Below are 69,026 nucleotides of genomic sequence, written 5' to 3' on the forward strand. Positions count from 1 at the left end.
AGCACAGGAACAGGCCCTTTGGCCCAGCATGCCTGTGCTGAGATATGACACCTTTCTAAATTAAAAACCTTGTGTGGTCCATGTCCCTCTATTCCTGCCTATTCATGTATCCTTCAAGATGCCCATTAATCGTTGCTGTTACATCTACCTCCAGCACCTCCTCTGGCAGCACATTCTCGGGGCTTATCAGAGATAGTAAGAACTGCAGATGCTGGAGTCAGTCCAAACACAGCATGAAGCTGGAGGAACACGGCAGGCCAGGCAGCAGAGTCGCAGGAAAGTTGATGTTGCGAGTCGGGAAGACTTGTTTCTGAAGAACAGTCCTGGCCAGAAACGTCAACTGTGCTCCTCCAGATCCACACTGCATTATGCCAGGCACTTATCACCACCTTTGCGATAAACCTGCCTCTCACATCTCCTCTAAACTTTTCCCATTTACATTTAAATTATATACCCCAGGAATTGGACATTACTACCCTGGGCAAAAGATTCTGACTCTTCATTCAATCCTTACCTCTCATAATTTAGTGAACTTCTGTCAGATTAATAAGGGTTACGGGGAGAAGGCAGGAGAATGGGGTCGGGAAACTTCAATCATGATCGAAAGGAGGAGCAGACTTTGATGGGTTGAATGGTCTAAGTCTGCTCCTATTTCTTATGGTCAAATGGGTATAGATGAATTGCCAGGATTTGAAATTTGCAGTTGTAGGACAGATCAGATAGATGAGCTTAGCTTGCCTTTCAACAGAAGAGATGAGTTCATCAATGCGCATATAGCATGTACAGATAAGATCGCTTTCCCCTAGTGAAGAGGTGAATTACAGGCAACACAGAACTAAATAGAAGGATAACACCAAGATGTGAGAAAAATCTCTTCTCGGAGGGTTGTCAGGATTTCACTGCCCACAGCAAAGCCGTCAATGCACTGAAAAACAATCTGGATTGTTACAAAACCCATTGATCCCTTTAGCCCCAGGGTCTACATCCAATCCCTTCTTGAACACATTTAAGGATTCTTTTTTAAATCATTCATAGATGTGAGCTACTATGGCTGGACTAGCATTTATTTCCTATCACTAATTACCCAGAAATCAGTTAAAGTCAGTGACATTAGACCATAAGATAAAAGAACAGAATTAGGCCCATTCAAACTGTCATGTCTGCTCTGCCATTCGATCATGGCTGGTATGTTTCTCAACACCTCCCCCCACCACCCTTCTCCCCATAACTTTTGACCACCCCACCAGCCCCCACCTTTCTAATCAAGAACCTATGCATCTCTATCCGAAACACAGTCAATGGCTTGGCCTATGGGCCTGGAGTCACATATCGGCCACACCAGTTAAGTTTGGCAGTTTCCTTCCCTAAAGGACATGAGAACACAAAACAGAACAGTGCAGCACAGCATAGGCCCTTCAGCCCATGATATTGTGCCGAGCATTTATCTGAATCCTAAGGTCTATCTAACAGCCACTCTACCTTAAACTATAATCCATATGCCTATTTAATAGCTGTTTAAATGTCCCTAATGAGGCTGACTCCACTACCCACTCCGGCAATGCATTCCATGCCCCAACCACTCTCTGCGTAAAGAACCTACCTCTGATGTCTCCCCTATATCTACCTCCTTTCACTTTAAAACTATGCCCCCGCATAATAGCTAACTCCACCCTAGGAAAAAGTCTCTGGCTGTTCACTATCTACACCTCTATCAATATACCTCTCATCCTTCATCACTCTAAAGAGAAAAGTTCTAGCTTTCTCAATCTTTTCTCGTAAGACCTTCTCTCCATTTCAGGCAACATCCTGGTAAACCTCCTCTGCACCTTTTTCAACACTTCCACATCTTACCTGTAATGAGGCGACCAGAACTGGACACGATACTCCAAATGTGTATGAACTAGGGTTTTGTATAACTGGACCATAACTTCACAGCTCTTGAACTCAGTCCCTCTATTAATGAAAGCTAACACACCATATGCCTTCTTAACAACTCTATCCACCTGGGTGGCAGCTTTCAGGGAACAGTGAACGTGAATCACAAGATCCCTCTGCCCCTCCACACTGCCAAGATTCTTTCTGTTAACCCTATATTTTGCTTTAAAGTTTGTCCTTCCAAAATGCATCACCTCACACTTTTCAGGGTTAAACTCCATCTGCCACTTCTCAGCTCAGCTCTGCATCCTATCAAATATCCCTTTGTAGCCTAGAACAGTCCTCTGCACTATCTACAACTCGTCCCACCTTCGTATCATCCGCGAATTTACTAATCCACCTTTCCACTCCTTCATCCAAATCATTTACAAAAATCACAATTAGAAGAGGACCGAGAACAGATCTTTGTGGTACACCACTCATAACTGAGCACCATGTTGAATATTTTCCCTCCACTACCACCTCATGTCTTCTAAGGGTCAGACAATTCTGAATCCAATCTGCCACATTTTGTCCTATCCCACGCCTCCTTACCTTCTGCACGAGCCTACAATGGGGAACCTTATCAAACGCCTTGCTTAAATCCATGTATACCACATCCACTGCTCTAATCCACTGCTCTACCCTCATCCACGTGTTTGATCACCTCTTCAAATAATTCAGTGAGGTTTGTGAGGTATGATCTACCTCTCACAAATCCATGCTGACTATCACTAATCAAACTGTGCCTATCCAAGTGATCATAAATCCTATCTCTCAGAGCCCTTTCCAATAATTTGCCCACCACTGACATAAGAGTAACTGGCTTGTAATTTCCAGGGTTATCCCTATTCCCTTTATTGAACAAGAGAATGATGTTTGCCTCTTTCCAATCTTCTGGCACTGTACCTGTGGACAGCGAGAATAAAAAGATCATCGCCAAAGGCCCTACAATCTCTTCCCTCGCTTCCTTTGACCCTTGCTTGAATCCTTGGATAAATCCCATCAGGCCTGGGTGACTTATCTATTTTCAAGTTCTTCAAAATTCCTAGTACATTTTCTTTACTAACATCCACTTCCTCTAGCCTACCAGCCTGTTTCACACTATCCTCCTCTACAGCTAGGTCCCTCTCAGTTATCAATACTGAAGAAAAGTATTCATTAAGGATCTCTCCTATTTCTTTAGACTCCATGCACAAATTCCCTTTACAATCCTTGATCGGCCCTATCCTTTCTCTGGTCATTCTCTTATCCCTCATGTACATGTAAAGAGCCTTGGAGTTTTCCTTGATCCTAACTGCCAAGGTTTTCTCATGCCCCCGTTTAGCTCTCCTAAGTCCTTTCTTCAGCTCCTTCCTGGATAACTTGTATCTCTCGAGCCTTTTCTGTCCCTTGTTTCCTAAGCCTTCCATAAGCCTCCTTCTTCCGCTTAACCAGTCGTTCGACCTTTCTGAAGAATCAAGCTTCCCTCACTCAACCACATCTTCCCTGCCTGCTAGGGACGAACGTATCGCACACACACAGTATGCATTCCTTAAACAATCTCCACATTTCAATAGTGCTCTTCCCTGACAGCATCTGTTCCCAATTTATGTTACCCAGTTCTTGCCTAACAGAATTGTAATTCCCCTTCCCCCAATTATAAACCTTACCCTGCGGTATGTACCTAACCTTTTCCATGACTATTGTGAAAGTAACAGTTATGATCGCTACCGCCAAAATGCTCTCTTACCAAAAGGTCTAACACTTGGCCCGGTTCATTGCCAAGCACCAAATCCAAAGTGGTCTCTTCTTGTGTTGGCCTATCTCCATTCTGTGTCAGAAATCCTTCCTGGACAAAACCTGCTGGACAAAACCTGCTCCATCTAAACTATTACAACTAAAATGTTTCCAATCAATATTTGGAAAGTTGAAGTCACCCATAACTACAACCCTGTGACTTCTGCATCTTTCCAGTATTTGCCTCCCAATCCGGTCCCCTACTTCTCTGCAACTATTAAGCGGTTTGTAAAAAACCCCCAAAGTGACTTCTCCTTTCTTGTTCCTGACCTCAACCCAAACTGACTCTGTAGACATATTCTCGAACTGCCTTTCAGTAGCTGTTATACTAGCCCTGACTAGCAATGCCACTCCCCCGCCTCTTTTTCCACCACCGCGTCCCCCCGCCCACACCACCGTTTCTTTTAAAGCCTGGAACTTCCAACAACCATTCCTCTCCCCGAGTTACCCAAGTTTCTGCAATGGCCACAACATCATTGTTCCAAGTACCAAGGCATGTTCTAAGTTCATCTGCCTTATTTCTGATACTTCTAGCATTGAAGCATACACACCTCAAACCATCCCTGTGTACACAATTACGCACCAATGGCCATGTTCCTTTATCAAAAACTTCACTCCCTGTTGTGTCTGTTGGAAGGCTGAACACCTCATCCTCCAAATTACAAATCCGGTTCCCCAGCTCCTGCCAACCTAGTTTAAGTCATCGCGTACAGCTTGAGCAAACCTCCCTCCCAGGATATTTGTGCCCTTCCAATACAGGCGCAACCCATCTTTACTGTACAGGTCCGACCTGCCCCAGAATGTGCTCCAATTATGCACGTAATGGAAGCCCTCCCTCCTACACCAGCCCTGCAGCCACGCGTTTAGCCATACTCTCTCCCTATTTCGCTTCTACAGTAAACCACATGGGGTTTTTTTTCTGACGATGGTTTCCTTGAATCATAGAATCAAATAGCATGGAAACAGATCCTTTGTCGAACTTGCCCCTGCCAACCAGGGGTTGCCAAACTAAACCAGTCCCAGCTGCCTGAGCTTGGCCCATATCCCTCTAAACTTTTCCTATTCATGTACCTCTTCATATGTCTATTAAATGCTATAACTTACCTGCATCTACTACTTCCTCCAACAGTTCACTCCATATCAGAGCCACCCTCTGTGCGAAAAAGTTGGCCCTCATGCCTCTTTTAAATCTTTCCCCTCTCACCTTAAACCTATGTCCGTCTGGTTTTGGACTTCTGCTAGCCTTGGGAAAAAAGACCTTGGCTAATCATCTTATCCGTACCCCTCTTGATTTTATAAACCTCTTTCAGGTCACGAGTCTACCTCCTGCGCTCCAGAAAAGAAAAGCCTCTCCTTATAAGTCAAACCCGCTGGTCTTGGCAACATCCTTGTAAATATTTTTCGCACCCTTTCAAGTTTAAAAAGATCCTTCCTGTAGCAGGGCGACCAGAACTGTATGCAATACATTAAAAGTGGCCTCACCAACATTCTGTACAACCTCACCATGACATGCCAACTCCCGTACTCAATGCTCTGAATAATGAAGGTCCTATCCTGTATACTTAGCCTGTAATCCTCTGGCTCTGGATTCCCCACAGACCCTGGGAATATCCTTCCTGCCTACTCCTATTAGAACACCTGACAAAGATAGGCCATTTGGGTGGCACGGTGGCTCAGTGGTTAGCACTGCAGCCTCTGAGCGCCAGGGACTCAGGTTCAATTCCAGCCTTGGGTAACTGCCTGCGTGGAGTTTGCACATTCTCCCCATGTCTGCATGGGTTTCTTCCGGGTGCTCCGATTTCCTCCCACAGTCCAAAGATGTGCAGGCTAGGTAGATTGGCCTTGCTAAATTGCCTGTCGTGTTCAGGGATGTGTGGGTTATCGGGGGATGGGTCTGGGTGGGATGCTCCAAGGGGCGGTGTGGACTTGTTGGGCCAAAGGGCCTGTTTCCACACTGTAGGTAATCTAATCTAATCATTTGGCCTCTTGATGACAAGGGGCAGCAAGTGCAAGGTAAGGAGGAAGAGTTAGTAAGAAATATTGGAGGGACTTATCATATAATCCCTGAAGAGTGGAATCAGGCCATTTTCCCCATCAAGTCCACACTAGCCATCCAAAGATTGTAGCATCCAGACCCACACTCCAATCCTATCCCTGCATATCCCATGGCTAAGCCTCCTCACCTTCGCATCCCTGGATACTACAGGGCAATTTAGCATCCACCTAAGCTGCACATCTTTGTGGGAGCAGGCCAGAGTACGCGAAGGAAACCCGCGTAGACACAGGGAGAATGCACCAACTCCACACAGACAGTCGCCTCAGGCTGGAACTGAGCCTGGATCCATGGCACTGTGAGGCAGCACTGCTAACCACTGAGTCACCGTGCCACTCATAAGTTTCAGACGTCTGGTCAGGAACACAACTCACCTTTATCCACGGCTTTCAGATGAGAAGATGGTGCTCCGTTACCTTCTCATTTCCAACAATGCACACGGGCGGGTGAAAGACGGGTGGCTACGTAGATGTTGGTCGCACTCCAATGTTCCACTGGTGATTTGCGAGTAGACCTCCCCATCCTCGGTTGGGGTTTGAGACATTATCGATGCCATCCCCAGCGCTGTGATTGCACTGTACAAAACAGTGTCAGACTCCCCCGCCTCATCGACCTGGTCCTGAGACACCTCAGTGAGCTGGAAAGGTCATGCAGATGTTAAACAGTCAGTTGCACATCACTGTTTGACTGAGGAGTTCATTTTAACTCAGAGGCCGGTCAGCCCATTAATCCTGCCTTGCTATTCTACATCATGGTTCCTCAATGATCCACCACTGATTAGACACAAGTCAGGAGTGTAAGAAAATAATCCCTGCTTTGCCTGGATGTGTACAACTCCACCAACACTCGAGGCTTAACACCATCCCGAACAAAGCAGCCCCCGCTTGACTCAGCACCACTTCCACAAACATCCTCTCCCTCCACCTCCGATGCTCAGTAGCAGCAGCGTACCATCTAAAGATGCACCGCAGAAATTCACCAAAGATCCTCAGACAGCACCTTCCAAACCCACAACCACTTGAAGGATAAGGGCAGCAGATACATGGTAACACCACCCCCTGCACACTCTGCTCGCCATCCTGATTTGGAAATATAGCAGCTGTTCTTTTAGTATTATTGGGGCAAAATCCTGGAGATCCCTCCCTACAGCACATGGACATCAGCGATTCATCAAACAGAAAGACCTAAAGGTTCAGTTACATAGTTTTTTTTGAAAGGTGCATCACATGTAGGCAGGATGGTTAAGAAGGCATTTTACATGCTTGCTTTCATTGCTCAGACCTTTGAGTATAGGAGTTGGGATGTGATATTGTACAGGATATTGGTGAGGCCTTTTCTGGAATACTGTGTCCAGTTCTGGTCATGCTGCCATAGGAGGATATCCTTCAGTCTGAGAGGGTTCAGAAAAGAATGCTGCCAGGACTGGAGGGTTTGAGTTATCTGGATAGCTGGGAGTTTTTCTTCACTAGAGTGTGGGAGCCTGAGCAGTGTCTTTATAGAGGTTTACACCGTCATGAGGGGTATAAATAAGGTGAGTGGCAAGGGTCTTTTCCCTCGGATGGAAGAGTTCAAAACTAGGGAGCATCAAAATCTTGAAGGTGATAGGAAAAAGATTTATAAAGGACCTGAATGGAAACATTTTCACAGTGTGTGGTTCGTATGTGAAGTGAGCTGCCACAGGAAGTGGTGAAGGCAGGTCTGATTACAACATTTAAAAGACACTCAGATCGGTACATAGATAGGAAAGTTTGAGAGGGTTATGGGCCAAATGCAGCCAAGTTTAGTTTGGGAAACCTGGTCACCATGGACAAGTTGGACCGAAGGGTCTGTTTCTGAGGAAGGGTCACTCGAACCGACACATTAACTCCTAACTTCTCTCCATTGGTCCAGCCGGACCAGCTGACCTTTTCCAGGAATTTCTTTTTCTTGTTTCTGATGAACAGCAACCGCAGTCCTTTCGGTCTGTTTCCGGGCTGCATGTCCTTAAGATGGCTAAGCACCACCTTCTCCAGGGGCGGTTAGGGACAGTCAAAAGTACTGGGCCGGCCAACAACGCCCACATCCCATGAGTAAACGGGGGCGAAAAAAATCCTCTATTATCTCTGAATCCTTTAACGTAATTGACTTCCAGAAGTCCAAGATAATAAAATGTGAGGCTGGATGAACACAGCAGGCCAAGCAGCATCTCAGGAGCACAAAAGCTGACGTTTCGGGCCTAGACCCTTCATCAGAGAGGGGGATGGGGAGAGGGAACTGGAATAAATAGGGAGAGAGGGGGAGGCGGACCGAAGATGGAGAGTGAAGAAGATAGGTGGAGAGAGTATAGGTGGGGAGGTAGGGAGGGGATAGGTCAGTCCAGGGAAGACGGACAGGTCAAGGAGGTGGGATGAGGTTAGTAGGTAGATGGGGGTGCGGCTTGGGGTGGGAGGAAGGGATGGGTGAGAGGAAGAACCGGTTAGGGAGGCAGAGACAGGTTGGACTGGTTTTGGGATGCAGTGGGTGGGGGGGAAGAGCTGGGCTGGTTGTGTGGTGCAGTGGGGGGAGGGGACGAACTGGGCTGGTTTAGGGATGCAGTGGGGGAAGGGGAGATTTTGAAACTGGTGAAGTCCACATTGATACCATTAGGCTGCATGGTTGCCAGGCGGAATATGAGTTGCTGTTCCTGCAACATTCAGGTGGCATCATTGTGGCAGTGCAGGAGGCCCATGATGGACATGTCATCTAGAGAGTGGGAGGTGGAGTGGAAATGGTTTGCGACTGGGAGGTGCAGTTGTTTGTTGCGAACTGAGCGGAGGTGTTCTGCAAAGCGGTCTCCAAGCCTCCGCTTGGTTTCCCCAATGTAGAGGAAGCCGCACCGGGTACAGTGGATGCAGTATACCACATTGGCAGATGTGCAGGTGAACCTCTGCTTAATGTGGAATGTCATCTTGGGGCCTGGGATAGGGGTGAGGGAGGAGGTGTGGGGGCAAGGGTAGCACTTCCTGCGGTTGCAGGGGAAGGTGCCGGGTGTGGTGGGGTTGGAGGGCAGTGTGGAGCGAACAAGGGAGTCACGGAGAGAGTGGTCTCTCCGGAAAGCAGACAGGGGTGGGGATGGAAAAATGTCTTGGGTGGTGGGGTTGGATTGTAAATGGCGAAAGTGTCGGAGGATGATGCGTTGTATCCGGAGGTTGGTAGGGTGGTGTGTGAGAACGAGGGGGATCCTCTTAGGGCAGTTGTGGCGGGGGCGGGGTGTGAGGGAAGTGTTGCGGGAAATACGGGAGACGCGGTCAAGGGCGTTCTCGATCACTGTGGGGGGTAAGTTGCGGTCCTTAAAGAACTTGGACATCTGGGATGTGCGGGAGTGGAATGTCTTATCGTGGGAGCAGATGCGGCAGAGGCGGAGGAATTGGGAATTCCCAATTCCCAAGTCTCCCGTATTTCCCGCAACACTTCCCTCACACCCCGCCCCCGCCACAACTGCCCTAAGAGGATCCCCCTCGTTCTCACACACCACCCTACCAACCTCCGGATACAACACATCATCCTCCGACACTTTCGCCATTTACAATCCAACCCCACCACCCAAGACATTTTTCCATCCCCACCCCTGTCTGCTTTCCGGAGAGACCACTCTCTCCGTGACTCCCTTGTTCGCTCCACACTGCCCTCCAACCCCACCACACCCGGCACCTTCCCCTGCAACCGCAGGAAGTGCTACCCTTGCCCCCACACCTCCTCCCTCACCCCTATCCCAGGCCCCAAGATGACATTCCACATTAAGCAGAGGTTCACCTGCACATCTGCCAATGTGGTATACTGCATCCACTGTACCCGGTGCGGCTTCCTCTACATTGGGGAAACCAAGCGGAGGCTTGGAGACCGCTTTGCAGAACACCTCCGCTCAGTTCGCAACAAACAACTGCACCTCCCAGTCGCAAACCATTTCCACTCCCCCTCCCACTCTCTAGATGACATGTCCATCATGGGCCTCCTGCACTGCCACAATGATGCCACCCGAAGGTTGCAGGAACAGCAACTCATATTCTGCCTGGGAACCCTGCAGCCTAATGGTATCAATGTGGACTTCACCAGTTTCAAAATCTCCCCTTCCCCTACTGCATCTCTAAACCAGCCCAGTTCGTCCCCTCCCCCCACTGCACCACACAACCAGCCCAGCTCTTCCCCCCCCCACCCACTGCATCCCAAAACCAGTCCAACCTGTCTCTGTCTCCCTAACCAGTTCTTCCTCTCACCCATCCCTTCCTCCCACCCCAAGCCACACCCCCATCTACCTACTAACCTCATCCCACCTCCTTGACCTGTCCGTCTTCCCTGGACTGACCTATCCCCTCCCTACCTCCCCACCTATACTCTCTCCACCTATCTTCTTTAGTCTCCATCTTCGGTCCGCCTCCCCCTCTCTCCCTATTTATTCCAGTTCCATCTCCCCATCCCCCTCTCTGATGAAGGGTCCAGGCCCGAAACGTCAGCTTTTGTGCTCCTGAGATGCTGCTTGGCCTGCTGTGTTCATCCAGCCTCACATTTTATTTCTTGGAATTCTCCAGCATCTGCAGTTCCCATTATCTCTGACTTCCAGAAGTCTCCTGCTTTTTGTCTGGAACCTACTTAATGGTTGAGGGATGTGCCTCTCTCCTCCTCATGCTTTCTGCAGTTTTGATCTTGATTCTGCAAGAGACTCATGAACATATAGAGGGAAGTCAACGCCGACAAGCGGGGGGGGAATAGCCATTTGGAACTGGCTTATCTGCCTCTGATTAAATCCCTTACTGCTCGACAATCTTCTAAATCATCTCTCAGCCAGCACAGAGCTTGAGGGATAAGGAGCTGGTAAAGTTAGAAAGCAACAATAATTGCAAAGATGTAACACCCTCTGATTCAAGAAATCCCTCCTCATTCTCTGTCCTGGAGGACTTGCCGTTATTCTAAGATTGCACTGTCTCATCCTATCTTTGCCATTCAGGGGAAATACCCTTGTCTACATCGTGCCACACCTTGTGAGCATTGTGCAAGGCTGGACGAGATCATTTCTCTGTTAGTCTGTGGAATGCAGATATATGGGGACGGCAAACTTCGTTTTAACCGGCACTTTCCGATCAAACGGCAGCCTCGGTAACATAGCGACTGCGACATCTGAGACAATAAAATGTGAGGCTGGATGAACACAGCAGGCCAAGCAGCATCTCAGGAGCACAAAAGCTGACGTTTCGGGCCTAGACCCTTCATCAGAGAATAAAATATTACATTTGCGTGTACACCAGGCACTACGATTCTTCTACTTACCATTTGTATTTACATTGATTTTAGGAAGTTTTTACATTGATTTTTTTGAACCTTGCTGATACCTCAAAATTTCATTTGGTCAGGATTGACAGCGTTTCTCTGTGCCCATTGATTATCCGGAATATTTAGCGAACAGGCATGTCGTGGTCCACTAGGTGCCAGTTAATAAAAGGCGCTACGTATGGAGGTCGGCCGCAGATCAACCAATGAATGGTGAAACAGGCTCAAAGAGCTGAATGGCCGACTTCTGCTCCTAATAAGGAATTTGGAGCTGTTACAATTGGCCCCACATTCCCCCTCCCCCCCCACAACTTATTGCCTCACCCTCCAAACAGGATGGGAGGATTTACCAGAATAAATTTACTTGGAATAACAGACACATCAAATAGGGACACAGAACCAAACTATGAAAATTGGGATCGAGGGTTGATTAAGAAAATAAGATTAGAAATTGTACAGGCCCCTAAGAGGGGAGAGGGAAAACCCCTTTCTTAAATGTTGCTGAACAGAGAGACGTGAGAGGGTAGGTTCACTGTTCCCTGAAAGTGGAGTCCCAGGCAGACAGGATAGTGAAGAAGGCATTTAGTACGCTTGCCCTATATTGGTCAGTGCACTGAGTGTAGAAGTTGGGATGTCATGTTGTGGACTTACAGGACATTGGTCAGGCCACTTTCAGAATACTGTTCAATTCCAGTGTCCCTCCTATAGAAAGGATGTTGACAGGGTTCAGAAAAGATCTACAAGCGTGTTGGCAGGGTTGGACGGTTTGACCTATAGGGAGAGGCTAAATAGGCTGGGGCCATTTTCCCTAGAGTGTTGGAGGCTGAGGGGTGACCTTATAAAGGTGTATAGAATCATGAGGGCAATAGATCGGCTGAATAGCCAAGGTCTTTTCTCCAGGGTACAACAGTCCAAAACTAGAGGGGCATAGCTTTAATGTGAAGGAAAGGGAAATATTTAGAAGAGACCTAAGGGGCAACTTTTTCACACAGAGGGTGGTGTGTGTATGGAATGAGCTGCCAGAGGAAGTGGTAGAGGCTGGTACAATTATTGTATCAGAGATAATGGGAGCTGCAGATGCTGGAGAATCCGAGACAACAAAGTGTGAAGCTGGATGAACACAGCAGGCCAAGCAGCATCTTAGGAGCTCAGAAGCTGAAGATGAAGGGTCTAGGCCCAAAACGTCAGCTTTTGTGCTCCTAAGATGCTGCTTGGCCTGCTGTGTGGGTACATGAATGGGAAGTGTTCACTGCGATATGGGCTGGACTAGATTAATTTGGGATAGTGGTCGGCGTGGATAAGTTGGACCAGAAGATCTGGTTCCATGCTGTATGGGTCTATGCATCTGTGTATGGAACTCAATCACCCCTTGCACATTTGACATAAAACTGTCTCTCTCTCTCTCTCTCTGTGTCTTTCTCTGTCTCTCTCCTGTAATGTGATCTGCTTCTAAAACATCAATATTTATTTGCCTGAGTTCTGTAGCTTCTATTTCTTTCTCCACAATAAAAACTGATGTGGAATATTCACTTAATATCTCTCCTATCCAAAGAATCTCTTTGGATTATCCTTAACCTGATCTGCCAATACTATCTCATAACCCTTCTTTTTCTGTCCTTCAGGATGGAAAGAGATCCTTCTTTGCCAATCGTAACTCCAAACTAAACTAGTCCCAGCTACCTATTCCTGGTCCATACAAGACCAAAGCATTCCTACTCATGTACTTATCCAAATGTCTTTTAAACGTTGTAACTATACCCATATCCATCACTTTCTCAGGGAGTTCATTCCACACATGAACTGCTCTCTGTGTGAAAAGATTCCCCTCAGGTCTTTATTAAATCGGTCTCCTCTCACCTGAAAAATATGCCCCCACTCTTGAAATCCCCCACTCTAGGGAAAAGACACCTGCTATTTGTCTTATCTATATCATTCATTATTTTATAAACCTCTACAAGGTCACCTCTCAACCTCTACTCTCCAGTGATAAAAGTCGCACCCTGTCCAGTCTTTCTTTATAACGCAAACCTTCCATACCCGGCAACATCCTGGTAAATCTCTTCTGAACTCTCTCCAGCTTAATAATACTCTTCCTGTGACAGGGTGACCAGAAGTGGACACAGTATTCCAGAGGACGCCTCACCAGTATCCTGCACAAGTTCAATAATAACATCCCAACTTAACAGACTGAGCAATGAAGGCAAGTATACCAAACGTCTTTTTAACCATCCTGTCTATATGTGATTATTCAAGGGATTCATTTGTACTCAGAGCTGTCTATCTCTAATATAAGATTCTCTTTTATTCTTGACGAGAATGTCAGTGTCTTTATTCATCTATTATTCCTCAATCTCACCTGCCTCACCTTAACAGGAACATAGTTATTCTGAACTTTCATCATCATGCTTTTGAAAGCCTCTCTCCCCAGACCTTGTTGAGATTCTCCAGCAACTTCCTCATGCTCTGACGCCAGATCACAGGGCTCATCTCTTCCTCCAGCTTCCTGTGATACTGATGCCGATCCTGCAAGACATTCCTCAACGTTAGGAGAGAAGACAAAGCCAATGAGAGGAGGAGAGACAGACTTTTGGAGTCGGTTCATCTGTCTCTTAATTACACAAGAGCCCTTCAATCAAATCCTGAACTGTCCCTTAGTAAATGCAGAGCCTGGGGGCTAAGGAGCTAGGAAAGCAGAACATCGTGGCTCAGTGGTTAGCACTGCTCCCTCACAGTGCCAGGGACCCAGATTCAATCCCAGCCTCGGGTGAGCATCAGCGTGGAGTTTGCACAGTCTCCCCGTGTCTGCGTGGGTTTCCTCTCACAGTCCAAAGATGTGCAGTTTAGGTGGAGTTGGCCATGAGCTAAAATGCCCCATTGTGACCTGGGATGTGCAGACATGTTAGGTTAACTATGCTAAAAGCAGGTTATGGTGGTAGGGTGGGATGATCTTTGAAGGGTCAGTGCAGACTTAATGGGTCAAGTGGCCGTTTTTTGCAGTGCACGACTTCTATGAAACTGTGGCTGGATAATTGGAAGAACGGGCTAGTTTCTCAACAGCAAGGCTTTGGAATTCTGAAGTACAAAGGGACTTTAGACTCTTAGTTCAGGATTCTCTTAAAGTTAACATGCAGGTTCAGTTGGCAGTTAGGAAGCCAAATGGAACTTAGCATTCATTTTGAGAGAGCTAGAATACAAGAGTAGGGATGCACTGCTGAGGCTGTATAAGGCTCTGGTCAGACTGCATTGCTTCAGTGGCAGGATCCTAGGAGAAAGCGCGAGGACAGCCTGGGAAGGTAAGCTTCCACCCAATAAATTTGGGAGTTGACTAACACCTGAGACCCTACACGCGCATTGTCTCCCACCCTTCCACCTCCTCTAACCTAAGAATAACAACTAAGTGTGGTGAGCAGATAAGCTATTTACATTTTTTTTTCCTCATCTCTTTGTTATCTTTCAGGGTGATCACCGAGACACCAAATCCTCTGGGAAGGGGTTGGAAGGCAAAGTTTATTTCAGTATATAACGGAGTAAACTTACTCCGTTACTACTGCAGCAAACACTGCGAAATTTTTAAAAAACTAATTAATTTTAAGTAATTAACTAAATAGAGATGGCAGGCCAGGTCATGTGTTGTAGCTGTATGATGTGGGAGCTGGCTGATCCCATTGACAACGGCAGTGACCACATCCGCAGCAAGTGTTGGCTGTTTGAGGAGCTCCGGCTCAAAATTGATGAAGCTGGAATCCGAACTGTAATCACTGCTGCACATCCGGGAGGGGGAGAAATACCTGGATACTGTGTTCCAGGAAGCAGTCCTACCTGGTAGATTAACTAATGTTAATTCAATTGGTGGGCAAGGACAGCAGTGTGTGACTGCGAGTGAGGCAGACAGAGGGACCCTGCAGACAGGAACAGAGGAGCCGCAGCCCTTGACATTGTCCCACAGGTATGAGGCACTTGCTCCCTGCGTGGATGAGGAGCAGGGCTGCAGGAAGGATGGGTCAACTGACCATGGCACCACGGCCCAGCGGCCATTCAAGAGGGAGGAGCTAAAAGACAGACTGTAGTTGTAGGGGATTCCATCATCAGGGGGATAGACAGTATCCTTTGTGAGCAGGATAGAGAATCCCACATGGTGTATTGCCTGCCTGGTGCCAGGGTGCGAGGCATCTCTGACCGGCTTGAGAGGATACTAGAGAGGGAGGGAGAGGATCCAATTGTTGTGGCCCACGTAGGTATCAACAATATAGGCAGGGCTGGGAAAACAGGCCTGTTTCAAGATTATGGAAAGCTAGGAACAAAATTAAAAAACAGGTCTTCAAGGGTCATAATCTCTGGATTGCTGCCTGAGCCACATGTAAATTGGCAGAGGGAGGCGAGGATCAGGGAAGTAAACATGTGGCTAAAATAGTGGTGTGGAAGAGAGAGTTTCCTTTTCATGGGGCACTGGCATTAGTTCTGGGACAGGAGGGATCTACCGCTGGGATGGACTCCACCTGAACAGGGCCAGGCCCAGTGTTCTGGCAAAAAGGGTAAATAGGGTGGTTCATAGGGCTTTAAATTAGTAAGGAGGGGGGAAGGGAGAAGTGAGCGTAGAGGGAGAATAACAATTAGTGTAAGGCAAAGCAGCAGGTTAGCAGGTGACGAGGAAGCTTCAACTTCATGGAAAATCAGGAAAAAAGTTAAAGGGAGGAGAACTCAAGAGCTGTTAGTAATGGAGGTGATAGGGCCCAAAAAGAAGGCGCAAAAACTGGCATTAGGGCACTTTATCTGAATGCTCAGAGTATTCGAAACAAGGTGGGTGAGTTGACGGTGCAAATCGTGGCAAATGGGTATGATTTAGTGGCCATTACAGAGACACAGCTACAGGATGGTCATGACTGGGAGTTATATATCCAGGGGTATCAAACTGTTCTGAAGGACAGACAGAAAGGTGAGGGAGGTGGTCTCACTCTGATTTTTAAGGATAATATCAGGGCAGTAGTGAGAGATGATATCGGCTCTACTGAACAAAATGTTGAATTCATTTGCGTGGAAATTAGGAATAGCAGGGAGAAAAAGTCATTCATGGGTGTGGTCTATAGGCCACTAAATAATGACATCGTGGTGGGGAGGGCAATAAACATAGAAATAGCGAATGCATGTAAAAATGGTGCAGCAATTATCATGGGGGATTTTAATCTACATAACGATTGGTCAAACCAGGTCGGTCATGGAAGCCTTGAAGAGAGGTTCACAGAATGCGTCTGCGATAATTTCTTTGAACAATATGTAATGGAACCTACGAGGGAGTAAGCCATCCTAGATCTAGTCCTGTGTAATGAGACAGGAATAATTAATGATCTCACAGTTAGGGATCCTCTCGGAAGGAGCAATCACAATGCAGTCGAATTTAAAATACAGATGGAGCGCGAGAAGGTTAAATCCAGTACCTACGTCCTGTGCTTACACAAAGGAGACTATGAAGGAATGAGGAAGGAGTTAGCTAAGGTTGAATGGGAACAAAAACTTTATGGTGGGTCAATTGAGGAACAGTGGAGGACTTTCAGAACAATTTTTCACAGTGCTCAGCAGAAGTATATTCCAGTGATAAGGAAGAACTGTAGGAAAAGAGATAGTCAACCATGGATGTCTGAGGAAATAAAGAAAAGTATCAGACTGAAAAAAAAAAGCACATACAAAAAAGCAAAGAGTAGTGGGAAACTAGTAGACTGGGAACTCTTTAAAGGCCAACAGAAAGCCACAAAAGAACTTATAAAGAAAGATAAGATAGATTATGAGAGTAAACTAGCTCAGAATATAAAAACAGGCAGCAAAAGTTTCTATAAATATGTAAATCGTAAAAGTGTGGCAAAGGTAAACATTGGTCCTTTAGAGGATGAGAAGGCCAATTTAATAACGGGGAATGAGGAAATTAAACAATTATTTCATGTCGGTCTTCACAGTGGAAGACACAAATAACATGCTGAAAACTGAAGGCAAGAAGTTTATCGCAGGTGAGGACCTAGAAACTAATGTTATCACTAAGGAGGCAGTGCTGGGCAAACTAATGGGGCTAAAGGTAGACAAGTCTCCTGGCTCTGATGAAATGCATCCTAGGGTACTAAAAGAGGTGATAGGGGAAATAGCAAATGCACTAGTAATTATGTACCAAAGTTCACTGGACTCTGGGGTGGTTCCCGCAGATTGGAAAACAGCCAATATGCTGTCACTGTTTAAAAAAGGAAGTAGACAAAAAGCATGTAACTATAAGCCAGTTAGCGTAACTTTGGTAGTGGGGGAAATGCTTGAATCTATCATTAAGGAAAAAATAGCAAGACATCTGGATATAAATTGTCCCAGTGGGAACACCCAGCATGGGTTCATGAAGGGTAAGTCATGTTTAACTAATTTAGTGGAATTCTTTGAGGACATTACTTGCATGGTGGACTATGGGGAACCTGTGGATGTGGTGTATCTGGATTTCCAGAAGGCATTTGCAAGACCAAAAGCTGCTACATAAGATAAAGTTGCATGGTATTACAGGTAATGTATCGGCATGGATAGAGGATTGGTTGACCAGTAGAAAGCAAAGACCAGGGGTAAATGGGTTTTTCTGGTTGGTGGTTAGTGGCTAGTGGTGTGCCTCAGGGATCAGTGTTGGGACCTAAATGATTTCAAATTTACGTGGATGATTTGGAGTTGGGGACTAAGTGTGGTGTGTCAAAATTTGCTGATGACACTAAGCTGTGTGGTAGAGCAAAGTGTGCAGAAGAAACTGAAAGTCGACAGAGGGATATAGAGTCTAGGTGAGTGGGCAAAGGTCTGGCAGATGGAGTACAATGTTGATAAGTGTGCGGTCATCCATTTTGGTAGGAATAACAGCAAAATGGACTATGTTTTAAATATAGTAAAAATATTTTGAAAAGTAAAAAATTGTAGCACACTGCTGTGCAGAGGGACTTGCCCATGAATCGCTGAAGGTGGGATTGCAGGTGCAGCTGGTAATTAAAAAGGCAAATGGAATTTTGTCTGCCATTGCTCAAGGGATGGAATTTAAAAACAGGGAGGCTATGCTGCATCTATATAGGGTCCTGGTGAGGCCACACCTGGAGTATTGTGTGCAGTTTTGGTCTCCTTACTTGAGAAGAGATATACTAGCACTGGAGGAGGTGCAGAGAAGATTCACTCGGTTGATTCCAAAGTTGAGAGGGTTGGATTATGAGGAGAGACTGAGTAGACTGGGATTATGCTCATTGGAATTCAGAAGAATGATGGGAGGTTTTATAGAAACATATAAGATTCTGAAGGGAATAGATAAGGTGGAGGCAGGGAGGTTGTTTCTGCTAGCAGGGGAAACTAGGACTAGAAGGCATCACCTCAAAATAAAGGGAAGCAGATGTAGGACTGAGGTCAGGAGGAATTTTTTCACCCAAAGGGTTGTGAATCTGGGGAATTCCCTGCCCAGTGAAGTGGTTGAAGTTACCTCACTGAATGTTTTTTAAGGCAAGGCTAGGTCAATTTTTGAAGAGTAAAGGAATTAAGGGTTATGGTGAGTGGGCGGGAAAGTGGAGCTGAGTCTCAAAAACATCAGCCATGATCTTATTAAATGGTGGGGCAGGCTGAAGGGGCCGGATGGCCCACTCCTGCTCCTAGTTCTTATGTTCATATGTTATATTTTTGGTCAGAAAGTAAGAATGATTCCAGGGACTGGAGCAGGCCATTCAACCCATTGGATCCATTCTATCATTGAGCCAGATGGCTGCTCATGGTATCCAGAGTGAGGAAGAGGATGGGAATTGGAATGTGGTAAGCCCTGCTCAGCTGGGATTTCTTTCAACATCCTATGGATTTCAGGGCTAATGGAGAATTTTCCAAGGAGTGGCACCAGGCGACCGTCTACTAACTGCAATGAAACCTTCTAGATGTTCTGATTTGAAAGGATACACTTGCAGGGTGGGAGGTAGAAGGTATGGTGGATGAATTTCCTTGGTGTCATGCACAATTTTCTAGAGAATTGCCTTTGATTCCACAACATCAGATGGAAAGACATCAGAAAATCCGGTCTAACATCTCAGACCAGGATTTGTCCTTGAGCATTCAGAACTAGCACCGCCCCCCCCAACCCCCGCCAAACCCCCGATAACCCTGACGCCTGTAAAAAAAGATGCTACAATAATTAGCTCACGAATGTACACACTAGTCAGTTTCCTCTCTTTGACAATGAAGATTATTGCAGCCAGCACGCATAGGAGGATTCCAGAGACCAGCCAAGCTACCGTCGGCATCCATTCCATATCAGTGTAAAATTCCAGAGGGGCCTTTCCTGGAAAGGAGAAAGAACCATTGGGTTAGACAGGAACCAACTCCGGGAAAAGCGCTTTCTCACTCCCTCTGCTCACGCCCTCAACTGAATTCAAAGCTTGCTGGAGATTTCATTCCAGACAGCATTCTGAGGGAGATATCGGAGGAGTAGGGTTGAGGGTAACAGAAAGACAGCCACGTGTACTACCCGCGAACCCCTGCCCTCTGTTCTCCTCCTCTCCAGCCCTGATTTCAACCATTATCCTCTCTCTCTTTCTGTCTCTCTCTCCTCCTCTCTCTCTCTCTCTCTCTAATTCTCTCTCTCTCCACTTCTCTTTCTATCTCTCCCTCTCTCCAACCCAACTCGGTACAGTCATAGAGCACAGAAACGGACCCTTTGGCCCAACCAGTCCACACTGACCATAATTCGAAACTAAACTAGTCCCACCTGCCTGTGCTTGGCCCACATCCCTCCAAACTCTTCTCATTCATGTGCTTAAATAAATGTCTTTTAAATGTTGTAACTGTACCTAAATCCACCATTTCCTCTGGCAGCCCATTTTATGTGCGAACCAGTCTGTGTAAAAAAAAATTGCCCCTCGTGGCATTTAAAAATATTTCTCCTCTAACCTTAAAATAATATCCCCTAGTCTTGAAATCCCCCACCCTAGGGAAAGACTCTCTCTTTCTCTCAGTCTCTCTCTTTCTCTGACTGCCTCAGTCTCTCTCTCTCTCAACTCTTTCCCTCTCTTTCTGTCTCTCTCAGTCTCTGTTTCTCTGTCTTTCTCTCCCTCTCTCTCCCCATGTCTCTCCCCGTTTCTCTTCCTCTCCCTCTGCCCTACCATCTGTGTCTGTCTCTCTCTCTCTGTTTCTTTCTCTCCCCTCTCTGTTCCCCTCTCTCTTCCCTTCTCGCGCTCTCTCTCTCTCTGTCTTGCTTGTTGCATCTTTGGCTCTCTCCCTCTCCTCTTTTGTCTGCCTCTTTTTCTGACATTCTCTCTCTCATCGTTTCGCTCTTTCCCTCCCTCTCTGTCTCCCTCCCTCTCGCTCCCTCTATCTCTCTCTCCATCTCAATCTATCTCTGTCTGTCCCTGTCTGTTTCTCACTCAAGGCTCACACTCAGTGTGTTCCCAAGGGAGTCCTATCCTATCAGACACTCACTCATCTTTCAGATAGTGGCAATCTGAATTCACAAACTACCCTCCTTACCCAGTCTGATCTACACATGACTCCAGACACTACAACCAGTGTGGCTGACTCTTAAATGCCCCCCTGCAACAGCTGACCAAGCCCCTCAAGGGCAAACAGGGAAGGGCAATAAATGCTGGCCCAGCCAGACACACCCACATCCTGTGAATGATTTAAAACAGAATCAAATCTGATCCTGAGTAATTGCGTCTAGAAGCTGCTCTGTCACTGAAGTTAAGCTGACAGTGTTTGAGGCAACTGACTAATGCCTATGGCACAGGAAGAGGACCTTCAACCCATCCATGGATGGAACCAGAAAGAGGCTTTTTGGCCCATCTGTGGTGGATTATAGCACAGACAGAGGCCCTTCTGCCCATCTGTGGGGTTCCACAGTGCAAGATGGGGCCTTTCAGCCCATCTGTGGAGATCTAGAGCATAGGAAGATGCCATTCTGCCAATCTGTGATGGTCTGGAGCCCAGGAAAAGGCATTTTAGCCCATCTGTGGAGCGCTATAGTAAAAGATGAGGCTTTTCAGCCCATCTGTGGAAGTCTACAGAACAGAAAAGGGCCATTCAGCCCATCTATATTAATCTCATTTCCCAGTACACTTGGCCCACAGCCTTGGTGTCGCAAGAGCACATCTCAACGCTTCCTCAAGGTGATGAGGGGTTTCTGCCTCTCCCACCCACACAGGCAGTGAGTTCCAGATTCCCCACCACCCTCTGGGCAAATCCCACCACCTTCGTTCAATGAGGGGGAAACAAATGCTTGCAATCCTTGAGTCTGGCGAGTCCAAGGAACAACTGAAAAATTGCGGCCTGTGCCTCCTCAATGTCCACCCTCCCTTCCTTCAAAATCCTCGGAATACCTGATGCCTCAACTATCAAAACTGTTCCGTTCCCCTGTCCTCTCAGAATTGGGATGGGTCGCTCAATCTGAAGACGACAGTAATACGTCCCATCGTCTGACAGCTGGATGCTGTTGATGTGCAAGGTGATGAGCCCAGAGTTCCAATTGATGGAGACACTATTCCTGTGGCTTGTCCAGTTTTCAATACGATGGCATTTCTTCACCATATAGGAGAAGACAGTGTCATTATTTTTTTGCCATTCGATGGCAGCTTCGGAAATCTTCAGTGATGTGTTAAAGTTACAGTTTAGAGTTGCATCGGCTCCTTCTTTTACGGTGAGAGTTGAGGGAGATTGGATAATCAGGATTTCAGCATGGGCACCTGAAACGTACAAACAGAAGAACATAAGAGATGGGAGCAGAAGTAGGCTGCCTCGAGTCTGCTCTGTCATTCAATAAGATCACAGCTGATCTTTTTTGTGGACTTAGCTCCCCTTACCCACCTGCTCACCATAACCCTCAATTCCTTCCCTGTTCAAAAATCTATCTAACAATAATTAATGAGATAGCCTCAACTGCTTCACTGGGCAGGGAATTCCACAGATTCACAACCCTTTGGGTGAAAAAGTTCCTCCTCGACTCAGTCCTAAATCTGCTGCCCATTACGTTGAGGCTATGCCTTCCCCCCAACTCCCCAAAGTTCTGGTTATACCCACCAATGGAAACAACCTCCCTATTTCCATCTGATCTATTCTCTTCAATATTTCATATGTTTCTACAAGAAACTCTTCCTCATTCTTCTAAATTCCAATGAGTATTGTCCCAGTGTGCTCAGTCTCTCCAGATTGTGAAACATGTGGGGTTTGAAGAGAATCTTTGGGCACATTGCAAGTGTGTGAACCAACTGAGAGATAGCTAGCCACATCCAACATTCCATTTCTTGATCTGTAGGGATCCCAAATCTTTTTTTTTTGTCTTCTAGAAGGTTCCTGTTCCTGGAAAACCCATTTGAGTAGGGGCTTACATATCTTCACAACCATTACGGACCAGACCAAACCCCCTCAAAACATTTTGAGAAGATAGATAATTTGAGAAACGTTTTTTCTTAATTTATAGGCAAGTGTAAGGTGTTGCATTCAGACACAATTGTTGAAGCAAAGCAGACAATATTCTTACACAATAGTTAAACTACAACAAAAGAGAAAGGAAATGAGAATAACTTAATTCTGTTGGAAAACTTAACAGAATCATAGATTATTTAACTACTAAACAGTATCTGTTTCAATATAGTAACATCACATAAACCCAACCCTTGGCAAAGGCAAATTCAGTAAAATAGATTGTCTCACAGGCAGTTCTCCAGTCAGGGAGGAAAAAAAATTCAAGAGAAAACTCTGAGTGACAGAGACAGAGTAGCAGGGATTGATGTACTACAGCTTCCAAACACAGCTTCAAGACCCTAGCAATTGCTACTCATTTAAAGATACTGGTATGATGCTGAAATGAAGTCACTGTTGTCCACTCCCACTCCCTCACAAGAGAGACGACTGGTCGTTAGTCTCCGGCCTTCATGGTAACCTCAGCTGTTGCGAGTATTGAACCCACACTGTAGCTGTCAGTCTGCATTGCAAACCAGCCAACTGAGCCCAGATGGATGAGAATCATAGTGTCATACTACACAGAAATAGACCCATTGGTCCAACCCGTCCACTGAGACGAGATATTCTAAATTAATCTAGTCCCATTTGCCTGCATTTGGCCCATATCGCTCTAAACCCTTCTTATTCATGTAGCTGTCCAAATGTTGTCATTGTACTAGCCTCTACTACTTCCTCTGGCAGCTCATTTCATACGCGTTATAACTTGTTCTGCTTGAAAAGGTCACCCTTCAGGGCCCTTTTAAATCTTTCCCATTTCGTATTAAACCTATGCCTTCTAGTTTTGCACAGTGGGAAAAGACCTTGGCTGTTCACCCTCTCCATGCCCCTCATGATTTTATAAACCTCTATAAGGCCATCCGTCAGCCTCCAATGCACCAGGGAGAAGAGCCCAAACCTATCCAGCATTTCAAATCCTCCAGTCTCAGTAACAGCCTTGTAAAATATTTTTTGCATCCTTTCCAGTTTAATAACAGCCTTACTATAGCGGAGCAGCCAGAATTGTACACAGCACTCACATGCGGCCTCACCAATGTCTTGTAAGCGGTAACATGAAGTTTCAGCTCCTGTACTGCGCTCTCCATAACCCCCAGATCCCAAAGACAAAGGTCTGTCTGTCTCAGCTGTAAATGTACTCAGAGATGGAGCGTCCTCAAGTAAAGAAGCATTAGAGTAATGGAGTGACACAGCATGGAAACAGATCCTTCGGTCCAACTCGTCCATGCTGACCAGACATCCTAATCTGTTCTAGTCCCATTTTGCCAGCATTTGCACCACATCCATCTAAACCTTCATCTGGAGCTCTGGACCGCTCTAGCCATTGTCTGCCACTCAGAAAAAGAACCGTTTAATCCTAAAAGGAGCAGGAAAGCTGATGTTTCAGGTTGAGACCCTTCTTCAGACACTTTCTGAAGAAGGGTCCTATTCTGAAACATCAGCTTTCTTGCTTCTCTGATGCTGCCTGGCCTGCTATGTTCCCTCACCTCCACAAGGCGTGTTTTCTCAGAATCCAGCTTTGGCTGTTCTTACTATCTCTGTTTAATTCTACTGCTAGTTTCCAATTTACCAAACAGTTCTCTATCCATTTCATTACACCACCTCTGATCCCTTGCCCTCTAATTCTGCATGCTATGTGAGGCCTTATTGAAAATCTGGGTAGGTTTACAACAAGACAGCAAAGATTTGAAATGGGCCTGTCGGGCAACTTTTTCACGCAGAGGGTGGCACATGTATGGAACGAGCTGCCAGGGGAAGTGGCTGAGGCTGGTACAATTACAACATTTAAAAGACATCTGGAAGAGTACATGAATGGGATGGGTTTACAGGGATCTGGGCCAAATGCTGGCAAATGGGACTAGATTTATTTAGGATATCAGTTTGTCATGGAAGTTTTGGACCAAAGGGTCTATTTCTGTGCTATACATCTCTATGATTCTAACCCACATCTTCATCATCATATTTAGGCTAAAATTCCAGGTTTTTAATTCAGTTAAATATTTGCCATGGTAGGATTTGAACCCGCGAACCCCTCAAATGGAAGAGTAAAGGCTAATGGTATTTCTAAAATTCAGATGAAAAGCAACATTTGATTTGATTTGTTTTATCGTTGTCACATGCACCTGTATACAGTGAAAAATTTTGTTTTGCAAGCAGTACAGGCAGTTCCTAACAGACAAGGACATTCAGATCATAGGCAGAACGGGGCACACAAGGTTACAGGAGGTAAACAGAAGGTAGGCAGATGTAGAGCAACAAAATTTGAAGTTAGAGAGGTCCATTCAGCAGTCTAATATCAGCAAGGAAGAAGCTCTTCTTGAACCTGTTGGGACATGTATTGAAGCTTCTGTTGCAACATGCAATGGGTTTCAGACCACAGACAATTTGGGATCGGAAATAAACACTCACCCAGCCAGCGACACCCACGTCCTGCGAATGACCGAGGAGCCAAAGGGTCAGCACAAGGAGTTGATGACACAGGAGAGATTGAGTACACTAGGACTGTACTCATTGGAATTTAGAAAAATGCAGGATGCGATAATCTTACAGAAACATATAAAATTACAAAGAGAATAGATAAGATGGGAGCAAGGTTGCCTCCAATGGCGAGTGAAACTAGGACTACACGGTACAGCCTCAAATAAGGGGAGAGCAGATTTAGGACCAAGCTGAGGAGGAGCTTGTTCACCCAAAGGATTGTGAATCTATGGAATTCCCTGCCCAGTGAAACAGGTGAGGCTGTTCCCCTAACTGTTTCAAGGCAAAGATAGATAGATTTTTGAACAGTAAAGGAATTTAGGGCTAGAGTGAGCAGGCAGGTAAGTGGAGCTGAGTCCACAAGAAAGATCTGTTCAGATCTTATTGAATGACAGAGCAGGCTCAAGGGGCTTACTCCTGCTCCTGTTTCTTATGTTCTGAGACCAAGTTAGAATTTAAATCGATTGCGTTAAAAATCCACCAGTGACCCTGATGGGATTTGATTCTCCGTCAGCACAGAAATCGAACCTGGGCATTATCCACCCAACAGAGTACAGCTAGAATTCTCTCACTGCATTCCTACCTTCAGGATCCCAGTCCAACAAGACGAGCAGGGCAGTGAAAGTACTTAAGACAGCTTCAGGCCCCATTTTGTCTGGCTTGGATGGTTATCTGCCTCTGTTTGTCTTCTCACTGCAGCTTTTTATGCTGTGCACTGTATCCTACCATTGACTGTAGTTGGATAGGATGTGGGCAGGTTCCTTCAACTGATTGCTGCTGAGCATTAAGCATTTAGAGGTGAGATTTCACGTTAATTGAGTTTATGTTTTTTATTAATCTGTAAGGCTGGGACACCACATCCGGCCTTACATCTCACAGCACACATATGCGAGCTGGTGGTCACACTGTTGGTTTGCACAACCATGAGACAGTGGCTCTATAGGTATTCCCAGTGTCTACAGTCTTTATTGTCTCTGTTTGGCTCAGCTGGGAATTTTCTCAACGACGTCTATAGCCCATCCCTAATTAACCTCATGAGAAAGTGTTGGGGAGCCACTTTTATCAGGCAGTGCAACAAGGGAACACGCTTTTGGCAAGGATGTCACCAGATTCAAGTAATAGTATCTCGTTTTAGAGAACAAGGTGCGAGAGAGAATGCTAAAGTCCTTCGGTGTGGTTTGGATGAGTTGAGTGAGTGGGCAAATGCATGGCAGATGCAGCATAATGTGGATCAATGTGAGGTTATCCACTTCTATATGACAAACACAGCTTCCAAAAATCAACAACAGATGGACGGTCCGGATTTGGCTCTTAATTCCACCTTTATTTAATTATCGAATTCAAATTTTGCCATCTTCAAACACTATTGTTAAAATGGAAACAAAAGAAAGAAGAACTTCAAATAACCTAACAAAAACAGGAAGGAAGATTATTATCTGAATGGCTAACTGGACCCAGGGTGGCCATGTATCCCAAATGCTGAGAGTGTGCATTGAAGTTCAACTGGCAGTGAGGAAGGCAAATGGTATGTCAGTCCTTCAGAGAATAGAATCGAATCCCTACAGTGTGGAAATAGGCCCTTTGGCCCAACAGGTCCAGGCTGAACCTCCGAGAATCCCACCCAGACCCATCCCCCTTTCACCCACCTAATCTATACCTCTCTGAGCACTATGAGCAATTTAGCACGGCCAAACCACCCTAACCTGCATATCTTTAGACTGTGGTAGGAAACTAGAGCACCCAGAGGAAACCCACGCAGACACAGGGGAATGTGCAAACTCCACACAGACAGTCACCTGAGGGTGGGATTGAACCCAGGTCCCTGGCGCTGTGAAGCAGCAGTGCTAACCACTGTGTCACCATTTCACCCTTAGTAAGGGGCTCAAGGATATGAGTGGGGATGTCTTCCTGCAACTGTACAGGACGTTGGTGACAGCACATCAGGAGTATTGTCTTTAGTCCTGATGCTACATCTGACTGGGAGCACTGTGTACAATCCGGTCTCTATTTCAACTGTTTACACTCTGATCTTTATATCTCAGCAGGAGCACTGTGTACTGTCCAGTCTCCATATCACACTGGGCGAGCACTGTTTACAATCTGGCCTGAATATTACACTGGGAGCACTCTGTACAATCCAATCTCTATATCACACTGGGGGAGCACTCTATGCAGTCCAGTCTCTATGTGACACTGGGGGAGCACTACGTACAGTCCAGTCTCTAGTCTGGTCTCTATGTCAGACGAGGGGAGCAATGTGTACAGTCCAGTCTCTATATCACACTGGGGGAGCATTCTGTACAGTCTGGTCTCTATGTCAGACGAGGGTTGCAATGTGTACGGTCCAGTCTCTATATCACACTGGGGGAGCACTGTGTGCAGTCCAGTCTCTTTCTCACACTGGGGGAACACTCTGTACAGTCTGGTCTCTATATCAGACTAAGGGAGCACTGTATATAGTCCAGTCTATATATTACACTGGGGGAGCACTCTATACAGTCCAGACTCTATATCACACTGGGGAACACTGTGTACAATCCAGTCTCTATATCACACTGGGGAAGGACTGTGTACAATCCGGTCTCTATATCACACTGGGGGAGCACTGTGTACAATCCAGTCTCCGTATCGCACTGCGGGAGCACTGTGTACAGTCCAGTCTGTATATCACACTGGGACCACTCAGTACAGTCTGGTCACTATATTACATTGGGAGCACTGTATATAGTCCAGTCTCACACTGGGGGAGCATTGTGTACAATCCGGTCTCTATATCACACTGGGGAGCACTGTGTACAGTCCGGTCTCTATATCACACTGGGGGAGCATTCTGTACAGTCTGGTCTCTATGTCAGACGAGGGGAGCAATGTGTACAGTCCAGTCTCTATATCACACTGGGGGAGCATTCTGTACAGTCTGGTCTCTATGTCAGACGAGGGGAGCAATGTGTACAGTCCAGTCTCTATATCACACTGGGGGAGCATTCTGTACAGTCTGGTCTCTATGTCAGACGAGGGTTGCAATGTGTACGGTCCAGTCTCTATATCACACTGGGGGAGCACTGTGTGCAGTCCAGTCTCTTTCTCACACTGGGGGAACACTCTGTACAGTCTGGTCTCTATATCAGACTAAGGGAGCACTGTATATAGTCCAGTCTATATATTACACTGGGGGAGCACTCTATACAGTCCAGTCTCTATATCACACTGGGGAACACTGTGTACAATCCAGTCTCTATATCACACTGGGGAAGGACTGTGTACAATCCGGTCTCTATATCACACTGGGGGAGCACTGTGTACAATCCAGTCTCCGTATCGCACTGCGGGAGCACTGTGTACAGTCCAGTCTGTATATCACACTGGGAGCACTCTGTACAGTCTGGTCACTATATTACATTGGGAGCACTGTATATAGTCCAGTCTCACACTGGGGGAGCATTGTGTACAATCCGGTCTCTATATCACACTGGGGAGCACTGTGTACAGTCCGGTCTCTATATCACACTGGGGGAGCATTCTGTACAGTCTGGTCTCTATGTCAGACGAGGGGAGCAATGCGTACAGTCCAGTCTCTATATCACACTGGGGGAGCATTCTGTACAGTCTGGTCTCTATGTCAGACGAGGGGAGCAATGTATACAGTCCCGTCTCTATATCACACTGGGGGAGCATTCTGTACAGTCTGGTCTCTATGTCAGACGAGGGGAGCTATGTATACAGTCCAGTCTCTATATCACACTGGGGGAGCATTCTGTACAGTCTGGTCTCTATGTCAGACGAGGGGAGCAATGTGTACAGTCCAGTCTCTATATCACACTGGGGGAGCACTGTGTGCAGTCCAGTCTCTTTCTCACACTGGGGGAACACTCTGTACAGTCTGGTCTCTATATCAGACTAAGGGAGCACTGTATATAGTCCAGTCTATATATCACACTGGGGGAGCACTGTGTACAATCCAGTCTCCGTATCACACTGCGGGAGCACTGTGTACAGTCCAGTCTATATATCACACTGGGGAGCACTGTGTACAGTCCGGTCTCTATATCACACTGGGGGAGCATTCTGTACAGTCTGATCTCTATGTCAGACGAGGGGAGCAATGTGTACAGTTCAGTCTCTATATCACACTGGGGGAGCACTGTGTGCAGTCCAGTCTCTTTCTCACATTGGGGGAACACTCTGTACAGTCTGGTCTCTATATCAGACTAAGGGAGCACTGTATATAGTCCAGTCTATATATCACACTGGGGGAGCACTGTGTACAATCCAGTCTCCGTATCACACTGCGGGAGCACTGTGTACAGTCCAGTCTATATATCACACTGGGACCACTCAGTACAGTCTGGTCTCTATATCAGACTAAGGGAGCACTGTATATAGTCCAGTCTATATATCACACTGGGGGAGCACTGTGTACAATCCAGTCTCTTTATCACACTGCGGAAGGACTGTGTACAATCCGGTCTCTATATCACACTGGGGGAGCACTGTGTACAATCCAGTCTCCGTATCGCACTGCAGGAGCACTGTGTACAGTCCAGTCTGTATATCACACTGGGACCACTCAGTACAGTCTGGTCACTATATTACATTGGGAGCACTGTATATAGTCCAGTCTCACACTGGGGGAGCACTGTGTACAATCCGGTCTCTATATCACACTGGGGGAGCATTCTGTACAGTCTGGTCTCTATGTCAGACGAGGGGAGCAATGTGTACAGTCCAGTCTCTATATCACACTGGGGGAGCATTCTGTACAGTCTGGTCTCTATGTCAGACGAGGGGAGCAATGTGTACAGTCCAGTCTCTATATCACACTGGGGGAGCATTCTGTACAGTCTGGTCTCTATGTCAGACGAGGGGAGCTATGTATACAGTCCAGTCTCTATATCACACTGGGGGAGCATTCTGTACAGTCTGGTCTCTATGTCAGACGAGGGTTGCAATGTGTACGGTCCAGTCTCTATATCACACTGGGGGAGCACTGTGTGCAGTCCAGTCTCTTTCTCACACTGGGGGAACACTCTGTACAGTCTGGTCTCTATATCAGACTAAGGGAGCACTGTATATAGTCCAGTCTATATGTTACACTGGGGGAGCACTGTGTACAATCCAGTCTCCGTATCACACTGCGGGAGCACTGTGTTCAGTCCAGTCTATATATCACACTGGGGGTGCACTGTGTACAGTCCAGTCTCTACACTACACTGGAAGCACTGTGTACAGTCCAGTCCTTCTATCACACTGGGAGCACTCTGTACAGTCCAGTCTCTATATCACACTGGGGGAGCACTGTATATAATCCAGTCTCTATATCCCACTGGGGGAGCACTGTGTACAGTCCAGTCCCTATATTACACTGGGATCACTGTGTACAGTACAGTCTCTATATCCCACTGGGGGAGCACTGTCTGCAGTCCAGTCCCTATATCACACTGGGATTACTGTGTACAGTCCAGTCTCTATGTCACACTTGGGTAATACTGTGTATATGTTACCCAAAGGCAGTGCCAGATTCGAGGACTGTGATTCACTCACATTAACTGAGTTTTTTAAGCTGATTTTCTAGATTAGAGTTCTCTTCTCCATTACCCGGAATGCTGGGTGGATCCTGATAGACCTTAAATTAGGTTAGTCAAGAACTAGAGACAGATGGTTCAGGAAAGTTATTCAGAACCACTTCTATACACGTAGAGTGGGCGATGTTTGGCACTCTCTTACACAAGGGGCAATGTTTGCTGAACGAGCTGTTAATTCATTGAACACAGTCATTGAAGAGGCTATGGCCTTGTGGTAGTATTGTTGGATGGTTAATCCAGAGGTGCGTAAAGTTCTGGCAACCCAGGTTCAAATCCCCCCACAGATGATGCAGTTTGAATTTAAGACAAATCTGGAATTAAGACTGTAATGGTGACATGAATTGACTGCTGGAAAGCCCATCTGGTTCACTAATGAAATGTGATTGTGTTTGGCATGGCATCCACTCCCTCCACCACTGACGCTCAGTAGCAGCAGATGCACTGCAGAAATTCACCAAAGATCCTTAGACAGCACCTTCTAAACCCCCAACCACTTCCATCTTGAACAACAAGGGCAGCGGGTACATGGGAACATGACCTTCAAGTTCTGATCATCCTGACTTGGAAAATATATCCTCATTCCTTCACTGAGTTATAATCCTGGATTACCCTCCCTGGTGGCATTATCTAGAGCACATGGACTGCAGTGGTTTAAGAAGGCAGCTCACCACTACCTTCTTCAGGGCAACTACTGATGGGCAATAAATGCTGACAGACAGTAATGCCCCCATCCCACAAATTAATCAAAAAACAACCTAACCTGCTCTAGCCTACATGTGACTCCTGACCTACAGCAATATTGTTGACTCTTAAATACCCTTGGGGCAATTAGCGATGGGTAATAAATGCTGGCCGAGCCAGTGATTCCCTCATTCTGTGAATGAGTTTTAAAAAACCCATCAAATCAGAGATTGATAGATTGTGTTAAGCTTGCCCAAAAGCAGGTAATTGAGGTTATCAGATTAACAATTGAATATTGCAAGTCTCAAGAGACCTCCTCCTCCTCTGTCTGCTGGACCTGCTGAGTTTCTCCAGCGACTGTCCATTTGTATTTCTGATCCCCAGCAGTATTTTGCTTCCATGTCCAGGGAGAAAGGGTGAGATGAAGCGGAGGTGGGAATAGGACAGAGCAGATGGCAGAATGGCCTCTTCCTTTATGCTGCACATGTTGTGTAGGGGGATGTCAGTGATGAACTGATTTGAAGTGCACCACGAAAGTTAGTCACCAAAGGTCTGGTCAGATGTAATGTTCAGTAAATCTCGCAATGGATTTTAAAACACACCCAAGGTGTGAACTGTAACTATTACTGACTAGGGAGGGGGAAGCTGTCTCATGCAGCAATGCTATACTTTGCAAACAGTTAACTTCTCAACCACCTTTGAAGTGTGGGTGCTAATTGCAAAGAAAAAGAGACTCATAAATGGAAAAGACACAGATCAGGCAAAACAACTTGAACATTAGCTGGCTCAGTGGTTAGCACTGCTGCCTCAGCACCAGGGGCCCTGGTTCAATTCCATCTTTGGACTGTGAGAAGAAACCAGCACAGCCGTAGGAAGGACGTGCAAACTCCACACAAGACAGTCAGCCAAAGATGTGCAGGTTAGGGTGGATTGGCAGTGCAAAATTTCCCCATTGTGCCCAGGGAGGTTCAGGCTGGGCGCATTAGCCATGGGAAATGCAGGGTTACAGGACGGTGTTGGTCTGGGCAGGATGGTCTTCAGAGGGCTGGCATACATTCAATGGGCCATTCGGCATTCCACTCTCTGGGGAGTCTATGATTCTATCCAGTGTTGTTGGGAGGTCTGGTCAGTAACAATTCATAGACTGCAGGCAACTCAGAGGAGATTCACTCCAGAGGTGAAGGATCTGACTTACGAAGAGAGGTTGAGCAGTCTATTCTCTCGAGTATTTAGAAGAATGACAGGAGATCTAATTGTGATCTATAAGATGCTAGAGGCGACTGACAAAGTAGACATAGACAAGACATTACCCCATGCGAGGTAAAATAGAACAAGAGGTCACAGTTTTAGGATGAGTAGGTGGCAAATTTAAAACAGAGATGAGGGGGAATTACTTCTCTCAAAGGGTCGTGACCTTGTTAATTCACTGGCCCAGAGTGTGGTGGATGTCGGAACGCTTAAGTAAATTCAAGGAGCAGACAGATTTTTAATTAGTAACAGGTTGAAGGGCGATGGGGTGTGGGCAGGAAAGTGGAGTTGAGGCCAAGATAAGATCAGTCATGATTGTATTAAATGGTAGGGCAGACACAAGGGGGCTGAATGGCCTCCTCCTGCTCCTATTCGTAATATTCTTCCCGAAAGCATAACCCCAGACCCTCTGACTATCATCAGTTGCTAGTGTTGTGGAGAATTAAACCTCATGGAACGCAATCGAAAGATTTACTGAGGAGGGTAAAGAAGGAAATAGAGGAATAAAAAACTTGAATTGGCATAGCACCCTTTGTGATTTTTTTTTTGTAAACCATTCCACAGGAATTGCTGGCAAGACGCTCATCCCTGACCACCTTCCCTTATATCCATTTTAGAGGGAAGTTAAGAGTCAGTACCATTGAGTCAGGAGTCACATGTAGGCCCAGACCAGCTGAGGAGGGCATATTTACCTCCTGAAAGGGGCATGGGAGGGTCAGGCTGGCCTTTTATGACAATCAACAACGTGGTCAGCATCGGGTTGCCACTGCTGCAGTGCTGGGAAGACCCTCTGTCAACTTCTGCACAGCAAGATCCCACAAAGTTGTAACGATAATAACCAGATCAGCGACTTCTATGTTTTCTCCCTCTCTCTCTCTCCCTGAAGGGAGGTAACTATTGGTCAGGCGATAACTCCCTGGCCCATCCCTGACATCCCATCTCCTTCCAAGCCAAGTTTACCTTCTCACTCACCCTCTCTGCAACCCCAGGACAGCTCATAACCACCCCCCCACCACCAACACCCCAGCACAGAGAGGGAACCAAACATGCGACTTTGAAGTAGGGGTCCGGGAAAGCACCTGAAAATGTCAAGAGGGACAAGAAGCCCCCGAGAGCAAGGACAGTCTTTTGAGCAGTGATCTAAAGTATAGCTGTAAAATGCCTGGAGCTGTTCCCACTCTCAGAGGTGCTACACTGTCAGTCAACTATCCGCAGTTAAATCGCCATCTGCTTTCTCCTGAGAGTGACTGTGATTTAATTCCACGGCCATGGATTCGCAGCGTGTGTGCAGCATGGAGCCCAGTAAGAATCAGTTATAACCCGAACCTTTTATTTCGACAGCATGATAACACTTGGTCTCCGTACCCTCCGAGGCTGAAAACCGGAGAGCGAGTCGGGGGTGGTCCGATCTTTGCTGATGGGCTTTTTCCTGCACCGTAAACATCTGCAATACAAGAGCAAGTCGACGCTGTTTCCTCTCGCTGACATTTGGGAAACCACATTTGCATCCTCACCATCACCAGTTCTGTTGAAAAAAAACCCCTAATTTCACAAAACAACCACGATGAAGGCCAGCAACAGCAAGCTTAAGAGTTGATGGCATCCTCGGTGCGCTGAGTCAGTGCCGTTGGTGGACCCTGTTGGCACAAGAACACGAGATCAGAGCTGGCGGAGAACATTCGGCCCGTTGAGATCGCCAAGCCATTCAGCACCATCTCAACCCAACTCAGGCACCCGGGCCGCTCCCCCACATCCATAGATACCAAAAATCCATCCATCCCAGCCATAAATAGACGTAGGCATCTACAGTTCCCCGGGGAGAGAATTCCCAAGATTGAGTACACGAGTCGGGATATCATGTTGCAGCTTCATAACCCTTTGGTTAGGCCACAGTTAGAATAATGCACACAATTCTGGTCGCCATATTACAGGAGGCTTTGGAGAAGGTGTCGAAGAGGTTTACTGGCTGGATTAGAGGGAATGAGCTATAAGGAAAGGCTTGGAAAACTGGGATTGTTTTCTCTGGAGCAGTGGAGGCTGAGGGGAGACTTGATAGGAATCTATAAAATTTTTACAGGGTTGATGGTCAGAACCTTTCTTCCCAGAGATGAAATGCTTAATATAAGGGGTGGAGGTAGGTGGCATGCATCTAAAGTGAGGCAGTGGGGGGGATGTTTAAAGGAGATGTGAGGGGCAAGTTACTTATACAGAGAGCGGTAGGAGTCTGGAACCCGCTGCCAGGGGTGACAGTGCAGGCAGACACAATAGGGGTGTTTAATGGAGTTTTAGATGAGGACATGAATATGCAAAGAATGGAGGAACTTGGAACAACAGCAGGCAGATGGGATTTGTTTAATTCAGTGTCAAGTTCAGCACAAAATCATGGGCTGAAGAGGCCGCTCCTGTGCTGTAATATTCTATGGTCTATGTTCTATTCCTCACCATTCAGCTTTGTCCCCCGCCCCCCAACAGTCACAGAGTTATACAGCACGGAAACAGATTCTTCGGTCCAACCAGCCCATGCCAACTATGCTGTCAGGGTAGGAGCACTATAGAAATGTGGAGATTGTTTAAGGAATACATACTGCATGTGCTCGATATGTTTGTTCCTAGCAGACAGAGAAGATGCGGTTGAGTGAGAGTTCTCTTGGTTCTCAAGGTCCTTAGTGAATACTTTTCTTCGGTATTCATAACTGAGAGGAACCTAGCTATAGGGGAGGACAGTGTGAAACAGGCTGGTAGGTTAGAAGAAGTGGATGTTAGTAAGGAAGATGTATTAGGAATTTTGAGGAACTTGAAGATAGATAAGTCGCCTGGGCCTGACGGGATTTATCCAAGGATGCTATGGGAAGCGAGGGAAGAGATCACAGGGCCTTTGGCCATGATCTTTTTGTTCTCACTATCCACAGGTTTAGTGCCGGAAGATTGGAGAGAGGCAAACATCATTCTCTTGTTCAAAAAGTGGAAAAGAGATAACCCCGGAAATCACAGGCCAGTTAGTCTTATGTCAGTGGTGGGCGAATTATTGGAAAGGGCTCTGAGAGATAGGATTTATGACCACTTGGAAAGGCGCAGTTTGATTCATAGTAGTCAGCACGGATTTGTGAGGGGTAGATCATGCCTCACAAACCTCACTGAATTATTTGAAGAGGTGACCAAACACGTGGATGAGGGTAGAGCAGTGGATGTGGTATACATGGATTTAGGTAAGGCATTTGATAAGGTTCCCCATGGTAGGTTCATGCAGAAGGTAAGGAAGCATGTGATAGGGGGAAAATGTGGCAGATTGGATTCAGAATTTGCTGACTCTTAGGAGACAAGGGGTGGTATTCATCATGGTGCTCAGATATGAGTGGTGTACCGCAAGGATCTGTTCTGGGCCCTCTTTTGTTTGTGCTTTTTGTAAATGATTTGGATGAAGGAGTGGAAGGGCAGATTAGTAAGTTCGCAGATGATACGAAGATGGGTCAAGTTGTGGATAGTGCGGAGGGCTATTCTAGGTTACAAAGGGACATTGAAAAGATGCAGAGCTGGGCTGAGAAGTGGCAGATGGAGTTTAACCCTGAAAAGTGTGAGGTAATTCATTTTGGAAGGACAAATTTGAAAGCAGAACACAGGATTAATGGAAAGATTCTTGGCAGTGTGGAGGAGCAGAGGGATCTCGGGGTTCAGTCCACAGTTCCCTGAAAGCTGCCACCCAGGTGGATAGAGTTGTTAAGAAGGCGTGTGGTGTGTTAGCATTCAATAATAGAGGGACTGAGTTCAAGAGCCGTGAAGATACACTCCAGCTATACAAAACCCTAGATCGGCCACATCTGGAGTATTGTGTCCAGTTTTGGTCACCTCATTACAGCAAAGATGTGGAAGCCTTGGAAAAGGTACACAGGAGATTTACCAGGAAGTTACCCGGAATGGAGGGAAGGTCTTACAAGGAAAGGTTGAGAGAGCGAAGGCTTTTCTCTTTAGAATGACAAAGGATGAGAGTTGACTTGATAGAAGTGTACAAAATGATCAGAGGTGTAGACAGAATGGACTCCAGAGACCTTTCCTCGGTGGAGGTAGTTATTACAAGGGGGCATAGTTTTAAATTAGATATAGGGGAGACGTCAGATGTAAGTTCTTTACTCGGAGAGTGGTAGGGGCATGGAATGCATTGCCAGGGAGTCGGCCTCATTAGGGGCATTTAAGCGGCTATTAGATAGGCATATGGATGATAGTATAAGTAGGGGTGGAGGGTAGATAGACCTTAGGTTTAGGGTAAAAGTTTGACACATCATCGTGGACTCAAAGGGCCTGTACTGTGCTGCACCGTTCTATGTTCTGTGTTCCCAAACTAAACTAGTCCCACCTGCTTGCTCTTGGCCCATATCCCTCCAAACCTTTCCTATTCATACGCTTACCCAAATGTCTTTTAAACATTGTAACTGTACCCACACCCACCAGTCTCTCTGGAATTCATTTCAGCATACGAATCACGGTCTATCTAAAGCTATTGCCTTTTGTGTCTTTTTAATTCTTTCTCCTCTTGCCTTAAAAATACACACCTTAGTCTTAAAATCAACAGCCATAGGGAAAAGACACCTGCCGTTGAGCTTACCTGTACCCCTCATTATTTTTTAAACCTCTATAAGGTCACCCCTCTTAACCTCCACTGAAAAAAGATACCAGCTATCCAGCCTCTCCTTACAACCCGATCCCTCCTTTCCGAGCAACATCCTGGTAAATCTCTCCTGAACCCTCTCCAGCTTAATATCCTTCCTGTAAAAGGGCGACCAGAACTGGGCACAGTACTGCAGAAGAGGCCTCACCAATATCCTGTACAACCTCAACATGACGTTCAACTCCTATACTCAAAAGTGTGAGCAATGAAGGCAAGAGCACTCAATGTCTTTTTAACCGCCCTGTCTACCTGTGACGCAAACCTGAACTCCTATGTCACTCTGTTCTACAACACTACCCAAGGCCCTACTTCTAATTTTAGTAGTCCTACTCTTGTTTGTTTTACCAAAGTACAATACATCACAATTATCCAAAATCAACTCCAGCTGCAACCCCTCAGCCCATAGCTCCAATTTATCAAGATCTCTTTGTGATCTTGGATAAGCTTCTTTCACTGCCCAGAAATTTTGGTGTCATCCACAAACGTACCAACTATGCCTTCAACATTCCCATCTCAATCATTTATGTGAATGACAAGCAAAAGAGGGCCCAGCACCAATCCCTGTGGAACACTGCTGGTCACAGGCCTCCAGTCCCGAAAACAGTACTCCTCCACCACCGTCTATCTCCTAACTTCAAGCCGATTTTGTATCCAATTAGCCAGCTCAACTTGAATCCCCTGTGATCTAACTTTACTGAGTAACCTACTATGCAGAATCTTGTCAAAGGCTTTACCAAAGTCCAAACACACAATGTTCACATTTTTGTCTCCATCAATCTTTTTTACTACTTCCTCAAAAATTTCAATCATAAGATGTTCATTTAAGTGGGATTAGTTCTGTCCTGTTTTTCTTGAAGAGGCATGCTGTAAAACCTGGTGAAGAGATATCTGCTCCATGGAAAGCACAGTAAGTAGTTTGGGGTCTTTATAAAGACTAAAGAAGCATGAGTTGGTGGAGTCAGGCTCATACAGTGCCAGGGTTTTAGCTTTTGCTTTCTGCTGTTAATGTTGGAAGTTGAAGCTGCTACATACAGCTCTCTCTCTCTGCTGCTGAAAAGAGCTTGAGTTCTCTCTCTCTGCTGCTAGATTCTTTCTGGTGGTGCTCCTTCTCTTGGCCTGTCGGAGACAGCAAGTGAGGGAAATCTGTTTTGCTGCATATGCCTTTGACAAGCGTGTGTTTATGGAATTTTGCTATATTAGAACAGTTGATGAATTGGAGTTAAATAATACATTATCTTGTTAAGTATTTCAATAGAGGTAGAGTTGTTTCATTTTTTTTTCTGTTTGTATTTTAACAGTGGTGTAAGAATAAAGTGTGTTTTACTTAAAGCCTAGTAGTTTGACCAATCAAATTGCCTTACACTTGCCTTTAAATATGATAAAAGGTAGGGTCTGGGCTATCTCTTTGATAATGTTTTGAGGGAATTTGGTCTGGTCTACAACAAATAATAGCTAAAATACAAACTATATCAACACCCCCCAGAACGGTTTGTCCTCCACAATGGCATATCAGGCCAACACTTTCAATGGGGACTGGTTAATATTGCAATGCCATCTGCTCATTCTCCCTGGCAATCTATCGATCTCTGCCCCCACCCCTCAAAAGCATGCTCCCACTCATTGCCACCCCATCCCCAAAATCCCCCATTATTTTAACTTTTTCATTCATTCCCAGGCTGCGAACATATGGAACAGGATTAGGCCATTCAGCCCCTTAAGCCTGTTCCACCACTCACTGGGTCTGTGTCCTATTTCCCTATCCCAGCTTTTGGCCCATGTGCCTTCATACATTTGGCCTAACAAAACTTTATCTATCTCAGATTTAAAAGTAACAACTTATCCAAAGAGATCTAAACTGAAGACAGTTCCAAACTCTACCACCCAATGTGTGTGGAATCAGATGTTTTCTTTTCCAACAATCAGCAATGGTCATTATTAGATTCTCAGCTCCAAATTTTATTGCCCATCCCTAATTTCCCCTTATAAAGGAGGGAGTGAGCTGTCTTCTTGAACTGAAGCAGTCCCATGTGCTATAGGGACACCCACAGAGGGCCAAACAGCAAGGGATGCTGGGTATTTTGGCCAAGTAAACTTTGATGTCACAAAACCCAGATGCCAGACACAGTGTCATTGGGGACGGAGTTCAAGGATTTAAACCCAGTCACACTGAAGGAGTGGCCAATATATTTCCAAGTATTAGGACCCTTATTGTTTGTTATATACATAAATGATATAAATGAAAATGTTGGGGGAATGTTAAGTGAATCTAGAGTTGACATCAAGATTGGAAGAGTGTTTAATAGTGAAGAAGATAACTCCCTACAGATTCCCTTTCTGCAGTTTCCATAGTGTAGTGGTTATCACATTTGCCTCACCCACAAAAAGTCCACAGTTAGATCCTGGGTGGAAACGTTATTGGGGTGGCATAGTGGCTCAGTGGTTCACATTAATTCCTCACAGCACCAGCGACCCGGGTTTGATCCCAGCCTTGGGCGACTGTCTGTGTGGAGTTTGCATGTTCTCCCTGTACCTGCACGGGTCTCCCTCTGGGGTTCTATATTCTAAGATGGTTATAAGTTACAGGAAGATATGGATGGGTTGGTGAGATGGGCAGACCAGTGTCAGATGGTACTTAACCCGAATAAGTGTGAGGTGATGCACTTTGGAAGAAGAAACAAGATGAGGGAGTATTTAATGAATGTTTGGACACTGGGTAGGAACAGAGGGATCTTGGGGTAATTATTCACAGATCCCTGAATTCAGAAGAGAACATTAAGAATGGATTTTGGGATACTTGCCTTCATCTGTCATGGCATTGTTCATAAGTTGTGCAGAGCATTGGTCAGGCCACAGCTGGGGTACTGTGTGCAGTTCTGGTCACCTCACTGCAGGAAGGATGTGATAGCACTAGGCGGGGTTACAGAGGAGGTTCACCAGGATATTACTCAGAATGGAGACATTGATCTATAAGGAGAGACTGGTTAGGCTTGGATTGTTTTCTTTAGAGCAGAGAAAACTGAGGGAAAACATGATTGAGGTATATACGATTTCGAGAGGTATGGACAGAGTAAACAGAGAGCAGCTGTTCCCCTTGATTGAGGGGCCAATCACAAGCAGACATAGTTTTAGGATGAAGGACAGGAGATTCACAGGGGATTTGGTGAAAAGCTTTTTCACTCCTCGGGTGGTGGGAATCTGGAATGCACTGCCTGGAAAGGGAATGGAGGCTGGAAACATTGCAACCTTTAAAAAAAATTTGGATGAGCACTTCAAATATTATAACATTCAAGGATATGGGACAAGTGCAGGAAATTGGGATTAACACATTTTAAGTGGTAGTTATTGTTGGTAAAGGTTGGATGGGCTGAAAGGCCTTTTCTGTGCTGTACGAATCAATAATAGGTCAGGATGGGGAGTGGCTCAGAGAGGAACTCACTGGGGCTGGTGTGGACAGGGCCTGGGAAATGAATATTCAAGGCTATACGTGCTATCGAAAGGACAGACTGACGGGCAGAGGGGGTGGTGTGGCCCTGTTGGTGAGGAATGATATTCAGTCCCTTGCGAGGGGGGACATAGAATCAGGAGATGTAGAGTCAGTATGGATAGAGCTGAGGAATTCTAAGGGTAGAAAGACCCTAATGGGAGTTATCTACAGGCCCCCAAACAGTATTCAGGATGTAGGGTGCAAGTTGAATCAGGATTTGAAATTGGCCTGTCACAAAGGTATCACTACAGTTGTTACAGGAGATTTCAACATGCGGGTAGACTGGGAGAATCAGGATGGTACTGGACCCCAAGAAAGGGAGTTTGTGGAGTGCCTCCGAGATAGATTCTTAGAACAGCTTATACTGGGGCCTACCAGGGAGGAGGCAATTCTGGATCTGGTGTTGTGCAATGAACCGGATTTGATCAGGGACCTCAAAGTAAAGGAGCCATTAGGATAAGTTTTGTGCCCATAATATGATAAGTTTTATTCTGCAGTTTGAGAGGGAGAAGGGAGAATCGGAAGTGTCAGTATTGCAGTTGAACAAAGGGGACTATGGAGCTATGAGGGAGGAGCTGGCCAAAGTTCAGCAGTACAATACCCTAGCAGGGATGGCATTGGAACAGCAATGGTAGATATTTCTGGATATAATGCAGAAGGTGCAGGATCAGTTCATTCCAAAGAGGAAGAAAGATCCTAAGGGGAGGCAGGGGCGACCGTGGCTGACGAGGGAAGTTAAGGACTGTATAAAGATAAAAGAGAAGTATAACATAGCAAAGATGAGTGGGAAGCCAGAGGACTGGGGAGTTTTTAAAGAGCAACAGTGGATAACTAAAAAGGCAATACACAGGGAAAAAAATGAGCTATGAAGGAAAACTGGCCAAAAATATAAAGGAGGATAGTAAAAGCTTTTTTAGGTATGTGAAAAGAAAAAAAAAATGGTTAAGGCTAAAATTGGGCCCTTGAAATCAGAAACGGGTGAATTTATTATGGGGAACAAGGAAATGGCAGAAGAGTTGAATAGGTACTTTGGATCTGTCTTCACGAGGGAAGACACAAGCCATCTCCCAGATGCAATAGTGGCTGAAGGACCGAGGGTAATGGACGAACTGAAGGGTATTTATATTAGGCAGGAAATGGTGTTGGATAGACTGTTAGGTCTGAAGGCCGATAAGTCCCCGGGACCTGATGGTCTGCATCCCAGGGTACTTAAGGAGGTGGCTCTAGAAATCATGGATGCATTGGTAATCATTTTCCAAGGTTCTATAGATTCAGGATCAGTTTGGCTCTAGAAATCATGGATGCATTGGTAATCATTTTCCAAGGTTCTATAGATTCAGGATCAGTTCCTGCAGATTGGAGGGTGGCAAATGTTGTCCCACTTTTCAAGAAAGGAGGGAGAGAGAAAACAGGAAATTATAGACCGGTTAGCCTGACATCAGTGGTGGGAAAGATGCTGGAGTCAATTATAAAAGATGAAATTACGACTCATTTGGATAGCAGTAACAGATTAGGTCAGAGTCAGCATGGATTTACGAAGGGGAAATCATGCTTGACTAATCTTCTGGAATTGTTTGAGGATGTATCTATGAAGATGGATAGGGGAGAACCAGTGGATGCAGTGTACCTGGACTTTCAGAAAGCCTTTGATAAAGCCCTGCATAGGAGATTGGTGAGCAAAATTGGAGTACATGGTATTGGGGGCAAAATACTGAGTTGGATTGAAAATTGGCTGGCTGACAGGAAGCAAAGAGCAGTGATAAACGGGTCCCTTTCGGAATGGCAGGCAGTGACCAGTGGGGTACCTCAAGGTTCGGTGCTGGGACCACAGCAGTTTACAATATATATTAATGATATAGACGAAGGCATTAAAAGTAATATTAGCAAATTTGCTGATGACACAAAGCTGGGTGGCAGTGTAAAATGTGAGGAGGATGTTATGAGAATACAGGGTGACTTGGACAGGCTAGGTGAGTGGACGGATGTATGGCAGATGCAGTTTAATGTGGATAAATGTGTGGTTATACACTTTGGTGGCAAGAACAGGAAGGCAGATTACTATCTCAATGGAGTCAAGTTAGGTAAGGGGGAAGGACAACGAGATCTAGGTGTTCTTGTACATCAGTCAATGAAAGCAAGCATGCAGGTACAGCAGGCAGTGAAGAAAGCTAATAGCATGCTGGCCTTCATAACAAGAGGAATTGAGTATAGGAGCAAAGAGGTCCTTCTGCAGCTGTACAGCGCCCTGGTGAGACCGCACCTGCAGTATTGTGTGCAGTTTTGGTCTCCAAATTTGAGGAAGGACATTCTTGCTATTGAGGGAGTGCAGCGTAGGTTCACGAGGTCAATTCGCGGAATGGTGGGACTATCATATGTTGAAAGATTGGAGCGACTCGGCTTGTATACACTTGAGTTTAGAAGGATGAGAGGGGATCTGATTGAGGCATACAAGATTATTAAGGGATTGGACACTCTGGAGGCAGGAAGCATGTTTCCGCTGATGGGTGAGTCCAGAGCCAGAGGACACAGTTTAAAAATAAGGGGTAGGCCATTTAGAACAGAGTTGAGGAAAAACTTCTTCACCCAGAGAGTGGTGGATATACGGAATGCTCTGCCCCAGAAGGCAGTGGAGGCCAACTCTCTGGATACTTTCAAGAAAGAGATGGATAGAGCTCGTAAAGATAGTGGAATCAAGGGTTATGGGGATAAGGCAGGAACAGGATACTGATTGTGGATGATCAGCCATGATCATAATGAATGGTAGTGCTGGCTTGAAGGGCCGAATGGCCTACTCCAGCACCTATTGTCTATTGTTCCCATGTAACTGCTGCACTTGCCCTTCTAGATAGAAGTGGTCATGGATGTGGAAGGTGCTGCCTGAGGATCTTTGGCGAATTTCTGCAGTGCTTCTTGTGGATGGTACACAGCGCTGCTACTGAGCGTCGGTGGGAGAGGGAGTGGATGCGGCGCCAGTCAAGCGGGGGCTGCTTTGCCCTGGATCGTGTCAAGCTTCTTGAGTGTTGTTGGAGTTTCACTCATCCAGGCAAGTGGGGAGTGTTCCCCCACACTCCTGGCTTGTGCCTTGCTAATGGTGCTCAGGCTTTGGCTGGAGTTAGGAGCTGAGCTACTCACCGCAGTGTTCTGACCTGTGCTTTTAGCTGTTGTGTTAAATGCGTCGCCAAGTTTTTGGTCAATGGTAACCCCCACGTTGTTGATATTGGGGGTTTTCAGTGATGGTAACATCATTGAACATCAACAGTTGACGGTTAGATTCTCTCTTGTTGGAAATGGTCATCGCCCGGCATTTGTATGGCACAAATGTAACTTGCCACTTGTCAGCCCATGCCGGGATACTGTCTAGAATTTGTTGCACTTGGACATCGTCTGCTTCAGTATCTGGCTGGAGGAGGTTACAGAGATGGGGAGGGTCAGGTCTGAATGAATTGCACCCCATTTCAGTTGAGGTGGAATGAAGAGCCATCAAAGCTACTGGGTGGAGGAGGGTTATTAGGATGAGTTCAGGGGAGCTGAGGGGATTGGGGGATGTATAAGATTACAACATTGTTAAGATATAGTACAGAAAATAAAATGCTAATTACTAAGGGAGGAGGCTGAATTCTGAGGAAGAGGTGCAATGGAAATATATGAAAGAACATTCAATCAATGAGAGGTCACGACTTGGAAGTGAAACGTGCGAGGATGATGGTGGATGACAATGGAGGTGATCAAATGACGGATTTCAAGAGGAAATTATGAAGGGACCGGGAGAAGGGAACTGGGTTGCTCGGCAGAAGGGGGATCCAGCATGAGAGCTGATGGGCCAAGTGGCCTCTGTCGGTGAATGACGCCGCAGCAGAGGGACCAGGGCGAATCGCGTGGGCACTCGGATCCCACTTACCCATGACTTTGACCCTGGAGCGGGCGCACATCTCCATGTCAGCGCCAACGTTCTCCAGGCAGCACTCGACGGCGCCCCCTGGCGGCGCGAAGGAGAAGCCCGGCACACGGAAGGTGGCATTTCCACCAGTTTCTTCCAGGATGAGGGCGTGGTTCTCAGACTGGGCAACCGCGGTGGTCCCCGCTTTCCATAGCTCGAAGTGGCACCGGTCGGTGGAGTTACTGGACATGCACGTCACGCCCAGGCCCTCAGTGCCGACGCAGCGCAGGTTTAAGCCCCACTGGAAATTTAGCTCTTCCCCTTGTTTCGCCCTGAACTCGAAATGCACTGGCGAGAAAACATCAGTGTCTGCAAATACCAGAGAACACGTGTCACTGACGGGAGAGACTCGACACATCCGCACGCGGAAGAAGACCGGAATAGATGGGAGGTCCATCAGGCTTCCTCCACTATTTCCACACCGACCAATCCTGGGCTCGCACATCCCCTCATTCATTCAAATCAATCTAATGATGGAGCCTCTGGGAGAGAGATTCCCAAAGACATTCCTCTCAATGTGCCCCTAAGCTCCTGGCATAGGGTCACATAGCACAGGAACTGTCTCTTCGACCCAACCTGTCCATGCCGACCAGGTTTCCCAAGCTAATCTAGTTCCATTTGCAAGCATTTGGCCCATACGTGTACCCATCCAGATGCCTTTTAAATGCTGCAATTGTACCAGCCTCTACCACGCCCTCTGCCAACTCGTTCCGTACACGCACCACCCTCTGCATGAAAAAGTTATCCCTCAGGTCACTTTTAAATTTTCCCTCTCTGAGCTTAAACTCACTGCTTTTTGTCATCTATATAAATGATTTGGATGTGAATATAGAAGAAATGTTTAGTAAGCTTGCACGTGACATCAAGATTGGAGATGTAGTGGACAATGAAGAAGGTTCCTTCAGAACACAACAGGATCTTGATCAAATTGGCCGATGGATTGGGCAGATGGAGTTTAATTTAGAGAAATGTGAAGTGTTGTATTTTGGAAAGGCAGATCAGGGCAGGGCTTATATATTAAATGGTGGGGCCCAGGGAAGTGTTGCTGAATAAAGAGACTTTGGAGTGCAGGTTCATAATTCCTTGGAAATGGAGGCACAGGTTCAGTGTTAGCACTGCAGCCTCACAGCGCCAGGGACCCGGGTTCAATTCCCGCCTCGGGCGATTGTCTGTGTGGAGTTTGCACATTCTCCCTGTGTCTGCGTAGGTTTCCTCCGGGTGCTCCGGTTTCCTCCCACAGTCCAAAGATGTGCAGGCTGGGTGGATTGGCCATGCTAAATTGCCCGTAGTGTTCAGGGGTGTGTGGGTTACAGGGAGATGGGTCTGGGTGGGATGTTTCAAGGAGCGGTGTGGACTTGTTGGGCTGAAGGGCCTGTTTCCACACTGAAGGGAATCTAAAAAAAAAAGGTAGACAGGGTACTGAAGAAAGCAATTGTTACGCCTGCCTTGATTGGTCAGTGCATTGAGTATCGGAGTTGCGGCTCTACAGGACATTGGCGAGGCACTTTCATAATACTGCATTCAATTCCAGACTCCCTGGTAGAGAAAGGATGTTGTGAAACTTGAAAGAGTACAGAATGTTGCTGGCGTTGGTGGGGTTTCAGCTATACGGAGAGGCTGGGGCTATTTTCTCTGGGCTGTCAGAGGCAGACGGGTGATCTTATAGATGTTTATAAAATCATGCGGGGCCAGGATAGGGTGAGCCAAGGTTTTTCTTCCCACAGTAGGGGAGTCAAAAGCGAGAGGGTGTAGGTTTAAGGTGAGAGGGGAAAGATTTAAAAGGGACCCAGGGCGTAATATTTTCACACAGAGGGTGGCATATGTATGGAATAAGTTCCCAGAGGAAGTGGTGGACCCTTGACCTGGGAAAAGACCTTTGTCATTCACCCTATCTATGCCCCTCATGACTTTATGAACCTCGATAAGGTCACCCCGCAGCCTCCTACACTCCAGAGACAAAAGTCCCAGCCTATTCCACCTCTCCTTAAAACTCAAATCTTCCAGACCCAGTAATGTCTTTGCAAACCTTTTCCTGCATCCTTTCCAGTTTAATAACATCCTCCCCATAGTGGGGGTAACCAGAATTGTAAGCAGTACTCCAAACGTGGCCATACCAACGTCCTGTACAGCCACACCTTGACCCCCCATCTCCTGTACTCAATGCATTGAGAAGCGAAGGCAAGTGCACCGAATACCTTATTCACTGCCCTCATATATAATGGGAACTGCAGATGCTGGAGAATCCAAGATAACAAAGTGTGGAGCTGGATGAACACAGCAGGCCCAGCAGCATCTTAGGAGCACAAAAGCTGACGTTTCGGGCCTAGACCCTTCATCAGAGAGCATCTGATGAAGGGTCTAGGCCCGAATCGTCAGCTTTTGTGCTCCGAAGATGCTGCTTGGCCTGTTGTGTTCATCCAGCTTCACGCTTTATTATCTCTCTTCTTCACTGCCCTATCTACTTTTGCAAGGAACTATGTAGCTGTACCCCCAGGTCTCTCTGTTTGACAATACTCCCCAGGGTCCTATCATTAACTGTGTAAGTCCTGCCCTGGTTTGTCTCACCAAAATGTAACATCTCGCATTTATCTAAGAAACACCGGCCACTCCTCGGCCCACTGGCCCAGTTGTTCAAGATCCTATTGTGCTCTTAGACAACCTTCTTCACGTTCCATTATGCCACCAACTTTGGTGTCATGCGCAAACTTACTAACCATATCTCCTATAATTTTATTTAAAATAGCTTACATGAATGACAGACAACAGTGGACTCAGAACTGATCCTTACAGCATCCTGCTAGCCACAGTCCCCCAAGCCGAAAAACAGCCTTCGACAGCAACACTCTGTCTCCTACCATCAAGCCAATTTTGTATCCAAATGGCAATCCCTGGATTCCATATGATATAGCCGTTCTGACCAGTCTACCATGCAGGACCTTGTCAAAGGTCTTCCTAAAGTTCACATGGACAATGTCCACCACTCTGCCTTCATCAATTTTCTTCATCGCTTCTTCAAAAAACTCAGTCAGGTTTGTGAGACACTAAGCCATGCTGACTATCTCTATTCAGTCCTTGCCTTTCCAAATACCTGTAGATCCTGTCTCTCAGAATGTCCTCCAATGACTTAATAAAAACTGAAAGAACTGCGGATGTTGTAAATCAGGAACAAAACCAATGTTGCTGGAAAAGCTCAGCAGGTCTGGCAGAATCTGTGAAGGGAAAACAGAGTTAACATTTCGGGTCCAGTGACCCTTGGGTAAACGTCAGTTGATATGCAGAAAATCGAGAGGTGGGTGGGGTAGGGAGTAAATGATATGATAGAGCCCAAAGAGAGAGAAAGACAGTTGGACAGAATAAGGAGTTGCTAACGATCAGGCTGGGGGGGAGGGGGGTGGTGGGGTGGGGGGGGGGGGGGTCAGTAGTTGTTTATGGGGACTGTTAGTGACTAACAACGGAGGGTGTGTAATGGCAGGCTGTGGTAACAAGGCCTGGTGTGTGGGGTGGTGAGCTGGGACATGGGGGAGCTTAGGCCCTAAAATTATTGAACTCAATATTGAGTCCGGAGGGCTGTAGGGTCCCCAAGCGGAAAATGAGGTGTTGTTCCTCCAGCCTGTGTTGTGCTTCACTGGAACACTGCAGCAAGCCAGAGACAGAGATGTTGGCCAGGGAGCAGGGTGGTGTGTTAAAGTGGCAGGCAACAGGTAGTTCAGGGTCGTTTTTGCGAGCAGAATGTAGATGTTCTGCAAAGCAGTCGCCAAGTCTACGCTTTGTTTCCCCAATGTAAAGGAGACCACATTGTGAGCAGCGAATGCAGGAGGCTAGATTCTGGGAAGTGCAGATGAAGTGTTGCTTCACCTGGAAGGTATGTTTGGGCCCTTGGATAGTGGGGAGGGAGGTAAATGGGCAGGTGTTACATATTCACTGGTTACAGGGGAAGGCGCAGCAGGGCTGTGGGGAGGTGTTGGGGGTGAAGGAAGTGTGGACCAGGGTGTCCCAGAGGGAACAGTCTCTGAGGAAGGTGGACAAGGGAGGGGAGCGGAATATGTGTCTGGCGGTGGCATCTTGCTGGAGGTGGCGGAAATGGTGTCTGCTGATCTGGATGTGGATGCTGGTGGGATGGTAGGAGAGGATACGGAGAGATGGAGATGGGGAATCCTTGGTTGAGGAAGAAGGTGGGCTTTTTGTTTTCCTGAAGAAAAGTCTCGACCTGAAACATCAGCCTTCCTGCTCCTCTAATGCTGCTTGGCCTGCTGTGTTCACCCAGCTCTGCTCTTTGTCTGTGTAACTGTCTTTCTCTTTCTTTGGGCTCTATCCTATCATTTACTCCTTACCCCATCCACCTCTCTATTTTCTGCATATAAATTGACATTTACCCAGCCACCATCAGTTCTGAGGAAGGGTCACTGGGCCTGAAACGTAATCTCTGTTTTTCCCTTCACAGATGCTGCCAGGCCTGCTCAGCTTTTCCAGCAACATTGTTTTTGTTCTTTCAATGACTTACCCACTAGTGACGTCAGCCCATCAGTCTATAGTTCCCTGGCTTTTCCTGGCAGCCTTTCTTAAACGATTGCACAACAGTAGCCATCCTCCAGTCTTCTGGCACGTCAGCTGTGGCTATCAATGATACAATGCAACTCTTCCTTCGCTTCCCACAATGTCCTGGTATACCTGTGATCAGGCCTCAGGGGTTTATCTGCCCTTATGCATTTTGAGACCTCCGGCACCTCCTCTTCTGTAAGGTGGACCCTTTTCATGACTTCACTATGGATTTCCCCAAGTTTCCGAGCTTTCATGCCTTTCTCCACCGTAAATATTGACGCAAAACATTTGCTTAGGATCTCACCCATCTCGTGTGGTTCCACACATCAATGGCTTCATTGATCTTTAAGGGGCTTCATTGTAAGGATTCTATGATGGCAGAAGGAGAGATTGAGTTGGTTGAGACAGTATTCCCAGGAGTTTAGAAGAATTGAGGGGGGAGCCTCACAGAAACCTATAAAATTCTAACAGGTCAGATGCAGGAAAGGTGCTCCTGATGGTGGTAGACCTCAGGGCTAGAGGTTAAGTTTAAGGGTGAGGGGGCAAATAATTTAGGACTGAGATGAAGAGAAATGTCTTCACTGAGAGAACAGTGAACCTGTGGAATACTCTGCCACAGAAAGCAGCTGAGGCCAAAATATATATAACACGGTATGGATCTGGATGAACACAGCAAGCCAGGCAGCATCAGAGAAGCAGGAAAACTGATGTTTCGGGTCAGGAGTCTCATTGAGACAAATCGGATTCTTAAGGGTTAATGCTGAGAGGATGTTTCCCCTCATGAGAGAGTCTAGGACCAGAAGGGGCAGATTCAGGATAAGACTGAGACGAGGAGGAATTTCAGCTCTCAAAGGGTCGGGACTGTGAGGAGTTACACTGAGGAACTGGATACTCAGAGGGCCAGTGCTGAGGGAGTGCTGAACTGTTGGAGGGTCAGTTCTGAAGGAGCGGACACTGTCGGAAGGTCAGCGCTGAGGGAGCACTGCATTGTCAGAGGGCCATTTATGAAGAAGCATCCTCACCCAAAGCGTCAGCTTTCCTGCTCCTCTGATGCTGCCTGGTCAGCTGTGTTCCTCCAGCTCCACAGTGCGTTATCTCTGACTCCAGTATCGGCAGTAGCCACAATCATATCGAATGGTGGAGCAGGCTGGAGGGGCCGAACGGCCTGCTCCTGTTCCTACTTTCTATGTTTCTAATCAACACTAAATCCCTCATCTTTAAGTCTCCTTACCTTGTTTGACGCCCAATGAAACAGTGGAGCAAATCAGACTCTTCTGGTGGTTCAAGCGGACATAACAGAAGTAGGTGCCGTTGTCATTCAGCATGACGTGCTTGAGGGTAAGGGCTGCCTCGTTCGTCCTGCGCCAGTCGGGGTGTAACATGGTCCTGTTCTTGTACCAGGCGTTCTGGCCATCACCAATGGAGTCTTCTGTCTCCACATGAAACACCAACTCGGCGTCAGTCGAGCGTTTCTGCCAGATGACACTGGCAGACTCAGACACACCAGAAAAGTGGCACGGGAGGGTCACAGAGTCACCACATGTAGCCGTTACTTCCACTGCCTCATTTCTGCACATGGTCTGTCCTACAGGACAAACAGACTTCAGTTGTGACATTCCAACATCCCCTCAGGCAGCTTGAGAGGCAATCTCATTGAAGCATACCAGATTATTAAAGCCTAAAGCTGAGTAGATGTTTCCCCTCATGGGAAAGTCTGCGACCAGCCTCAGGATAAGACTGAGATGAAGAGGAATTTCATCTCTCAAAGGATCAGGAGTGTGAGGAATTACACTGAGGAGGAACTGCACACTTGGAGGGCCAGTGCTGAGGGAATGTCACACTGTCAGATGATCAGCTGTAAGGGAGCGCCGCACTGTCGGAGGGTCAGTGCTGAGGGAGTGCCGCACTGTCGGAGGGTCAGTGCTGAGGGAGTGCCGCACTGTCGGAGGGTCAGTGCTGAGGGAGTGCCGCACTGTCGGAGGGTCAGTGCTGAGGGAGTGCCGCACTGTCGGAGGGTCAGTGCTGAGGGAGTGCCGCACTGTCGGAGGGTCAGTGCTGAGGGAGTGCCGCACTGTTGGAGGGTCAGTGCAGAGGGAGCGCCGCACTGTCGGAGGGTCAGTGCCGAGGGAGCGCCGCACTGTGATAGGGTCAGTGCCGAGGGAGCGCCGCACTGTCGGAGTGTCAGTGCTGAGGGAGTGCGCAATGTCAAAGGGTCAGTGTTGAGGGAACACCGCACTGTCAGGGGGTCAGCACTGAGGGAGCGCCGCACTGTCAGGGGGTCAGCACTGAGGGAACACCGCACTGTCAGGGGGTCAGTGTTGAGGGAACACCGCACTGTCAGGGGGTCAGCACTGAGGGAGCGCCGCACTGTCAGGGGGTCAGCACTGAGGGAGTGCCGCACTGTCGGAGGGTCAGTGCTGAGGGAGTGCCGCACTGCTGGAGGGTCAGTGCAGAGGGGGCGCCGCACTGTCGGAGGGTCAGTGCCGAGGGAGCGCCGCACTGTGATAGGGTCAGTGCCGAGGGAGCGCCGCACTGTGATAGGGTCAGTGCCGAGGGAGCGCCGCACTGTCGGAGTGTCAGTGCTGAGGGAGTGCGCAATGTCAAAGGGTCAGTGTTGAGGGAACACCGCACTGTCAGGGGGTCAGCACTGAGGGAGCGCCGCACTGTCAGGGGGTCAGCACTGAGGGAACACCGCACTGTCAGGGGGTCAGCGCTGAGGGAACACCGCACTGTCAGGGGGTCAGCACTGAGGGAACGCCGCACTGTCAGGGGGTCAGCGCTGAGGGAACACTGCACTGCCCAAGGGTCAGCACTGAGGGAACACTGCACTGTCAGAGGGTCAGTGCTGAGGGAACGCCGCACTGTCAGGGGGTCAGCACTGAGGGAACACCGCACTGTCAGGGGGTCAGCACTGAGGGAGCGCCGCACTGTCAGGGGGTCAGCACTGAGGGAGTGCCGCACTGTCGGAGGGTCAGTGCTGAGGGAGTGCCGCACTGCTGGAGGGTCAGTGCAGAGGGGGCGCCGCACTGTCGGAGGGTCAGTGCCGAGGGAGCGCCGCACTGTGATAGGGTCAGTGCCGAGGGAGCGCCGCACTGTGATAGGGTCAGTGCCGAGGGAGCGCCGCACTGTCGGAGTGTCAGTGCTGAGGGAGTGCGCAATGTCAAAGGGTCAGTGTTGAGGGAACACCGCACTGTCAGGGGGTCAGCACTGAGGGAGCGCCGCACTGTCAGGGGGTCAGCACTGAGGGAACACCGCACTGTCAGGGGGTCAGCGCTGAGGGAACACCGCACTGTCAGGGGGTCAGCACTGAGGGAACGCCGCACTGTCAGGGGGTCAGCGCTGAGGGAACACTGCACTGCCCAAGGGTCAGCACTGAGGGAACACTGCACTGTCAGAGGGTCAGTGCTGAGGGAACGCCGCACTGTCAGGGGGTCAGCACTGAGGGAACACCGCACTGTCAGGGGGTCAGCACTGAGGGAGCGCCGCACTGTCAGGGGGTCAGCGCTGAGGGAACACCGCACTGTCAGGGGGTCAGCGCTGAGGGAACACTGCACTGTCAGGGGGTCAGCACTGAGGGAACGCCGCACTGTCAGGGGGTCAGCACTGAGGGAACACCGCACTGTCAGGGGGTCAGCGCTGAGGGAACACTGCACTGTCAGGGGGTCAGCACTGAGGGAACGCCGCACTGTCAGGGGGTCAGCGCTGAGGAACATCGCACCGTCAGAGGGTCAGCGTTGAGGGAACATTGCACTGTCAGGGGGTCAGTGTTGAGGGAACGCCGCACTGTCAGAGGGTCAGCGCTGAGGGAACACTGCACTGCCCAAGGGTCAGTACTGAGGGAACGCCGCACTGTCAGAGGGTCAGTGCTGAGGGAACGCCGCACTGTCAGGGGGTCAGCGCTGAGGGAACGCCGCACTGTCAGAGGGTCAGCGCTGAGGGAACACTGCACTGCCCAAGGGTCAGTACTGAGGGAACACTGCACTGTCCAAGGGTCAGTACTGAGGGAACTCCGCACTGTCAGAGGATCAGCGCTGAGGGAACACCGCACTGTCAGGGGGTCAGCGGTGAGGGAACACTGCACTGTCAGGGGGTCAGCACTGAGGGAACGCCGCACTGCCCGAGGGTCAGCGCTGAGGAACATCGCACCGTCAGAGGGTCAGCATTGAGGGAACATTGCACTGTCAGGGGGTCAGTGTTGAGGGAACGCCGCACTGTCAGAGGGTCAGCGCTGAGGGAACGCTGCACTGTCAGAGGGTCAGCGCTGAGGGAACACTGCACTGCCCAAGGGTCAGTACTGAGGGAACGCCGCACTGTCAGAGGGTCAGTGCTGAGGGAACGCCGCACTGTCAGGGGGTCAGCGCTGAGGGAACGCCGCACTGTCAGAGGGTCAGCGCTGAGGGAACACTGCACTGCCCAAGGGTCAGTACTGAGGGAACACTGCACTGCCCAAGGGTCAGTACTGAGGGAACTCCGCACTGTCAGAGGGTCAGTGCTGAGGGAACGCCGCACTGTCAGAGGGTCAGTGCTGAGGGAACGCCGCACTGTCAGGGGGTCAGCGCTGAGGGAACGCCGCACTGTCAGAGGGTCAGCGCTGAGGGAACGCCGCACTGTCAGAGGGTCAGCGCTGAGGGAACACTGCACTGCCCAAGGGTCAGCACTGAGGGAACACTGCACTGTCAGAGGGTCAGTGCTGAGGGAACGCCGCACTGTCAGAGGGTCAGCGCTGAGGAACATCGCACCGTCAGAGGGTCAGTGCTGAGGGAACGCTGCACTGTCAGGGGGTCAGCGCTGAGGAACATCGCACCGTCAGAGGGTCAGCGCTGAGGGAACGCCGCACTGTCAGAGGGTCAGCGCTGAGGAACATCGCACCGTCAGAGGGTCAGCGTTGAGGGAACGCTGCACTGTCAGGGGGTCAGCGCTGAGGGAACGCCGCACTGTCAGAGGGTCAGCGCTGAGGGAACACTGCACTGCCCAAGGGTCAGCACTGAGGGAACGCTGCACTATCAGAGGGTCAGTGCTGAGGGAACGCCGCACTGTCAGAGGGTCAGCGCTGAGGGAACATTGTACTGTCAGAGGGTCAGCGCTGAGGGAACACTGCACTGTCAGGGGGTCAGCGCTGAGGGAATGCCGCACTGTCAGAGGGTCAACACTGAGGGAATGCTGCACCATCAGAGAGTCAGCGCTGAAGGAATGCCGCACTGTCGGAGGGTCAGTGCTGAGGGTGTGCGCAATGTCAGAAAAGTCACATTGTGAATTAGATGCTGAATGCAGGCTTGATGCTTAGGCAGTTGCAGGAAATGACTTCTGAGACAGGATGGAGCAGTTGGGAGCATACTCAGAGATAGTAGGAACTGCAGATGCTGGAGAATCTGAGGTAACAAGGTGTAGAGCTGGATGAATACAGCAGGCCAAGCAACATCAGAGCAGGAAGACTGACGTTTCGGGCCTAGACCCTCCTGAAACGTCAGCCTTCCTGCTCCTCGGATGCTGCTTGGCCTGCTGTGTTCATCCAGCTCTACACCTTGTTATCTGGGATCATACTCACTTGACGATGAAAGAATGAGGGCGCGCGTCTCACAGTAAACACAGAAAGGATATTCCCAATGATTTGGGGGGGAGGCGGTTCAGAACCAGGCATTGGCTGACCAAAGGGGACAGGGTTAGCACTGAGATGCAGAGAGTGGCGATCTTGTGGAATTCTCTGCCACTGAAAGCAGCCTGACAAAAATGTTGTGTTTTCTATAAAGCATTAAATACAGCTCTTAGGGCTGGAAGGACCAAAGCGTATGGGTTATAGTGAAAATAGGTGATTGAGTTTGATGATCACATCGACAGGCAGAGCAGGCTCGAGCTGGCCAGGAGCATTTGATGGTGGACAGTGTTGAGAGAGCTTTACTCTCTCACTAACCCCATGCTGTCCCTGGCTTGGGAGTGTTTGATCGGGGTCACTGTAGAGGTGCCTCAGCACTTGCACTAAAGGGGCTGTTTCTCCCTCCATCCCCCTCTCTGTCCTTGTGTCTCTCCCTCATTCTCTCCCCCCTCCTCCCTCTCTCCCCTCCTCTCACTCTCTCTCCTTCCTCCGTCTCTCCCCTTCTCCTTCTCAATCACTCTCGTGCGCCCCCCCCCACCTCTGTGTCACTTTGTCTCCCTCTATCTCTCTTCCACTCTATCTCTCTCTTCTCCCTGCCTCTCTGTCGAGCCCTTCTCCCTCTCTGCCTGTTTCTTGCCCCCTCCCCTCTCACTCACCGTCTCTCCTTCTCTGTCTCTCTCTCTCCCTCTCACTCGCTCACGCTCGCTATCTGTCTCTCCTTCTCACTCTCCCTCTCTCACTCTCTCTCTGATTATGTCTTTCTTACCTATTTCAAACATATTTGTCATCCAGAACAGCTTTAACAGAATGTGAAGGCGGGAACCAGCGTTGTAGTCCATGTGTATATCTCCAGGCCTGAAAATAAGACATTTTTGACAGGTTGTGCTCCGAAACATTGGAAATTGGATCAAGCATAGGCTGCTCCTACTGTCAGGACATGGATCGCCCCATGACCCTTTATCTGCCACTCTCTCCGCCCCCGCGCCCATCACACTCAGTTCCTTTGTCTGCCGATAAAAACACTTCCCATGTCTCAGGAATGGGCGCACAGCAAGATCCTACACACACCGACACGAACGCAAGCAGGTGTTTCTTCTGCGTGGGGATGTTGATCACAGATCGCATCTTGGAACGTGCCAACTTTTACGGGCCATGCTGTCTCAGGACCTACATGCAGGTCTGACCAGGCCGAGAGGGGCGAGAATTGCCCGCAAGGGGGGCATGCACGATGGGTAAACAACGGGGAAAATCTGAAGGATATCAAGACCCAACCCCTCTCGGATCTGGTTCATGGGGCAAGAAAATGGTTGGAAAGATGTTGCTTGCAATTGAAGGCAGTCAGATCAGCTACGATCACATTGACTGTTGGAGCAGAGGTGATTGGCTGAAGGGCCCAGTTCTCCTTCTGCATCTTATGGTAGTGTCCCAGGATTCCCTTAATTGGGAATGATCCAGGGTTTGAGGAAGTCCAGGTCTTATTTTCCATTCATTCACAGATGTGAGCATCAGTGGCTGGGCCCAGCATTTATTACCCATCCCTAATTGCCCTGAGGGCAGTTAAGAGTTAAACCCATTGCTGTGGGTCTAGAGTCATGTGTGGGCCAGACTGGGTAAGGTTGGCAGATTTCCTTCCCTAAACATCATTAGTGAACCAAATAGAATGTTCCCAAACACAGAAGGATTGGTTAGTAAGTTTGCAGCTGACTCTAATGGGTGGCACAGTGGCTTAGTGGTTAGCACAGCCGCCTCACAGCGCCAGGGACCTGGGTTCAATTCTGCCCTCAGGTGGCTGTCTGTGTGGAGTTTGCACATCCTCCCCGTGTCTGCATAGGTTTCCTCCCACAGTCCAAAGATGTGCAGGAGAGGTGGGTTGGTCATGCTTAATTGCCCATAGTGTTCAGGGGCGTGTGGGTTATAGGGGTTGGGGTACTGTGTGGGTCTGTATAGACTTGTTGGGCCGAAGGACCTGTTTCCACACTGTAGGGATTTTATCATACCAATAGTGGAGGTGCAGTAGACTTTGATTGGGCGGCCAAGGAGTGGCACATGATGTTGAATTTAAGTAAATGTGAGATGCTGCGCACTGCTGAGGCAAACCAGGGCAAGATTTACACACTTAACAGTATGGTCCTGGGGAGTGTTGCCAAACAAAGAGACCTTGGAGTGCAGGTTCATGTTTCCTTAAAAGTGGAGTCACAGCAGACAGGGTGGTGATGAAGGAATTTGGTACACACGCCCTTATTGGTCAGTGCATTGAGTGTAGGAGTTGGGAGGTCATGCTGCGGCTGTACAGGACACTAGTGAGGCCACTTTTGGAATACTGCATTCAATTCTGGTCTCCCTGCTATCGCAAGGATGTCGTTAAACTTGAAACTGTGCAGAAAAGATCTACAAGGATGTTGCCGGGATGGAAGGTTTTGGCATGCAGAGAGAGGATGAATAGGCTGGATCTATTTTCCCTGGAGCGCCGGAGGCCGAGGGATTATGAAGGGCACAAATAGAGTGAATAACCAAGGTTTTTCCCCCTGGGTAGGGGAGTCCCAAAGTAGAGGGGCAAAGGTTTAAGGTGAGAGGGGAAAGATTTAAAAGGGACCTATGGGGGAACTTTTTCACACAGAGGGTGGTGCGTGTATGGAGAGAGCTACCAGAAGGGGTGGTGGAGGCTGGTACAGTTCCAACATTTAAAAGGCACCTGGACAGGAAGGGATTAGAGGGATACAGACCAAATAGGGCTAAATAAATTTAGGATATCTGGTCAGCATGGACGAGGTGGACTGACGGGTCTATTTCCATGCTGTACATCTCTATGACTCTAACAATTGTTAGTGGTTATCTTTGAACTCTTAATTCCAGAGATTTTTTTTTAATTGAATTCAAATTCTACCATCTGCTGTGGCAGGATTTGAACCCAGGACCGCAGAACACTAGCTGTATCTTTGGATTAATAAGTCTCGACAATACCACTCAGCCATCATTGCAGGGAACAGTTGAGGGCTCTGGATCAGTACTTGATGGAGTTTGGGAGAATAGGGAGCGGGTATCTGATTGAAACCTACAGGATACCAAGAGGCCTGGATAGAGTTGATGTGGAGAAGATGTGTCCATTAGTACATAGAGACGAGGACCCAAGGACCGCACTTGGAATACTGCGTCCAGTTCTGGGCGCCCTATTATAGGAAAGATGTGGATGCTTTGGAGAGGGTTCAGAGGAGGTTTACCAGGATGCTGCCTGGACTGGAGGGCTTATCTTATGAAGAGAGGTTGACTGAGCTCGGTCTCTTTTCATTGGAGAAAAGGAGGAGGAGAGGGGGCCTAATTGAGGTATACAAGATAATGAGAGGCATAGATAGAGTTGATAGCCAGAGACTATTTCCCAGGGCAGAAATGGCTAGCACGAGGGGTCATAGTTTTAAGCTGGTTGGTGGAAAGTATCGAGGGGATGTCAGAGGCAGGTTCTTTACGCAGAGAGTTGTAAGAGCATGGAATGCGTTGCCAGCAGCAGTTGTGGAAGCAAGGTCATTGGGGTCATTTAAGAGACTGCTGGACATGTATATGGTCACAGAAATTTGAGGATCAATGGTCGGCACAACATTGTGGGCTGAAGGGCCTGTTCTGTGCTGTACTGTTCTATGTTCTATGTTCTAAGGACAGCCTCAGAGTGAAGGGATGAACTGAGGTGAGGAGGAATTTCTTCAGCCAAAAGTGGGGGGGGGTCGTGTGGAGCTCATTGCCACAGACAGCTATAGTGGCCAAGTCATTGAGTGTCTTTAAGACGGAGAGATAGGTTCTTGATTAGTGCAGGGGTCAAGGGTTACAGGGAGAAGGGATCGAGAAACATATCAGCCATGACGGAATAGTAGAGCAGACCTGATGGGCTGAATGGCCTAATTCTGCTCCTATATCTTATGGTCTCCCACCCCAAAGTGGCACACTGGAGAAACTGGGACCTGTTGCTGGGGAGAAGACAAGTGACCAAGAATTTAGACCAACGGCCAACAGGCAGGGCACAGGCAGTATCTAGGAAGAGCAGACCCAGAGAAACCGTTCACACTGCAGGGAGGATTAAGAACCAGAGGCCACAATATTTATGAGGAAGGCAAAGCAGAAGTTACAAAAGGCTAAAACCTCACCGTGCATAGGGATAGGATATGAATGGCCTCAAAGTGTGGCCGGGCAGGATGCTTTCAGTCGGGGGGGTGGAGACTTGCTTGAGGACACAGCGCTCCAGGAAAAGGGCAAGGGTGAATTTAGAGTCAGCTAATCTGGACAGGACAGGTCAAAAGACCTCCATCAGTACAAAGAACATCAGACCCTTTGGCCCAGCAAGCCTGTGCTAAAACTTGACACCTTATTTGAATCATTGAGTCATACAAGAGAGGAAGCAGACCCTTCATTCCAATCAGTCCGTGCCAACCGTAATCCCAAACTAAACTAGTCCCACCTGCCTGCTCCTGGCTCCTATCCCTCCAAACCTTTCGTATTCATGTAATTGTCCAAATGTCTTTCAAATGTTGTAACTGTACCCACATCCATCACTTCCTCAGAAAGTTCATTCCACACCCGAACCACCCTCTGCGTAAAACATTTGCCCCCATGTCTTTTTTAAATGTCTGTCCTCTCATCATAAGAATGTACCCGCCCCAGACTTGAAATACCCCACTCTAGGGAAAAGGTTACCTTATCTATAGCTCTCATTATTTCATAAACCTCGATAAGGTCACCTCTCACCCTCCTACGCTCCAGTGCAAAGAGTGCCAGCCTATCCATTTTCTCATTATAACTCAAACGCTCCATTCCTGGCAACGTTCTGGTAAATGTCTTCTGAATCCGCTCCGGTTTAATCACTTCCTTCCCACAACATGGTGACCAGAACTGGACACAGTACTCCAAAAGAGGCCTCATGCGACCAAAATTTCAAAGGATTATGTCCCTGAACCCCTAGGTCCCTCTGTTCTACAGCACGGCCCAAGGCTTAATTTGTAAACTGAAAACTTTTTGCTTCATTACCACTTTGTTCATACATCTGTAAAAATACGTTTTTCATTCATTCATGGAATGAGGGCATTTGCTAGCTAGCCCAGCATTTATTGCCTATCCCTAATTGCCCCAGAGTACAGTTCACAATCGACCACATTGCTGTGGGATTGGAGTCACATGTAGGCTAGACCAGGTAAGGATGGCAGTTTCCTTCCCTGAAGGGCACTGTAGTGAACCAGATGGGGTATTTTTTTGAACAATGGATTCATGGTCATCATTAGTTTCAATTTTTTAATTACCAGTTTTGTTTCAATTGAATTCAAATTCCATCATCAACCCCCCGGGTTTCTCAAAACATTCGCTGTGATTAAACAGTCCGGCCAGAACTGGGCCGTCGCCTCCCCCAGCTGCCTCTGAAATGTTAAGTCTGTCTTCGCCGCCTCCTCTGGCAGTACGTGACCGAAGGTTATAAAAGCAGAGATCTCCGTTCTGCTCTGAACCCAAGCCTTTCCCATGCGGAGATTAAAACTGCATGAGGTGAGAACAAGGTGCTCTGCAAGGTAGTCTCTCGCCTCCGAGTTACAAACGATCCTTTCAAGGCACAAAGCTTGTGAGCCCCGAGATACAGCGGATTTCTGCGTTAATAATTACTGAAGAAGAGACAGAGAGTGTTTCCCCTCCGTATAACAGAACTGCTCTAGCAGCAGACATTAATCTTTGTCTCCATTATGTGTGTGTGTGTTCAGTCACTTGATTCACTCGGCCATCACCCCCTCCACCTCCCCACGATACGCTCATTATCCATCCACCGTTAACTGTTGCATCGCTGTTGTCGATCGAGGTTAATTTATCCTCTCAGACGCCCCAGCACAGATGCTTTTCCTCTTGCACAGTCTCTGATGATCGCCGTCCCAAAGCAGTTCGACAAAAGCAGAGACCACACTAAACAGCACTTACCACGAGGGCTGAGGCAGAGAGAAAAGGGCCGGAAATCTTGTACAGGATATGACTCAGAGCTAGCAGGTTGGAGAATCTCAGGATGTGACTCATCTCTTTTGTTTTGCACCACTTCCTGCTGTTCTTAACGTTGGTGACGAGGTGTAGAGCTGCATGAACGCCACATGCCAAGCAGCATCAGAGGAGCAGGAAAGCTGACGTTTCGCGCCGAGACCTTTCTCCAGAAAAAAAGGTTATCGTTGGACTGTTAAACCAGAGAATGTCAAAGAAACCTGGCTCTGAATCCTGCTACGGCAGATGGAGGAATTTGAATGCATTTAACAAAAAAAAAACGGGTAATTAAGAGTCTAATGATGACCGTAAGCCCATTCTTGGAAAAACCCATCTGGCTCACTATTAACTAAAAACCAAAAGAACTGAAGATGTCGTAAATCAGGAACAAAGTTGCTTGACAAATTCAGCGATAGTAGGAACAGCAGATGCTGGAGAATCTGAGATAACAAGGCGTATCTTCTCTTTTATTCATCTTCTATCCACCTCTCCCTATTTATTTCAGAACCCCCCCTTCCCCTCCCCCATTTCTAAAGAAGGGTCGAGGCCCGAAACATCAGCTTTCCTGCTCCTCTGAAGCTGCTTGGCCTGCTGTGTTCATCCAGCTCTACAACGTGTTATCTCTTATGCTGGAAAAGCTCAGCAGGTCTTGTAGCATCTGTGGAGGAGAAAACGGAGTTAACGTTTCGGGTCCGGTGACCATTCTGCTCGCAACAAAGGCCCTGAACTACCTGTTGCCTGCCACTTCAATGCCCTACCCTGCTCCCTGGCCAACATCTCTGTCTCTGGCTTGGTGCAGTGTTCCGGTGAAGCCCGACACAGGCTGGAGAAACAACACCTCATTTTCCGCTTGGGGACCCTACAGCCCTCCGGACTCAATATTGAGTTCAATAATTTTAGGGCCTAAACTCTCCCATGTCCCAGCTCACCACCCCACACACCAGGCCTTGTTACACACAGCCTGCCATTACACACCCCCTGTTGTTAGTCACTAACAGGCCCCATTAACAACTATTCACACCCCCCCAGTCTGATGGTCAGCAATTCCTTTGTTTGTTTGTCTTTCTCTCTCTTTGGGCTCTATCCTATCGTTTACTCCCTACCCCACCCACCTCCCTATTTTCTGCATATAAACTGATGTTTTCCCAGCTACCATCAGTTTTGAGGAAGATAGTATCAGAGATAATGGGAACTGCAGATGCTGGAGAATTCCAAGATAATAAAATGTGAGGCTGGATGAACACAGCAGGCCAAGCAGCATCTCAGGAGCACAAAAGCTGACGTTTCGGGCCTAGACCCTTCATCAGAGAGGGGGATGGGGGGAGGGAACTGGAATAAATAGGGAGAGAGGGGGAGGCGGACCGAAGATGGAGAGAAAAGAAGATAGGTGGAGAGGAGAGTATAGGTGGGGAGGTAGGGAGGGGATAGGTCAGTCCAGGGAAGACGGACAGGTCAAGGAGGTGGGATGAGGTTAGTAGGTAGCTGGGGGTGCGGCTTGGGGTGGGAGGAAGGGATGGGTGAGAGGAAGAACCGGTTAGGGAGGCAGAGACAGGTTGGACTGGTTTTGGGATGCAGTGGGTGGGGGGGAAGAGCTGGGCTGGTTGTGTGGGGCAGTGGGGGGAGGGGACAAACTGGGCTGGTTTAGGGATGCAGTAGGGGAAGGGGAGATTTTGAAACTGGTGAAGTCCACATTGATACCATATGGCTGCAGGGTTCCCAGGCGGAATATGAGTTGCTGTTCCTGCAACCTTCGGGTGGCATCATTGTGGCAGTGCAGGAGGCCCATGATGGACACATCATCTAGAGAATGGGAGGGGGAGTGGAAATGGTTTGCGACTGGGAGGTGCAGTTGTTTGTTGCGAACTGAGCGGAGGTGTTCTGCAAAGCGGTCCCCAAGCCTCCGCTTGGTTTCCCCAATGTAGAGGAAGCCGCACCGGGTACAGTGGATGCTGTATATCACATTGGCAGATGTGCAGGTGAATCTCTGCTTAATGTGGAATGTCATCTTGGGGCCTGGGATAGGGGTGAGGGAGGAGGTGTGGGGACAAGTGTAGCATTTTCTGCGGTTGCAGGGAAAGGTGCCGGGTGTGGTGGGGTTGGAGGGCAGTGTGGAGCGAACAAGGGAGTCACGGAGAGAGTCGTCTCTCTGGAAAGCAGACAGGGGTGGGGATGGAAAAATGTCTTGGGCTGTGGGGTCGGATTGTAAATGGCGGAAGTGTCGGAGGATGATGCGTTGTATCCGGAGTTTGGTAGGGTGGTGTGTGAGAACGAGGGGGATCCTCTTAGGGCGGTTGTGGCGGGGGCGGGGTGTGAGGGATGTGTTGCGGGAAATACGGGAGACGCGGTCAAGGGCGTTCTCGATCACTGTGGGGGGAAAGTTGCGGTCCTTAAAGAACTTGGACATCTGGGATGTGCGGGAGTGGAATGTCTTATCGTGGGAGCAGATGCGGCGGAGGCAGAGGAATTGGGAATAGGGGATGGAATTTTTGCAGGAGGGTGGGTGGGAGGAGGTGTATTCCAGGTAGCTGTGGGAGTCGGTGGGCTTGAAATGGACATCAGTTACAAGCTGGTTGCCTGAGATGGAGACTGAGAGGTCCAGGAACGTGAGGGATGTGCTGGAGATGGCCCAGGTGAACTGAAGGTTGGGGTGGAAGGTGTTGGTGAAGTGGATGAACTGTTCGAGCTCCTCTGGGGAGCAAGAGGCGGCGCCGATACAGTCATCAATGTAACGGAGGAAGAGGTGGGGTTTGGGGCCTGTGTAGGTGCGGAAGAGGGACTGTTCCACGTAACCTACAAAGAGGCAGGCATAGCTGGGGCCCATGCGGGTGCCCATGGCCACCCCCTTAGTCTGTAGGAAGTGGGAGGAGTCAAAAGAGAAGTTGTTGAGTGTGAGGACGAGTTCAGCTAGGCGGATGAGAGTGTCGGTGGAGGGGGCCTGGTCGGGCCTGCGGGACAGGAAGAAGCGGAGGGCCTTGAGGCCATCTCCATGCGGAATGCAGGTGTACAGGGACTGGACGTCCATGGTGAATATGAGGTGTTGGGGGCCAGGGAATTGGAAGTCCTGGAGGAGGTGGAGGGCGTGGGTGGTGTCACGGACGTAGGTGGGGAGTTCCTGGACCAAAGGGGAGAAGATGGAGTCCAGATAGGTGGAGATGAGTTCGGTGGGGCAGGAGCAGGCTGAGACGATGGGTCGACCAGGGCAGGTAGGTTTGTGGATTTTGGGAAGGAGATAGAAACGGGCCGTGCGGGGTTGGGGAACAATGAGGTTGGAGGCTGTGGGTGGGAGGTCCCCTGAGGTAATGAGGTCGTGAATGGTGTTGGAGATGATGGTTTGGTGCTCGGGTGTGGGGTCATGATCAAGGGGGCGGTAGGAGGTGGTGTCGGAGAGTTGGCGTCTGGCCTCGGCAATGTAGAGGTCAGTGCGCCATATTACCACTGCGCCACCCTTGTCTTGAGGAAGGGTCACTGGACCCGAAACCTTAACTCTGTTTTCTCCTCCACAGGTGCTGAGCTTTTTCAGCTTTGTTCCTGATTTACATCATCTGTAGTTCTTTATTATTTAACTCATTGCCACATCTCTTCCAGGCATGCCCACCTTGAAGTCCTGCTCCTCTCTCCGTCAGGATTTCCATTCCAATCTGTCTTCTTGCCCACCGACTTTAATTTCACTGTCATGCCTGGCGTTGGACCAGGTATTTGCTAAAACTCGTTCCTCAGTGATTGCCTCCGGCTCAGGCTCACCCCACGTGGATTCCAACTGAATTTTCATCCCTCATGTTTTGAATCCTCCCAGGATCACAGATCTCTCCGTGACGTTCAACGTTCCTCACTCTCAACCCTTCTCTCCCAACAGCATCATAACACATTGGCTAAGGGCTACGCCACTCCGCAGTTCCACTTCATCCTCCGGCTCATTCGTTGTGCTAACAAGGAACTTTGTCTTCCCCTTTCAGGCATCACAAGATGCACCAACTCAAAAATACCCATGGCCCTCTGGAAACTACCTCTCCTCCCCTTCCCTCTGACTCTATCCCCTCCCACAACAACCCCCATCTGCTATCGGATATTCACCATCCCTTCTCACTTTCCGCTCTCCGATGTTGAACACTCTGTACTGAGCAAAGGCCTCAGCTTTATCCCTGTGAATCCTCACCTTAACCAGTTTCAGGCGTGACGCCAAACTGTTCTTCTGCATTCTTCACCTCCGTACTCATTTCTTTGGACAGGAGTCCTCTCCCCGTCCCTCACACTCCTTTGCCCATCGACTCTCCCTCCACCTGCACCCCTCCCTCCAGCCTTTTCCCTGACTTTGCCATCAAGCCTGCCGATAAGGGTGGCGCTGTTGTAGTCTGGCATACTGACCTCTACCTTGCAGAGGCTGAGTGTCAGCTCTCGGATACGTCCTCCTACCTTCCCCAGACCATGACCCCACTATGGTACATCAGGCCATTGTATCCACTACGGTTACAGATCTCATTTCATCCATTGATTCCCCCCTCCCAACCCCACTTCCAAGCTAATAGTCCCCCCAACCCCACACAGCTCATTTCTACCTCCTGCCAAAAATCCACAAACAGGACTGTCCGGGCAGACGCATTGTTTCAGCCTGCTCATGCCCCACCGAACTCATCTCTTCCTACCTTGACTCAGTCTTCCCTCCCCGGTCCAATCCCTACCCACTACATCCATGATTCATCTGACGCCTTACACCGGTTTCAAAGCTTCCAGTTTGCCAGCTGCACCCACCTCCTCTTTACCATGAATGTGCAATCCCTTTACACACCCGTTCCCCACCAGACTGGTCTTAGGGCTTTCCACTGCTTCCTCGAGCAAAGACCTGAACCATCCCCACCCAACACCACCCTCCTCCACTTGGCTGATCTCGTCCTCACCCTCAACTTCCCTTTTAACTCATCGCTTTTTCTTCAGGTAGGAGGGGTGGCCATGGATACCCGCATGGGCCCTAGTTATGCCTGTCTCTTTGTGGGGCATTGTTCTAGGCCTGTTCCAGCCCCCACTCACAACTTTTTCTCCGATACATTGATGATATCATGAGTGCTGTTTCCCTGTCTCATCTGAAATTGAAAAACTCCATCAATTTCGCCTCCAATTTGCTCCCTGCCCTCACTTTCACCTGGTCTATCTCTGGATCCTCCCTTCCCTTCCTCAACATTTGTGTTTCCATTTCTAGGGATATACTGGCCGCTAATATCCATGACAAACCCACTGACTCCCACAGCTACCTGGACTATACATCCTCACATCCCCACTTCCTGTAAAGACTCCATCCCATTCTCTCAGTTCCTCTGTCTACATCGCATATGTTCAGATGAGACCAACTTCAACAAGGGAGCCTCTGAAATGTCCACTTTCTTCCTCAACTGAAGATTCACCAGCTCCATTGTCGACAGGGCCCTCAACCAGGTCCGACCCATCTCCCGCACTTCCACCCTCACCCCTTCTCTTCCCTCCCGCAACAGCGATAGGGTTCCCCTTATCCTCACCCACCATCCCACCAGCATCCACATCTAGAAGATCGTCAGTCACCATTTCCGCCACCTCCAGCAAGGTGCCACCACCAGACACATATTCCTCTCCCCTCCTTTGTGCGCCATCCGCAGGGACCGTTCCCTCCGGGACACCTGGGTCCGCACTGTCTTCACCCCCAACACCACCCGCAGCCCTATGACACCTTCCCCTGTAACCGGCGAAGGTGCAACACCTGCCCCTTTACCTCCTCCCTCCCCAGTATCTAAGGACCCAAACATACCTACCAGATGAAGCAACACTTCACCTGCACTTCCCAGAATCTAGCCTACTGCATTCGCTGCTCACAGTGTGGTCTCCTTTACATTGGGGAAATGAAGCCTAGACTTGGTGACCGCTTCGCAGAACATCTACATTCTGCTCGCAAAAAAGACCCTGAACTACCTGTTGCCTGCCACTTTAACACACCACCCTGCTTCCTGGCCAACATCTCTGTCTCTGGCTTGCTGCAGTGTTCCAGTGAAGCCCAACACAGGCTGGATGAACAACACCTCATTTTCCGCTTGGGGACCCTACAGCCCTCCGGACTCAATATTGAGTTCAATGATTTTAGGGCCTAAGCTCCCCCATGTCCCAGCTCACCACCCCACACACCAGGCCTTGTTACCACAGCCTGCCATTACACACCCTCCGTTGTTAGTCACTAACAGTCCCCATTAGCAACTACTGACCGCACCCCCCGCTCCCGCCAGCCTGATCGTTAGCAACTCCTTATTCTGTCCAACTGTCTTTCTCTCTCTTTGGGCTCTATCATATCATTTACTCCCTACCCCACCCACCTCTCGATTTTCTGCATATCAACTGACGTTTACCCAAGGGTCACTGGACCCGAAATGTTAACTCTGTTTTCCCTTCACAGATTCTGCCAGACCTGCTGAGCTTTTCCAGCAACATTGGTTTTGTTCCATTTGGTTCACTAACGTCCTTCAGTGAAGGAAACCGCCATCCTTACCTGGTCTGGCCTACGTCTGACTCCAGACTAACAGCAATGTGGTTGACTCTGCACTGCCCTCTGGGCAATTAGGCATGTGCAATAAATGCTGCCTGGCCAGCGATGCCCTTATCCCATGAATAAATAAAAATAAATCTTTATTATGTGAATAAAGTGATATTTAGGCAAAAGGTTTTCAGTTTACAAGCAAAGCCTCGGATAGTCACATATAATGTGGAAGTGTCAGTGTTGGACTGGGGTGCACAAGGTCAGAAATAACACGACACCAGCTTATAGTCCAACAGGGATATTTGAAAATACAAGCTGTCAGAGCTTCCTTCCTTCTTCAGGTGTTAGTGAGAGAGGTGGTATTAGGCACAGAATTCATAAGCACAAGATCAAGGTTCACACCACTGAGGAAGAGGTATCAAACAAACCTAAAATGCAGTTAAATCTTTAGTCAGTTGGAAGGTTTTCATTGATTAATATGTATATATACATCCTCGAATTCCTTTCAAGTCACTGCCCCGAGAGAACTAAATGTTTTCTCGGTGTAAAGAGGTGGTGACGTTTTCAGTCAGACAATGCATGTTAGCTGTTTTGGTTTGGAGTCGTGTGATAATGGGAAGTGCAGATGCTGGAGAATCCAAGATAATAAAATGTGAGGCTGGATGAACACAGCAGGCCCAGCAGCATCTCAGGAGCACAAAAGCTGACGTTTCGGGCCTAGACCTGCTGGGCCTGCTATGTTCATCCAGCCTCACATTTTATTATCTTGGTTTGGAGTCGGACTGGTTTTGATTCTAAAGTAGGAAGTTATAAAACACCACATTTACCCCATAGCTTTATATGAGTGTGTGCGTAGAGAGGGCGAGAGAGAGAGAGACTGTGTGTGTGTGTGTGTGTGTGTGTGTGAGAGGGTGCAGAGAGAGAGAGTGTGTGTGTGTGTGTGTATGCATGTGTGTGGAGGGGAGAGAGTGAGTGGGTGAGTGTGTGTGTCTGTGAGAGTGTGGGGAGAGTGTTTCTGTGGAGGGGAGTGAGTGAGTGCGTGTATGTGTGTGAGAGAGGGGGGTTTATTCTGATATGCGATTGGACAACAAAGGCATGTAAGGACCAAGTGCAGACTCAGTGGGCTGAAGGTCTCTTTTCTGTGCTTTGGAGTCAATGAATATATCACACACATGCTCTCACACTCACTCACACACACACACACACACACACATACAGATACACACACTGTCTCTCTCGCACACACACACATAAATATTCAAACACACACTCTCGCATATACGCCCACACACACTCAAATATACACACACACGCACTCTCGTACACTCTCCCTCACATTCACAGGATCAGATGCTTTCTCATACAGAGACACACACTCTCACCCACAAAGATACAGACACAAGCACTCACACATTCACACACACACACACACACACAGATGCATATGCTGTCACATACAAACACAGACACACACACAGATATACAGAAACACAGCCACAGGCATTCCTTCATACACCACCCCCCCGCCCCACCCCCAGTTGTCAAGGAGATTCTTGACAGGAAGCAATTTGTATTTTTTAAATCACAGCGCCGAAATGAGCCTCTGACCACAACACAGAGACAGAGAAAGGGAGCAAGAAATATAACCAGGGTGAAACATATACTGAACAAGTAAGAGAGAGAGAGAAACAGTAACAGGGGGTGAGAGGCAGAGACGGAATAGAGGGGGAGGAACTGATTGTAAAAATACAGAGTGAGAAAGAGAGAGATGAGTAAGTTTGAAAATAAGAGAGAGAGGGAGCAATCAGACAGAGAGAGATATACAGGAGGGACCGTTTCAGATACTGAGAGAGAGTG

General features: G+C 48.1%; 1 protein-coding gene and 1 long non-coding RNA gene across 2 annotated transcripts in view; both read right to left on the reverse strand.

Annotated features, from left to right (window-relative positions):
- Positions 1–11,167, reverse strand: part of LOC125448624 (uncharacterized) — a 13,764-nt gene extending 2,597 nt beyond the window's left edge. Inside the window, exons 1-2 of the long non-coding RNA XR_007246756.2 lie at positions 11,027–11,167; positions 6,121–6,383 (exon numbers count right to left, since the gene is read on the reverse strand). This is a non-coding gene — a long non-coding RNA (uncharacterized LOC125448624). The remainder of the gene's footprint in view (positions 1–6,120; positions 6,384–11,026) is intronic.
- A 22,629-nt stretch (positions 11,168–33,796) lies between these two features.
- Positions 33,797–60,708, reverse strand: LOC125448660 (uncharacterized). Its single transcript, XM_059642562.1, has 5 exons — positions 60,632–60,708; positions 55,464–55,552; positions 50,339–50,692; positions 44,530–44,877; positions 33,797–34,124 (listed from the first exon to the last, which is right to left on the reverse strand). The coding sequence occupies exons 2-5, from the start codon at positions 55,534–55,536 to the stop codon at positions 34,036–34,038; spliced, it is 864 nt and encodes a 287-aa protein (XP_059498545.1). The 5' UTR covers positions 55,537–55,552; positions 60,632–60,708; the 3' UTR covers positions 33,797–34,035.
- Between the last annotated feature and the right edge of the window lie 8,318 nt (positions 60,709–69,026).

The sequence above is a fragment of the Stegostoma tigrinum genome, chromosome 45, assembly GCF_030684315.1.
Source record: "Stegostoma tigrinum isolate sSteTig4 chromosome 45, sSteTig4.hap1, whole genome shotgun sequence".
Classification (NCBI taxonomy): Eukaryota; Metazoa; Chordata; class Chondrichthyes; order Orectolobiformes; family Stegostomatidae; genus Stegostoma; species Stegostoma tigrinum.

Excerpts from the sequence above, each read along its gene's own strand:
- LOC125448660 (XM_059642562.1), bottom strand. The coding sequence starts at position 55,536 with ATGGACTACAACGCTGGTTCCCGCCTTCACATTCTGTTAAAGCTGTTC. Across the intron at positions 50,693-55,463 it reads GACAAATATGTTTGAAATAG|GACAGACCATGTGCAGAAAT; the intron begins GTAAGAAAGACA and ends TTTGTCCTGTAG. Across the intron at positions 34,125-44,529 it reads CTCCAGGGTCAAAGTCATGG|GGTCCACCAACGGCACTGAC; the intron begins GTAAGTGGGATC and ends TTGTGCCAACAG.